The sequence below is a fragment of the Carassius auratus genome, chromosome 44 (genome assembly GCF_003368295.1).
Source record: "Carassius auratus strain Wakin chromosome 44, ASM336829v1, whole genome shotgun sequence".
Lineage (NCBI taxonomy): Eukaryota > Metazoa > Chordata > Actinopteri > Cypriniformes > Cyprinidae > Carassius > Carassius auratus.
The window spans coordinates 5,393,844-5,465,932 of NC_039286.1; the positions used below are offsets into that span (position 1 = coordinate 5,393,844).

Genomic DNA, 72,089 nt, shown 5'->3' on the forward strand with positions numbered 1-72,089 from the left:
CTTAACTGGAACATTAGCATAAGATGTTTGCTGGGTTACAGCTGTTGTGTAGTCCGAGCCACAAAGCCATCTATGTGACTTCAGGACACATAATAAAGCCCTTTCGGCCTTGAGCTGCTGACTCCAGTCCTGCTGCTGCTCTGAGGTAATGTCATAAACATGCCAGACTAGCGTTTTCTCTACAGCCTGACAGAAAGAATCTATCAGCCATTATTAGGCAGAGCTTCTGAGCAGCCATGACAAGAAAACACAAACCTCTTTATTCTCTTTTTATGCTGTTTTAATAGAGTCAATCTCCTGGCCAAAAACTAATTACAGGTACAAAGAGACACTGCCAGATGAAAGTGCTCTGATTTGATGGATGACCAGAGGCAAAATAAATGTGATTTGTGTGGTAATGGATGGCGGGAGACTTTCTGCAGCATCAGTTCTGTTCGGGAGTGTCAGTTAGAGTTGTGGTTAAGACCACCTAAACCGAGACCAAGAACAAGAAATGTCTAACTAAAACCGTGAGTTATTTTTTACACAAATCCCCATTTAATTCTGATGACACTCAGCAATATGAAAATAAAGATATTGATTACATTTAAAGCAGGAAGTTTTACATCATCGCATTAATGAAGTTAAATAAATCAGACAATGCGCCAGCAATATAGTGATATCCCTGCAGTTGCACAACTACTAGTAATACAACAGTCATTAAACAAGCCTAGAATTTTTAACCATAAAGGATCCAGGCTATGAAGACAAAGACTGCAGGTTCAATCACAAACTAGAAGGGGCCCTGGAGAGTTACTGAGATCATCTTTTCGCTCAATGCCTTTGAGCAAGGCCCTTAACCTTAAAGTGCTCCAGGGGGACCTTCCTGCTACCAGTGCACACAAAATCTCTTTAGATAAAGAAGTATATTCTTATAACATGCTGTGGTATCCATTATGTTCGAACAATGGGATATTTTCCACATTATCTTTTTATTTTTACATTAAAATAAGAAAGAGATTAAAAGATATATATTGAATAGTTTTATATTTTCTAAAGTATACATTTATCCAGTTAAAATCATGTTTGTTTTATATGTATATTTATCAGTTTTGAACTTCAAACTGAGTGATTTATTATTTATTAATATAATATATTAACAAATAATATATATTATTAATATATATATTATCTTTAAAGCCAGCCTTATAGTCACTGATGGTCAATTGTGTACACTTTTTCCTGACCTTTTTGTAGTATATACTTACATTTTTTCTAAATACATGAAACTGTGCTGGTGTTTTACATAAACAGAGTAATATTATTATAACTACGTCTGAATAAATTAACAATTGAATATATAAATTCAATATAATTGAGGCCAAAAAAAAAAAAAAAACACACACACAAGGAGTTCCACTGAGGAACAGAAACATGGCAATGTTTATATTTGCTCGATTTACTGTAAATCTACGTCAGATGAAGTTGATCTGTTTGGAAATTAACATGGACAAATATTTAACTGTTGTAGTTTTTCTTTTTTTCTGCTATATACCAACACTGTACCAAAGAGGGTTAAAGACAATTAACAAAAGATTTAATGTTCTCAAGATTCAATTTATAAACATCTTGGTGGAATTTATAATATTCTAAAATAATAATAATAATAATAATTTCCATAACACAATGAAATGAAATGTTCTTATTTTTCATGAAAACTGTTTTTATCAATGCACACTTTAATTGTCTCCTCCTAAAGGATTCAACTCTGCCTCTTTTTGTCTGAATGGATTAGTCCCCAGGTCAAAGTTTGGCGGGCCACCTTCCCCCTCCCCCCATCATGAAATATTCACCACATTCGGCTGTTGTCAAAGCAACAGGCCTGACACTGCAAATCACAAAACAAGGGATTAAAGCTGAAGGGTTAAGTATGTAACATGCAGGTTTGAAATGTTTTAACCAATGAGAAACCAAAATGCTTGTGCTGGTGCGACCTATTTTTAGACTTCCTTTTCCTGCAACATTCTATACAAAACAATTCATATTCTGCTTCAGACTAGAGTAGCTGATGTCACTGATAAGCTACTATATGTCCCAGATTTAAAGTAGATGCTTCCTGTTTTACTACAGTGCCAAGAGATTGCATCAGCTACTAATGAACAGGTTTCTGATGAATCGGCCCACTTCAAGTTATAAATGAGTCAATTGAGCATGTTATTCTGTTGTCTCTATAAACTTCACAGTTGGAGGTGAACAGGAAAAGCATTCTGCACTTCTTGATGGAGCCTGTGAACTCTGACCTGCTGGAAGAACATTCACATGCATCCTCCCCCACTCTTCAAACTAACTCTCAGAGTCAAAGCTGTTCCGCTCCACATTGCTGTTCCATTTAAACAACAGGTTGCAGCATTCAGTTACTTTCACATGTTCAATAACTAGGATGCATAAAGATCTGTAGCGCAGGGGGGAATGCAAACCCTTTCTGGATCCGAACGCAAACGCCGAAAGACAAGAAATGAGAAGAAGGTTCTCTGTGAGGGCAAAGTGTGTCTGCAATGCAAATACACTCGGGATACAACAGAATAGCTTGCAGACATACTAAGTGCAAATAGTTTTAAACATTTAATGTCTTTTAAACATACTTTGGCCCAACTGTATCCCCCTTTTCATGCCCCCGTAAAAAAAAAAAAAAAAACACTGATTATTCTATTGAAGCCACAGAGCTTTATTGTATTTCACATGTGATAATTTATACTCATCCTTTCCCCCTTGTGTGTGAGGTTTTGTGTGTGCCTGAGAGGAATCGACTGGTGAAAGAGTTCAGAATTGCCCTTCCCCCAAAACCAAAAAAAATCCATCGACTCTCGTTCACAGACTTCCATCTCAAAAACAAGCCTTAAAAAAAGGTGCCAGTCCCAGATACCACAAACGAGGCCTAATTTTACCATACTAATTGTCAAGCATACTCATAAGATGATTAGAAAGGATGAAGGATGTATAATAATAGAAAATATTATAGAAAGAGTGAGAGAAAAGTTATCAAAACTGGCATTGTTAGGCTGGCAGCTGTGCCGTTCGATAATTGCGCGAATGCGTTGATTAATGATCAAAGCTGTGGGCTAGAAGCAGTGTGGCTGGTGGTTAATGACAGGGTGAGTCTGGGATTAAATATGAGATGGGTAAGTGGAGATGAGGGAGTCAGGTTGCATGTCTTTTCAGACCTACTGCTCATACTGGAGCATTGTGAGTGGGCGAGGGGGAGGCACTGGGGCCCAGCGGCAGCCACAAGCGACAGCTGTCACAGCCTCTGGTGAGAGCCACTAATGACCGCTCTTCACATAGGTGTCCTGCAACAGCTCCAGCCAAACAGCTACCGCATTATCCACTTCTGCACAGCAGGCCTGAAAGTTATGTAATGAAGGGCTCAAAGTAGACAATGGTGATTAAGTGTGGTGAATAAATAAAAAAAGCAGTTGCCTTAAATGAAAATAATAATAAATCAGTTAATTTAACTAATAATGAATTAATAAATGATAAAATATTACATTGACATAACATTGAAAATTACCATTTAAATGCAACTATTTGAGATAAATTATATGTGGGTCAGTGACAAAGAATTTCAGAGATGATAAACTTATTTTAAACCACAAGTGATTAGAAATGTAAGACTTCATCTTGATGCACGGTCTAAATGGGTGACGTGCCAACACAAACGACAATAATAATAATAATAATTAAAGATTCTTGGTTGAGCCACTTTGATTTGGCAGTTCATACTCCAAAACAATACCGGGGTCAGAAACCGGCTAATGATAATGATAATAAATAAATAATGATTCAACTTTCATTTTTTTCCCGAGGATTTTTTTCCAGTTACCAAGAAATGTGACTTAAATTAGTCCACTTCATAATTCAATTTTTGTATTCATTATTTAGATATTAAGCTAGTTAGTATAATTAAATACCCTATATTTTTATTACCTAAGACAAAGAACCAGACCCAGAGAAAATAAATAAAAAATTAGTATCAGGTCCTTGACCCAATAACCTATGTTTCTCCAAATAATTTAATTATAATCCTAAACTGTCGGTCATCATGCGTTATCACTTTGCATGCGAGCAGACAGAGAGTGTGCTCTGAACACCAGAGTTCTGCATCACCCAACTTTATGCTGAACAAACAATAGTCAATGAAAGAGGGAGGAACCATCGCCGCTCCAGGTGTCGCACCAAACGCACGGGGCACTTCGCTGTCGATCCGTCTCGATCTGGATCAACGTCGCTCGATGTCATCACATTGTTTTCTCGATCTACAAACCTAGACGACCAGATCGCTTTGATTTGCGATTTCAGTCATTTGGAAACTGCGGATGTCACTCAGTTTGTCATCATCTTGAAGAGTCACCTTGCGTTTGTGCCGTTGCCCCACAACTTCATTACGTCATTTTTATATACCGAGGTAAGTTTCGAATCGAATTCTTAGAAAGAATCGACCGTAAACACTAGGATCGCATAAGCTGTTGTGTTAATAATAGTTCGCTACTTTGAAGGGAGATTTGACGGGAAGATTTCGCTTGGGTTTTCTGGCGTGATGTGAATAGGCATTGTTTCAGCGCTGGTCTAATTGAGATTAGATTAAGATTAGAGATCAGTCTATTGGCAACTCACTTTAAAAAAATAGTATCACACTGAATAATTGTTTTCTTTAGTATAGATACACAAAGCCTATGGTGTCGCACACATATATAACCTCTGCCATAACCCATTCGGTTTGTCCATGCGCTATTTTTAGGAAGTTTCTCTTCTGAAGAGCTTTAACCATCGAACCATCTGTAGGTTATATGGAAATCCGAAGGAGTTTGATGATTCCAATTCCTCCTGACTTGATCATAATTCCATTGACGAGCTTTTTTGGTATATGCTACCTTTGAGGAAGAAGTGTTTCTAAAAATAAATTCTTATCATATTTACTACTGCACTCAGTAGTGGTAGCCTAAGATCGAGGAAATCATTTCAGATTTCTGCACATGTAGCTTATAACAAATCAGAAATAAGTCAACAGCACATTTCCGGCAAAGGGAGAGTTTACTCAGACTTTTAATGAGTTTTCATAGACTTTTTAATAGGGGGCAATCCAGACCGTGTAAACTATGTTAGGTTAGGATATAAAATATGAAATAAACAAAATTAAAGGTAACAACTAAATTGTTTCATTTATTTGCCTATATAAAATATAATGATCGCAACTGTAAGTAGCCTATTTGTTGTTTTAGTAAAATGAGGCAGATTAAAGTGCTTTTGATTCACTAAAAAGAACCGACTCATAAGAGTCATACGTTTGAATCGTATCACCGGTTACTCGGTATGCTTTTGATTCACTAAAGAATCGGCTCATAAGAGAATTGTTCGTTCGGGGCTGTTTGTTTCGCGCTGTACATTCAGTTGTACAGTTGGTATAAACAACACTTAACACAGTCAGAGCTGTCAAAAATCGACTGGCGTGAAAATCATTTGTTTCGTTATATGTTTAACAGAACCTATTCTTAAGCCCCGGTTCTCGTTTCCCAACTATAACGTTAACAGCTTTTTTTTTGGCATGCGGAGGTGTCGTGTATATTTTCACTTTACTTTAAGGCTTCAAATGTAGCATTTTTACTTTAATTTTTTCTTGACAATGCATGTATAACGACCAGCATATTTGATCCACTCTTTTGTTAATTTACCAACAGCCACGTCATGTATTTTACATCTCGCACAGATGCATTTTTTTTCTTCTAATTGTTATTATTTTAACTAAACGCAAGACTCATCCAGGGTCAGGGAATCATCATATTTAAATAGGCCTAATAAACTTGTTGATGCAGAGCAACACATGATCCATCACTGAACACCAATTATTTTAGATGGAAAAACATGCCATGCAAATAGCATACAATTAGGTTATCAGTAATCTTCCATTATCCTATTGATTTTTTTCAACATGATTATTTTAAACATTAGCCAACCTATCTATTATTAGACTTTTTTGGATTGTCTTAAACCCTTACTTTGAGAGCTATTACAGTCCAGGGCGGGGTTTGGTGCTTTACTTTTTTTGTTTTGTTCAGTTTTTTTTTTTCCTCCCCTCTCCCTGAAAGCTTGTCGGATGCTTGTCAGTTCACATTTAGCTTACCATTATCAAGGCTCAAAGCTTTTAGAGGACGATGAACTGCGGTTTACAGGGAATTTTTGGATAACGGTCCTGTTGAATTGGGATCTTAACTATGCGGAGATAAGGAATATGCGAATGAAGCATTTGAAAACCAGCAGAGGATGTTCGTGTTTCCTAAAGAATGTGCATGACTGATCTTCCACATGAGGACACTTAATAAATAATAACATATGGTAAGACATTTTACATTTATAAAACGTAACCAAACTGATTGGTATGTATACTAATTCATGTTTGCATTATACAGTATTTCATTCTGTATACTTTGATTAGTTTCAACACACATCTATAGTTGAGAAACTAGTTATAATCTCAAGGGTTTTATTAGAGGGTTTATAATTGTTACTAGCTCCTTAAGTTTACATATAAGGAAGGTTATTTATTGTGTTCATTAGTTTGGATAAAAACTGTTAAACTGGTTTCGGTGATGTTTGATAATGTTAATTAGGAGGGTGATATGTGTGTGCATTATCATGATCACGACTGTCATGGTGCCAAAGAACATCTGCTCATGTGAAGCTGAAAGTTCTTGTGACAGTCAAATAAGTCGAGGGAGGTTTTGTGGTAAATGACACAACAGACATATGTAGGGCTCTCTTGTTGTATTATTAGGTGAATTTGCTGGCATAAGGGCTGTTGGGGGGCTGCTGCTGGGATGGCGTCAGCACACTAATACCCCTTTGCTTTGTGATGAGGGGTCTGTATCGGACTAAAACGACTTTGAGCGGGATCAATAGTTTGAGCTTTCCTTTGTCTGTAGGAGTGTGTGACTATTAGCTTCACTGTTTTACATATATTGTGATAGTAGGTTTCTTAAAATTATATTTCATTTCTTAATGAATCCATTTAATCCCAGTGTAATTTCAGTGTGCACGTGTAGTTTTACTCTAACTGAATCACTTTAAAAACAACAATAACAAAAAAAACATTAGTTGATATGTGAAAATAATTTCCTCCTCAAAGTAACAACTGGATACTTTACTTTGTTTACTATCTTCTTAGTTTTCAAGAGACAGCCATAGATTAAAAAAAATGACACTGACTGAACACTACAGTTATTCTAGTGTTCTGCGATAGACAAAAACCTTACCTTGCAGCAGTGGTGGGAAATATTTGCATGGGGCCTTTGCTAAAGTCACTTCCCTTTTATGTGCAGCTGGTTACTGTGCTCAGCCTCAATGAAGCAGGTTGTTTACACGGCTTCGGTTCATGCACTACACACCTTTTGACAGTGCAAATCAAACAAACTCCAGCATGTTCATTTGGGAATGAGTGAGTGGGTGTTGTACCGCTTGTTTGAGTTGTGAAGAGACCCAAGCAACCTATGAACTGTGACTGTTCTGAGATGTAAGGAAAAGTGATAAGATGTTCTGTGCTTCTTTTGTTTTTCATCTGAAAAGGGCCAGGGGGCTGGGGCTCAAACACTCAAATGTCGAAAGATGTGGGATTTTCGGATTTCAAGAATTGCTGCAATCCTTTTTCTGTGAATGGGAAAATGTAAATGTTTACGGCACTCCTTAAAATAAAGGTTCTTTATTAGCATTTATGGTTCCATGAAGAACCTTAAACATCCATGGAACCTAATCGTTGGACAAAAGGTTCTTTATATTGGAAAAATGATTCGATTATTAAAATATTCTTCACCTTAACACTTTTATGGCATGAACTTGTGTTGACCTTGCAGTGTTGACCCTGTACGTCCCCTCGACATTCATCTATGACTTAACAAGCGTTTTCAGTCCTCTCGCAGCCCCTAATAGCTCAAGATCTGCTGGCTGGAGGAAGGGACCATTAACATTATCAGTGGCTTTGAGTACAGGCAGTGGGGAGGCTAAAACAAAAGGCACAAGGGGGGCATTGTGAAGGATCAGCAGTAGATTACTGGAATTCTTTTTCCATGGCCTGAATAAGCTTCTAGTTCCCCCATCTGGACACATGAGAAAAGCTTACATTTGCAACTTTAATATTTTAATGCTATTGTTACACTGAAGCAATTTGAGGCTGCTTAGCCATTAGTGTCATTTGGATTCAAAAGACGTAATAACGCAAGACACTTTTGGTGTAGTGCGAGCAGTAATGTTTTATGATGTGTTATGTTGATTATTAAAACATTCATGGTAGGGGAAATAGATTTTATGAGTTGACTTTATTGCTACAGTATGCATCGTTTGTATTATAGCATGTCACAAAGCTGTTAAATGTTTCATTGCTGCATCATTACCTCTCATTGCTCATTAAATCAAACATACACGTACAGGAATAGATAGATGAGAGAGAGGGCTGGAGGATTTGGTCATGCACATGTCATCAACCGCAAAGCAGTTTTACCTGTTGTGGATTCATTTGAATAACTGTCTGTTTAATAAACAGCTGACTGTTGTACATTCAGTCTAAGAGAATCATAATTAGGAAAATGGCTTCAAGGACACACACACACACACACACACAGAGAGAGAGAGAGAGAGTTCAGATTGAGAGACAAAGTCAATTGCTCTTTATCCTGAGGGAAATATCCATGCATTTTCTGAATTCTCACCACTGTGGTCTTACTCTACCTTTGGTTTAATTTAGGGGAATAGATTGCTTTTTCCAAACAATGAAAGTGAAAGGAAACTGAGGCTGTCAAGACCCCAATTTCCAAAAGGAAAAAAAAACTACTAAACAAGCATTGTAAAAGTAGACACATCACTCGTGCACTATTCCAAGTCATCTAAAACTATATATTTGCTTTGGGTAATGAAATGACTGAATTGTGGTCACCATTGGTCTCTATTCACTTTCATTGTATGAAAAAGAGGAGCTTGGATATTCTGCTATAACTTATTTAAAGTGATAGTCCACCCCCCCAAAAAAAATAAACAAATTCTGTCATTTACTCCCCCTCATGTCGTTCAAAACCTGTATGACTGGCTTACTTCTGTGGAGCACAAAATGATGTCAGTTGAAGAATGTTGGTATGATTTTAGGTCCCACTGAGTATGAACTAAATCAAAATTGGTAGCTGAAACTGTTTGGTTATCAGTCCTCTTCTCTAATTATCCTCTTCTGTTTTCCACAGTAAAAAAAAAAAAAAAAAAAAAAAAAAATCATACAAGTGTTGTATCTGCTAACATATTAGCATTAGACATGACATTTACACCAGTTGTCATAGAACCTGTCAAGTTCCAAGCAAGTTGTGCTAAGGCGTCTAAACGTGGGATGATTATGGAGAATTTGACTACATCTTAACTGACAACACAGCTGAGATGACGGAGTTTGCAAATAAAAGAACTTAATGAGTTGCCAAATACTTGTTAATGCGCACACTGTAAACAGATGAACAGACTTATGCTTTCATTGAGTGGTGTGTTATGTCTTCATTGCTCCCCCTGGCCATCTGATGGGAAGCTGGGCTCCAACACGCGTGGTCAACATGTGGGTGGTAATCCCTCTATTAGGGTAATCTGCTCAAACCACCAATCAATAAAGAGCATGCCCATCCTCCAGCAGAGCCCTGTAACACGCAAAATTAGGGCTGAAGAAAAATGATTTAATCACTTGGATTAAGTGCAGCTGAGGGGGAGGAGAGACTCTGCGTGAAGAATTTAATTTACAGAGTTAAGACGTCCAGGTTAAGACTGAACAGATGTCTTCCTAAATTGGTTGATCGTTATTTGTTTATATACCCATTTGTGCTTTTTGTTTGTTTTTGACTAGGTAGTAAATGGTCCGTGTTTTATAGTTAAAACATTGTTAGTTACGTACAGTTCCGAAAAATCTTTGAACATTTAAGACATAATTAAAGATATATAAAAGGGGTCATGACATGGGGTCAAAACATAATAATTTAAAAGTAATAGAATATTTTTCTGTTTTGTGTTGACCCCCCTCATCAGAATGCTCTGTTTGAAAAGACTCGCTAAGATTGACTAAAAGTTGTGTTTGTTTGACAGCCTACATCCTTCATAGATTGAAGCTGCTGTGATTAAGGTTAAAAACGCATGAATACTCAGTATATATCAAAGGATCTGCAATAGTGAGCTATAGTGCAAGCTATAGTGCAAGCTATAGTGACCATGTAATAACAGTTACTCATACTTGGGTAGCACTTTATTTTACAGTCCTGTTCCTCATGTAAATACTATGTACTTATTATAGTAATTACAATAACTATGTAACAACTGGGTACTAACCCTGAACCTACCCCTAAACCTAAACCAAACCCCATGTAGTTACCTTGTATTACCAGAACTTTCTTAGATAAATACACTGTAAGTACACTATAAGTACATGTTAGTACACGTACTGTAAAATAAAGTGCAACCCATACTTGTGTGGTGTCAAATTACTGTCACATCTAATATAGTCGCCACAGCATCATCTTTTAGTTTCAATCTTTCTGAAAATATTGCAATGAATTGTGCCTTGTTTGTAAGCAGATCCATGGTAAAATAAAGTGAACAAAGGAAGTTAGTGTTAGTGGTTAGTTAGTGGTCAGTAAGATAACTCTTTCCTTAAGAAGGATGGCAATGAACAGCTTCCTGACTTCGGAGCCATCTTTATTATTTTGGTTTCTGCAAAGACTGCACATCACGCATTCACTACACGCGTGAATCGGTGGGCGGGACTTTAACAGGCTGTGATGTAGAAGCAGGTGTTGCTCTTCCTCTGCGGGGGTGGGGTTTAGCCACACTATTACATCATAAAGTGGCACATTTCACAACCTGTCATTTTCAATATAATGCATTTTTAGACTAATGAGAGAAGTTTGAGTTCTGAAATTTACTGGAAGGTTTTATAGTACAATGATCTCTTATATGTCAAAAGATAAAGGGAAGTGATTTCTCAGTTTATGACCCATTTAATGTCAGTGCAGTAAATATTAAACTTTTTAAATAATTATTTAAAAAACTTTTAATATAAACTTTTATAAAAAAATGTTAAAATAAAACACTTTTAAAAGCACTTTTCAAGCTAAATATTCATAAAATTGTTATTTGGAAAAATGTTCAAGTTACCTTAATAAAAAGAAAAGAAAAATAAATAATCGTTTATAGCTATTAACGATTAATAGTTATTAAATCAACTTAAATCAACATTTTATTTGATCTATTTATTAAACAAATATTTATTTATGTATAAAAATAATTAAAAAATCCACTTCATATTATAGTTAGTCTATTTTGTAATTGTTCTTTCATTTATGGCATTATGGCCTCAACTGGCATAGCAAGGTAAACTAACTGTACTTGTTTTTCTGAAATGCTTATGTGAGAATACATGTCCTAATATGCCTGTGTGTTGTTTTATATGTACACAAACAAATACTATCTGTCTTGAATAAACCAGGAATTATTTAAATGATTGCAGATCCCTTATTTTTTTTTATTTAGTAATGCTGAATCATCAGCATCATCCAGCATAGTGGAAAAACAAGCTGGTGATGCCATTACTGTAAATTGCCTGCAGTAATACGAACAAATGTGTTTTGAGCATAAAAACTGTTTTGGAATTATTGTGTCCAGAATTTGGAGAATATCAGTTGTGTTAGGCGTGCATAATGCCCTGTGTCTAGTGGAGGACTTGGCACATGGGTGAGCTGGCAGCAGCGGGCAGAGACAGAGAGAGCTAAGCAGGGCACAGCTTTGGCACTAGAGAGCACAACAAGTGATGGCAGTGTGTATCTTCCTGTCCAACGTTCCAACAGGAACAGGTTGGTACTGTATACTGCACACATCCCAGTTTTTGACCATGACCTCACTGCCATCATGTCCAGCATATAGTTAGAAGAGTTTTTCTGAACCATTGCCAGAACCATTGTCCTTTTAAAGGGATGGATTACTCAAAAATCTTATTCATGCCCCCTAATGTTGTTCCAAACTTCTTTTTACTGTGGAAAACCAACGTGGATTGTTTTATGATGTTTATTTTTTATTTATTTTTTTATGAAAGAAAATGGTAACTGTCGTTATAAAGATCCAAATGCTGAAAAAGGAACATAGAAGCTTATAATATGAAAACCCTTCTCTGAATGATTTATGCTTTCTTTTTAAGGCTGATGGCTTTGATCATCATTCACAGATTTTCTTCTAAATTCGTTTTTTTTTTTGAAAGAAAGAAAGTCATATGATATTAGACAACATGATATTGAGTAAATAATAACACACTACCGTTCAAAAGTTTGGGGTCAGTAAGATTACTATTACTATTTTTATTATATATATATATATATATATATATATATATATATATATATATATATATTTATTTATTTTTTTAATAATTAAATATTTTTTTTCAGCAAGGCTACATTAAATTGACGAAATAACCTATGGTAAGGACATTTAAAATATTAATAAAGATTTTTCTTTTAATAAATGCTTAACTTTTGAACTCTCTATTCATAAAATAGTCCACAAAATATTTAGTAGTAATAATAATAATAATAATAATAATAAATGTTTCTTGAGCAAATCAGTAAGTGCGAAGGATTTCTGAATGAAGTAATGACTGTTGAAAATTCTGAATTGCCATCAAAGGAATAAAAAAATGTAAATATATATTACATTGGATTTATATTACATTACATTTTTTATTTTATTTTAATAATATATATATATATATATATATATATATATAATTCTTTTTTTTACTTCTTACCAACCCCAAACTTTTGATCTTCCTGACCCTTAAACATTTGAATGTGCAATTAGTGTAATTCTTTTTTGTGAGAACTGCCCCGTTTTATGTGTGCCTTAACCTCATACCACAACCGTATTAAACTAAGACCAGACCTTTCCAGACTAGCAGTGCTGAAAGACTGATCATATGATACCACGAAAGGCCAAATTAGACTAGACCATACCAAACCAAACCTGGTTAAACCAGATCATGTTATACAATTAGAACATAAAACTTCTCCAAACCACAGCAAATCAAGCCATATCATATAATGCCACACTAGACCAAACCGACTATACTACACTAAGAACCAGACCAAAGCCCTTTATCTTACTTTATTCAGTAGTGTATAATCACACAATGTCTAACAAATGTTCTATTGGAGATTATAGAAACAAGTCATTGTTTCCATTGGCTGGAAACCACACAAACCGTTGTGGTGACTCTACCCTTAGACAGAACCGAAACATCTCGTTTTTCTTTTGAGCTTGTAATGCAAACCAATGCAAACCCAATCTGACTGATAAAGTCATAAGGAATTAATAACAGTTTCACAAGAGTAGTTTATATTGTGCTTCTGGCTTGGATTCATTTTGTAAACTTTCTAGGTCAGATTCTTTTATCTAAACTTGGCTTGCTTGTTTTGTTTTAGTTGTTTACTCTCTTGTTACTATTAGTGACATGGCCATAACCATCATAACTAACCTCAATGTTTAGATTAGTCATCAACATTTTTTTTTATTTTAAATAGTTGACGATAGTTCAGCCAAAAATGACAATTCTGCCATAATTTCCTCACTCTTGTGCTGATCTAAACTTTTGAATGCTTTTGATGAACACACAAGAAGATAATTTGAAAAAAGGTAGCTGTTATTTTTTGTATCTATAAAACAACATCGGACCCCATCAACTTTCACTGTTAGCGCAAAAACATCTTTTGTTTTAAGCAGAAGAAATAAAGTTGTAGTTACAATCTTTTGTTGCAAGCTGTGCAGTTCTTCACTTGATTTATGGAAAAGCTTAAAGTTCAGCAAAGACAAACATTCAGCTGGTCTTGGATTTGCATGTCACTTTTATTTATTTTTGAGGGCACTTAAACTGATTATTTTTTTAAGACTACAAGCAAATGTCATACCATATCATAAGCTATACAGTACTGTAACATAGTTCTATATATGAAATTAAACTGCACTATCATCATACACTATATCTAATAGCTGCTGCTATTTAAAGCACAGCTATTACTAAGTCAGTAGAACCTTATCAGAGGTTTGTTTGAGTAACTGAGGTATTTGTATACGAGTATCATATTCTTTGCTCACTGATCTGATTTCAAGGATTCCATGTTCCATCAAAGCAGTGGTGCATTTGCTCTTCTCTTTACGCAGTTCACCCCTCTGTATTTTAGAAACTTGCTAATAGTGTCTCGTCTCTCTGGAGATGTCCCTGTTGTGCTTTTTCCTGTGGACTGATTGCATGTGGATTTCAACTAATTGGATCCTGTGGATGTCAAGACCTTGCTGCTGTAAATTATTCAGAGTCTGGTTTGACTGTAAAACGACATGTAGAAAAGCACAGCACGTTATATCTTCTTGTGTACTTTGTATCTAATGCAGCTAAATATTTGATGTCGCTTTGATTGATCATTGGTTTAAAATACATGTATATTTTATTTTGAAAGGATTGTGATCATATGAATAGGAATGGAAAGTATGTCTTGGTCATATGGGTGGCCAGTGAGTTGTATGAATGATATTACATTGTTTCTTGCACAACACTTTCAAGGTGGAATGTCCAGTGAGTGGTGCTTAAAGTGCTTTCAGTTTTAATTTGAATGTGACCCATTGGTTGTTCTACATATTACAGCAATTCGAAAATAATAATTCCAGCGAGTCGTGCTAAAGGTTTATGCTCTATCGCGTTTAAAAATAACACCATCTACACTAAATTCTACCTTAAACCTAACCGATAGTGTTAACGAAAGCAAACATGAGACAAAAGCCGAGGCAACCACGCCATTTTATCTTAAATCTACAAGTCTGTACGTTTTTTTTAAGCCTCATGTTTCACAGGACACCCAAGTGTTCTACAACAAGTGTTGTTCTAAAACAGCAAGTGCAGTGTTGTACCAGATGAGATACCGAGCAAGTTTACTCTGTCAGAAAAGCCATATATTGGGAGCTGGTGATACAAACACTTAAATGTGTTAGTTTATAATGCACTAAAAGTATTTTGAAGTCATTAACATAGTGCTGTGCAAAGAAAGGCACAAAATAAGTGTTCATTAAAGGGACACTCCAACCCAAAAATGAAAAATTTGTCCTTAATCACTTACCCTCATGTCGTTCCAAACCCGTAAAAGGTTAGTTCGTCTTCAGAACACAATTTAAGATATTTTGGATGAAAACCGGGAAGCTTATGACTGTTCCATAGACTGCCTAGTAAGTTACACTGTATAGGTCCAGAAAAGTATGAAAGCATTGTCAGAATAGTCCCTCTGCCATCAGTGGTTCAACAGTAACGTTATGAAGTGACGACAATACTTGTTGTATGTGAATGAAACAAAAATAACGACTTAACAATGTGTCTCTTCTGTATCACTCCACATCAGCGTAGCACCATTTTGGAGAATGAGCAGTACGCAGGTAGTCTTGGCAGTCTATGGGTCAGTCACAACGGTTTTCATCTAAAATATCTTCAATTGTGTTCCGAAGATGAACAGAGCTTTTACAGGTTTGGAACTACATGGGGGTAAGTGATTGATGACAACATTAGCATTTTGGGGTGGAGTATGCCTGTAATCACAATTTGTGAACAAGAATGAAAAGTCATTGGTGTTTTAGGACCACTAGTGTTAATTTCAACAGGAAACTGAAGTAAATATAGGTACCTTTTTGGAGTTTGTGTAGAGAGAGGCTTGATTTTCCAGTGAGCCTAGGTTGGAAAAATGACTAAATTTCAGCTTCCCCAACAGCTTTTCCTCTGTAAAAAAATAAAAGAGCTCAGAGCCTATTAATAGATCAAGCTCAAGGGATTTCAATTATTGAGAAAATAAAGCTAGCATTCAGTGCCAAACCTCTCTTATACAATACAGTGCAACACTACTGTTCAAATTACTCAAGTTGTTGAAGTAAATTTATGCAAGTACATGCTTGCATTTCCAGTTACACACGTAAACTTCTTCAGTAAACATCTGTCTTTGAGAGCAGAGAAATTGCAAAGTGTTGTATCTGAAATCAGTATGTTGTGCTTTATAAAGTGGGATCAAAACATGGTGTCTGGGCATCCATTTTTGTTTGTAGGGAGATACAAAAACAAATTCAGTATAACAAATTATTTCGGTTTTTGAACATTTATGAAGCTTACAATTTGCAGCATTTATTTTGTACAGCATTCAACATAATTTAACATGATTCTAAAGAACTGATAGAAGTATTATACTCCTAATTCCTTGACAAAACTTCTAAGTCTTAACCCTCGTCACATGATACAGTGTAAATACATAATTCATCTCAGCAGTCAGTGCTGCTGTTCCCCTAAGGGCAAAACTCTTTTACATCTGTTTTTTTTTTTACTTTTTTTTTATCCTGTCAAGTGATAGTAGCACTTCTCTCACATTTCACCAAGTCTGTTTAAAGAGGTTCAGGAAGATCAGCTGAATGAAGACTGTGGTCTGAAGAAGGACGCTGACAGCTTTAGTTCACTTCCTTTGGGGTGACTGGGATTAAAGGGTGTAATCCACCTCATTTTGGCACCAGACGTCCAGCTGGACTGACCTTAAATCCCAGAGAGCCCGCCATGACATATCACTCCATGAGGGGAGCGCTCAACACCATTTTAATCAGACCAGAGCCAAAAGTTACCACTTTAGTTGTTTTCTTTAATTAAAGACTTTTATGCTTATTTACGAGTGATCAATAACATTGTGTATTGTCTCTGATTTCTCACATATTGTGTACTATGTTAGTCAGCAAGAGTGAAGCTTTCCTCTGGAGGGTGTGAGTTGGGCGTCTTCTCTGCCGAATGCCGATCCATCAAAATTCCAGCTATTGTTGTGCTCCAGTGGTTGCTCTATAAACAGGAAGTGAGACCTCTCATCAGAGAAAAGGCTTCCTGCTGTAATGACACCGCACATACATACATGTGTTCCTATTCCCTCTGGTTACATGTATACTAACACACACACACACATAACCACACAAGCCTCCTCCTCCCACACACATATACAGTATGCACACACATACCAGATGGGAGATGGGTGTGACGGGGGAGTTTCATTAAAAAGAGACAGATCTTCTCTTACAGAACAGGAACATGCAAAAGAAGAACAGAGAAGAGGGAGGGAAAGAGAGCGATGGTCTTAGATTACCTGTCCTCCTCTAAACTAACCAGAGTGAGAGAAACCAACCGTTTTAAGAAACTTGAGCTTGTTCAGAGACTGTGACAATGACCTTAAAGCATAGATTCATTTTCTTTAATGTATTAATGCCCTGATGCATAACATTAATACTGTAATAAATAAAAAACACACATACACACACACACACACACACACACACACACACACATATATATATATATATATATATATATATATATATATATATATATATATATATATATTTGATTTGATTATTTTTAATATTCATAAAGGATTCGCAAAAGAGAACAAAAACTTTATTTTCTTCCAAACTATTAAAAATATGATGTAAAAATAATTATACACAAAGAAAAAACTTTCTTAATAGTTCTTTGTACTACAAACCAATTAGATTCTGTCCGCTACAATATATGATAATGCTACTTGGTGCATCACCACTTTCGTGCTGTAGAATTTATGTTGTCATATAGTTGTCATTTTCATATAGAATTATGGGGTCACAAAGGTATTTTTGGTCACACCGTGAATGGTCAATTAAATATCAGTTAAATGCGCTGGACATTGTGCACCAGAGCTTTAAGGTTTCTTACACTTTATAGGGGAAATCCAATCCCTAAAAATAAAAAAATTTCAAGATCAGCACCAGGTATTTTTTTTTATAATGTAAATATCACTATTACTATTGCTCAAATGTGAATTTTATCAAACCTTGATCCTAGAGTATTCAACTTTATTTCAGCTCAAATAGTGCTCTATTACTTTAAGCATTCAGATGTCACCTTATAGAAAGAGCAAAAGACTCATTTAGGGAGCAGAATTTTATAGACTCTATAGTTCTTTTGACTTTGATGGGTAAGCAACCACCTAGCAACAGCCTATAGCACCTTAGCAACCTGATAGCAATGCCCTAGCAATCAAACACAAAACTGTACAGCTGCATCCTGGTGGCTTATATATATATATATATATATATATATATATATATATATATATATAAAAATATATATATAAAAGTGTATTTACATTCATCTTTAAATGCTTGCCTCTTCTCATGGTTCTGGTATAATAAACAGTATTTGCAGGGTGAGAGTTATCGCAGTGTGAACTTAACATTAATAAATAAACAGCTGGAGAGACAATACTTTAAAGGCCATGAGACAGACATCTGGCATGCCCTGTGCAAGCTCTAACCGAGCGACCATGATCACGTCTCTCGCCAAGGACGCAGATATATTTACGGAGGCCAGACGGTTCTGAGTAAGAGTGTCCCACTCGGGGTGCCATCAAGGTCAATAAAGCATGCGGTGGAGGGATGAGCTGTGCGGTTTGAAAGTGTATATAATGCAAGAATTGATATTGTAATTGATCTTGTTTTTGTAGCTTGTTTTGGATGCTTTTTTGACCATTACATGAGTAAATGATGACAAAATAAATAAAAAGCAAAAATGTGTGAACTATCCCTTTAAGAAAATGATTTTTGCTGTTCACTGCATTTTCATTAGGACTCTACAGTCAACAATCACTCACCCTCCAGCTATAAACCCAGAAAAGTGTTTTTGTTGCTCTGTGCCATAATATATGCTAGACGTAAGATGAAACATTGATATGGTTTACAGAGTTTTACATACTTACAGTATTGTTCAAAATAATAGCAGTACAATGTGATTAACCAGAATAATCAAGGTTTTTCGTATATTTTTCTATTGCTACGTGGCAAACAAGTTACCAGTAGGTTCAGTAGATTCTCAGAAAACAAATGAGACCCAGCATTCATGATATGCACGCTCTTAAGGCTGTGCAATTGGGCAATTAGTTGAATTAGTTGAAAGGGGTGTGTTCAAAAAAATAGCAGTTTGGCATTCAATCACTGAGGTCATCAATTTTGTGAAGAAACAGGTGTGAATCAGGTGGCCCCTATTTAAGGATGAAGCCAACACTTGTTGAACATGCATTTGAAAGCTGAGGAAAATGGGTCGTTCAAGACATTGTTCAGAAGAACAGCGTACTTTGATTAAAAAGTTGATTAGAGAGGGGACAACCTATAAAGAGGTGCAAAAAATGATAGGCTGTTCAGCTAAAATGATCTCCAATGCCTTAAAATGGAGAGCAAAACCAGAGAGACGTGGAAGAAAACGGAAGACAACCATCAAAATGGACAGAAGAATAACCAGAATGGCAAAGGCTCAGCCAATGATCACCTCCAGGATGATCAAAGACAGTCTGGAGTTACCTGTAAGTACTGTGACAGTTAGAAGACGTCTGTGTGAAGCTAATCTATTTTCAAGAATCCCCCGCAAAGTCCCTCTGTTAAAAAAAAGGCATGTGCAGAAGAGGTTACAATTTGCCAAAGAACACATCAACTGGCCTAAAGAGAAATGGAGGAACATTTTGTGGACTGATGAGAGTAAAATTGTTCTTTTTGGGTCCAAGGGCCACAGGCAGTTTGTGAGACGACCCCCAAACTCTGAATTCAAGCCACAGTACACAGTGAAGACAGTGAAGCATGGAGGTGCAAGCATCATGATATGGGCATGTTTCTCTTAATATGGTGTTGGGCCTATTTATCGCATACCAGGGATCATGGATCAGTTTGCATATGTTAAAATACTTGAAGAGGTCATGTTGCCCTATGCTGAAGAGGACATGCCCTTGAAATGGTTGTTTCAACAAGACAATGACCCAAAACACACTTGTAAACGGGCAAAGTCTTGGTTCCAAACCAACAAAATTAATGTTATGGAGTGGCCAGCCCAATCTCCAGACCTTAATCCAATTGAGAACTTGTGGGGTGATATCAAAAATGCTGTTTCTGAAGCAAAACCAAGAAATGTGAATGAATTGTGGAATGTTGTTAAAGAATCATGGAGTGGAATAACAGCTGAGAGGTGCCACAAGTTGGTTGACTCCATGCCACCCAGATGTCAAGCAGTTTTAAAAAACTGTGGTCATACAACTAAATATTAGTTTAGTGATTCACAGGATAGCTAAATCCCAGAAAAAAAAATGTTTGTACAAAATAGTTTTGAGTTTGTACAGTCAAAGGTAGACACTGCTATTTTTTTGAACACACCCCTTTCAACTAATTGCCCAATTGCACAGCCTTAAGAGCGTGCATATCATGAATGCTGGGTCTTGTTTGTTTTCTGACAATCTACTGAACCTACTGGTAACTTGTTTGCCACGTAGCAATAAAAAATATACTAAAAACCTTGATTATTCTGGTTAGTCACATTGTACTGCTATTATTTTGAACAAAACTGTAACTTTATTGTCCTTAAAAGGAAATTCTTTAGTATACATGCACATGCAGCAGCAACACTACACACATACAACACACACTTATAATTAGTCATTTAATTGTATATTTCTTGTATCTGTTTGATTTGCACAAATTTGGGTTTCATTCTCTGGCCAGAAGGAAGCAGTGGAAATTTATTACACAATGGATGGGTGACAAAGGACTAACTGGCCTTTTTCTTAGTCACCTTATATTCATAAATTTGTGTGATAGTCTTTAAATCAGTCCCAACTCTCTTACTTCACATTTTAACAATACTGTTCAACTTACCCCTGTTCTTTAAATTCAAATTGCCATACCAACAAATAATAGAAAAACATATAATAGATTCAATAAAACAAGTATAAAACATCTTCATAAAAGTTTCCTCAGAAAATACATACGTTGAGGAACGTTCCCTCTAATCATATCAGTGTTTGCCTCAAACTGAAATTTATCACAAATATTTGTAGACCTTGACCACTTCTACCTGATGTCTTTTAATGACGGCAGGCAGCACAGGTACAAAGTTACAAAGTTTTGGATTGAACTCAAAGAATGACCCACATCAGCAGCCTTTCTAGTTTTTGTGACATATTTATTCTTTTACCTTCATTTGTTGAGAAAGTGTGTGCAAAAAAGAGTAGGAATGAGAGACAAAAAAGAGAGCGGGAGAGAGAGTCTGAGCTGGCCTTACCATGATAATCTAATCCCTGTTCAGAGAGCTTTTTTTAGAGAGCAAGTTAATGCCTTCAGATTATAGTTCAGCACTAGACCACGTTAACCACACAAGTGTATCTGCAAGCCACTTACTGTCCCAACATCAATTCTACAGCCACCCATCTTCAGTAACAAACATTGCGTAAAGGCTTTAGTTCATTAAAGCTAAACCCATAAAATACGCATTAACTGAAATAAAACTTTATTTCAGCATTTATCATTTTCATTTAGTTAAACGATATACTCAAATAAATACAACTAAAACTCACATAAAAATGAATAAATACTATAAAACAAAAACATAAAAAAAAAACTAAATTGAAAAAGAACATTTAAAAAGAAAAACTAATTAAAATCATATGTAAAATCTATAATAGTATCTCAAGGGTATGTGAATTAAGCACTATATTCCAAACCTTGTAAAGCTATATAATAGTTTTGTGAGTCAGTGTTTTGAACTCAACCGGATTAGTTTGCTTCAAGAACAAATCATTAAGAACAGTTTGAACTGGATCAACTGGTTCATTTATCCTGATTCAAAAGAATGATTTGTTCAGAAATCAGACATTGGTTCTTTTAAATTTCAGATGGTTACTTCCATAAAGCTACTGTATGACTTCAAAAGATGTAAATTATAGTTCATGAGTAATATAGACATAATTGGTGGTGTATCTTTGCCACTTTGGAGCTTGAAGTCCCCACTTAGAGTCGTCATTCACTTTCATTCTTTGAAAATAAAATATTGGACAGTATTCTTTTTTTTATTTTTTATTGTGTATCATTATAAATAACATGCTGACAGATTTTTCATATTTAGATGAAAATACTTTTTTTTTTTTTTTTTTCAAATCAACGTGTGATTTTGTTTCCCTGTGAATTTGATTGCTATTTTGAAACTATCAAATCATGATAGATTGCATTTAAATCAAAATAGACCAGAGGAATCTTCTTTGTCTGTCTGAGTGTACATGTGTGTGTTTCTTGGATGAGCTGTGTGTCCGCATAGGTGTTATGTCATCCTGCCATCAGGAGTGCTGCAGAGGCTCAGGCAGATATTACATAAACATTACTGATAGTGTCCCTCTCTCATCTCTCTATCATGCGTGCGCGCACACACACACACACACACACACACACACACACACACACACACACAGGCACACTTGCATGCTTTGACTTCCACCAAAAAACAAAACACATATAATCCCACTCTGTGAACACCTGTAGCAAAATTTTCTCTTTATCCAAAAACATTTATATTGCAATTCACCCATTTGACGGATCTGCTGGAATTTATAATACAATCGTCTTTGTTTAAAATAGCTTAAAGTTATAAGTTAAAAAAAGGTAAAAATAGCTGAATAGCAAAATTGCATAATGACTATTCATTATGCACGTATAAGATAGTAAGTAATACATTAATTTTTTTTTTTTTACATATTTGTCATTTTTATATAGAATTGTTTTTTTTTTTTTAAGTAAATTAATGATCAGGGGATCCTAAAGAAATTCTGATTCATGTACATGTATGAATTTATGAATTGTTTTGACAAGATATTTTAATTCATTCACAGATTTTTGACTTAACTCAATCTGAGGTTTAAGCTTAACTGCAACTGTAAAACAAGTGAGAAAACCAAGAAACATTTTCATAATAGAAAATTATTTTTCTAAAGATCACATTTTCTTAATTTGTAAAGCAATTTTGTTGTCCATATAAATAAATGTATATATATTTTTTTTTACGTATTTTTAGTTTTTCTTTTATGACAAAAAATTAATGTAGATTAAAAAGAGCTGTATTTCTCTTGAACAAACGCTCTGCACCATTACACGGTTTAATCACAAGTTGGAAGTTGCTAGAGTTACTTATCAGAAAGTGTCACATCTTCTTATCAAAACCTAAACCCTTTCCAATGATATCATCATTCAAGATTTCCAGATTCTTTGCTCAGACATCAAACACACAAGCAGGAAAATAATCCCTCGCTTTATTGCTTGTGTAAGCGTGTTCTGGCTTTAGGGAGTGGTGTTCTGCAGTGATGGGATGGCACATCTGTAATCTCTGCTTGATAATACTCATCTCCAACCAATCTGAGGCCATTATCATTCCATTATACAATTACGAGCTATGAATTCTGACTGAGTTTGGAAGAACTACTGCTTTGTGAAGAAGTCATTTCAGCGGAGTAATCTTATCAGGAGATGAGCGTCACACATCAATAACACACACATTAAGCTGCACTGTTGCTTCGTGGTGTAAGATCGCCATCAGCAGTGCCAGTGCAGTTTGTTTCAAAACCTGCAGCCCCTCTCTTGCTCAGCATCTCGAGATATTTTAGGATTTATCAAACACACACACTGGCATGCAACATGTTTGTTTGGCACGAATGCAATTAACATATGTGCACAGTGCACACACATACTAGCACACACACATTCCCACATAGGACTTTGGCTCAAGGTCTATGGTTCAGGCCAGGGCGTGTTAGAAAAACCATATGTGTCATGAACTTGCTTAGCTCTGTCTTTCACATGAGGATCTACACACTTTTTCTCATTCTCTCCCACACACAAACTGGCTCAGAGCAGAGGAGTAGTGTCCAGAGCATGGAGTGTTTGTGCTGAGCTGGACTAGCCGTCAGGTTGAATGAGCGAGCAGACAGTTGATTCGCCATAGCCATTCATCAGCCAGAGAAAAGAGAGGAGGGGAAAGAATGGAGCTCTCGCTCAGGGCTGTGTCTCTCAGATTCAGGCCTGTGTACGTGCTGCTGTTTCTTTCCACTGAAAGCTGGCTGTCTTTGTGTGTGTTTTTGTCCTTGTGCATGTCTTTACCGGCACGTGTTGTTGCTTGCATGTCGGTGGCATGTAAACAGCGGATCCTGCTTTTAAATGCACTCCTGAAGATGTGATTTCATTTCAGTGAAGAATATCCTCAAGCATATGGCTGCTTATCAATCATTGATCATTTAATTATAATTTCATTACATCAGCAGTAGTCAGTCATAGAAAAAGTACAATACTAAGGATGGATAAAAGTTTCTGCTTAGCATATATGTTCCAACATATACTGTAAAATAGCTCCAGGTAGCTTACAGAATATGCTTAATGTGGTAACACTATGGGTCAGCATTTGTTTTTTTGGAAATACTCTTATTTGAATGCTTTTAGGATGCACTACATGATCAAAAGACACATTACAGTCATTTGTAATGTCACAAAATATATCTATTATAAGTAATTGTTGTTCTTTTGAACTTTCTGTTTATTAACGTATCCTACATCATGCAAATTGCATCATGGTTTCAACCAAAATATTAAACCACACACATGTTTTCAACATTCACAATAATAAGAAATGTTTCTTAACACCAAATCAGCATATTTCATAAGGATTTCTGAAGGATCATGTGACACTAAAGACTGGAGTAATGATGCTGAAAATTCAGCTTTGCCATAACAGGAATAAATTGTATTTAAAAATGATATTCAGTAAACTGTTATTTTAAATTGTAGTAATATTTCACAATGTTACTATTTTTCTGTATTTTCATGGGCATGAAATATCAAACAATCTTATCAACCCATAAACATGTGAGCAAAACTAGTGTATTTTATTATTGAATTTAATGTTATTTTGTTTATTATGTTGTTCATTTCCTTTTTCACCCCTGCATTTTTTTTTTTTTTTTTTTTTTGGAAAAGAAACAAATGTTTTAGAAATCATTACACAACAACTTGACAAAAAGTGATCATTGGCATTTGACCATTTCCTGATCACTATATATTCATTAAATCTACTTTTATACTTCTCTGTGAAAATAAAAGCATATGAAATGTTGAAAAGCAAGTGAGGGTGACTAAATACTGACATCATTTTTGAGTGAACTGTTCCTTTAAGAGGACTCAATCACTAATCACTATTCAGAAGGTGCTCACTTTGTACAGTGTGTATATTGGAAAATGTGTATTAGGAACAACAGCTTAGCATTGAGGCAGGGGTAACAGCAGACGTGTCAGAGGAAGGTTCCTCAGGATTCTCAAATGAATGGTGGCTGTATCAAAACTGTGGAAACCACTAGAATCACATACGGCTAAACATAACCACTGTCAGCAACCATAACTAGTGGACAGGGACGAAGTCTCTATAGGGGAGGCGTATTTTTGAAGAACTCAAGTTGTAAATCTTGTCTTATGCCTATGTAACATGGGCAGGCTACAGCTAAGTAGTGTTCATTGTGTCTTCATTTCAGAAACATTGCAGAACAAAGGAGCCCTTCACCCTGTGCAAGCTGTATCACTTAGCTTTACATTTCAGCTGAATAGAAACGTTTGTGCCCGTTCTCCGTTCAGTTTTTATCGTATGACCACATCTGTACTCACATTCCTCATTACACAGACTTTAACTTTGCTAGACTTGACATTTTGTGTAGCATGTCCAACCAAGCCGGTTTCTTCTTGGCTTCTCTCGTTCCTTGGTTTCAAACCTGGGGGAATCGCATCTTTGAAACACACCAGAATATTTTGTGTAATTTAACATGACAATGTTTGCCTCAGCACTTGCTATTCTGCTTGCAGTCGTAAACTTGCATCAGAGACCCTCTTTTAAGTCGTAATCAGCAGTTGAGGGTACCAGGCAGGATCTACTCCAAAATGGGACCGGGAGGGACTTCCCTTTGTCTTCCCCAACCAGACATGCTTCAGACAGGCCTCCAGTGTAGGATAGACCCCTGCATCCAACAATGGCTGCGGTGGACTCCCCATAGCTCAGTGGAGGTACAGACATGAGCTATTGTGACAGTTCTGGTGTGGGAGGCACAATGCAATTGTAGTATGAGGGGATTTGAGATCCACCAAATGGTTAGTAAGATAGGAAGCCCGCACAGACAATAATGAAGAATAACAAGTGAGTTTCATCATTGGTAAATGTAATTTTGAATAAAAACAAAATACCATTTGCGCATTGTGTGGAAATTCAAAATGGATGTTAATTCATACCGAAGTTTTGTTTTGTTACAGTTTGCTTGTTTTAGGACAAATTTTGCATTAACAATCTCACTGGTTGCAGTCTTGAGGAAAAACAAGTGATTTATCTGATGTCTGTCACATCACAATGAGAACAAAAGATAACAGAGCTCTTCTATCTTCTCTTGTCAGCATTGATGCCTGTTAGTGGTTTGGTTAGTGCCTCTGTGCATTTGGACAAAATGCACAGTTTGGGTTAGGATTTGAGTGCACACATGCATACTGACACACATACACACACTCACACACCGCTCAATTTGAAAAATGCACTGATCCTGCATTGATGGAGCTACAAGATGAGATGAACTGTCTGGGGATAAGTAGGTCAGCAGAGCTGAGGTAAGCCCTCTGAGAACAGCCATGTTTCAATAATAACCCCATTGCTGACGTGTGTGTGTGTATATGTGTGTGTGTTCTCGTTGTGTGTGTCTTTACACATCTCCCAAACCTCTTGGTATCATAGTTACAGCGATTTAATGCTCAGCTCATTGGTTTGCCAAACAGCAAAACACTATTCATTACTAGCTCAGCATGTTCAGTTCCGTTTTTATGTGGTTAAGCACCTCATTCATTCCATTGTCATAGAGGCTACGCTGTTTACACGCTACCCAACATACAAAATCAAATAATCAAAGGAAATAAACTAGATAAGTAGGCAAACATTGGATAGAAGTCGAGATAAATGGATGATGGGAAAACTAAACGGACCTCTAGGTAAACTTCCAATTTCCTAAACATTACCTCTTTAAATTTCTTACCTGGCATTTTATGGCATGGCAAGTTAACTTACCGTAAAAGATGAACTGTGGAGAGGCGAGTGCATTTCGTGCATTAGAATGTGTGTGTTTGTGTGAGGGGGATGCAGGGCCAGTGGTGAAATGTAGTTGGTTTATAATGGATTATTGATTGTTGGGAGAGAGAGAGAGGACTGGCCCTCAGGGTTCATCCCAACTGGCCCATCTCTTGCCCTACACTGAATAGTCTCTTTACGCCTGAGCAGACACACGCACACACACGTACACACAATGAATTTAGGCCTATGAGCAGACAGCCACTGCTCATACTGACTATGAGAGGGGACTAACTGAGACTTACTGTTGTCCTTCAGGCAAAGGTTCACACAAATGGGCTAAAATATAAGGTGGATGGGGCAAGTTGTCACACATACCTTAAAGTAAAAAATAAATAAAATACTAAACATTTCCAGCTCTTTAAATTAAACTGCCTATTATAGGTATTTTAGCTAAATGTAGACAGTAATTGACTTTACATTTAAAGACTTATTACATTACTCAGACTTAGTCTGTACTGTAGTGTAGAAAGCATTAATTTTAATTAAATTAACCAATTTCACAAACTAGATTAACAGATATGCCAACACACAGCTTATGTACTACAATAACATTCAGTCAGCAAAACCATTTTTGAAGAATGCAGAAAGATTTGCCATGTTTACACTTGATAAAAAAAAAAAAAAACAGAATGGCAGGAAATCCTGATTCTGGACTGGGGTGTGTATGTTTTTGTGGATTTAAAACATTTAATATCCTTCTTTTTAGAATATTGAGAAGTGTATTTACTGCATCTTTGTTTATGTTCTTGTTAGAATATTCAGAAAGCTTGTTGGATAAGTTAGTGTGTTTATGCAATACTTAAAGATGTGGCTTTTCCTCTGACTCTTAAATGAGGACATCAGCAGTCTTCCTCTCTCTCTCATTGTCCATCTCCCACTCACTTGTAAATGGTGCAGAGCATAAAACCCAATGTACTGTATCCTCTGTATTCAGCTATGAAGTATAGATCCTGCCTTAAACGAATAGTTTTGACGGAACAAAAGACTGTCAGATGACATTATATATAAGGACTCTGTTAGCTGGGGGTTGTCTCAAACAATGGGCCTTAGTTCTTTCCATTCAACAGTTTCGTATCACTGCATCTTTTGTACATAGCACTTGATTCATAACAGCAATTGATTCATAATAAGAATCATTAAGACAGTAATTTTATAAAACATATATGCATATTGCCTTCCATTTAAGTTCAAGTGGAGCTTTATTACTAATAACAGCTTGTTTATTGGCATGGACTAATGGATTAATGAATAACCTTTATTTGCTCATTTGCTCATTCTCAATTTTGCTTCTGTTTTGTCCCCATTTCCTCCCAGGTGACCAGAATGACCAGAAGATGATTCATAATAGAAATAACTCCAGACATATTCCAGACAAAAGCAACACTGTCAAGACAGAATTACCAACAATGGCACGTTTGACAAAGAGAACTTTTACCCAGACCGAATGACTACAGGCGAGACATACTTAATAGGTTCTAATAACTTGGACAACAGATAGCAGCATACTAGAACATTCAAGCCTTGGGATGGAGATGGAACGGCTGGACATTGTAGAGGAGGAGTCCTTCTCCAAGGGTCACCAGGAAAGCAAGAAGAGTAGGGGTCACACTTGTGAACTCTGTGGAAGAAGTTTCCCTTTCCTCAGCTCCTTGTCCCAGCACATGAGAAAGCACACTGGGGAAAAACCATACAAGTGTCCTCACTGTGAACACCGCTCAGCCCAGAAGGGTAGCTTAAAGGCCCACATTCGCAGTCACAAACTGGATGGCCTCAGCCAGAGCACCGGTGGTGAGGAGGAAGACATGGACGAAGAAGGGGAAGGGGAAAAGGAAGGAGGGGTGCCAGAAGATCAAGGTGGTTGCTCCAGTCCGACTGAGAGTACCTCGGCCTGCAACAAGGTTGTGAGCGGTGAGGATGCGACCAAAACAAGGAAGAAAGGCGGGAAGAAGGAAAGAACCTCTGGTGAGAATAGCAAACAGTCAGTGCAATGCACACTGTGCAGGAAGAGACTATCCAGTCTTGCAGAGCTTGAACAACATATGCAAGAGCTTCACAAGGTCTTTCGATGTGACCTGTGCCCTTATGAGACTTTGCAGGAGGACCAACTGCAGGCTCATATTGAGAAAGTACATCCTATCGAGGAGGAATCTGCCACCAAAGCCTCTATCGGTGAGGATGCTGACTGTGTACTTGGTAAAGGCGAGTTTCCATGTGAACAATGTGACCAGGTGTTCACCCAGGCCTGGTTTCTGAAAGGTCACATGAAAAAGCATCAAAACAGTCTGCATCATGGGTGCCGGATCTGTGGACGCCGCTTTCGTGAGCCCTGGTTCCTTCGTAGCCACATGAAGACCCACAACACCAAGGTAAAACCAAAGAGTGACTCTTACCTTCCAGCTACTGTCAATGAGGTGGCGCAGGATGAGTCGAACCTGGTGAACGAAGTGTGTCTCTATGAACTCTGTGCCAAGTGTGGTAACTTTTTCCACAACAGCAAGGGCCTGCTGTTGCACGAGCAGGTCCACAGAAATGTTGAGCGGGCTCCTAACAACACCTTCTGCAGTGATAAAGACTTCACATCTGTCACCAAGACGAGCTTCTTGGAATGCCTAAACTTGAAACCAGCAGGACATGAAGAGAACCCCACTGAGGGAACTCTAGGGAAAAGAATCCCAGAGCTGGATCCAGTTAGTAGCTACCAGGCTTGGCAACTTGCCACCAGAGGCAAAGTGGTGGAGGTATCGGAGAAGAACCTGGGTTGGGAAGAGAGGTTAGCCGATGCAGATGTAGCATATGACAGGGAAAAAGGCGAGTATGTCTTGCTGAGACAGGACAAGCGGAAGAAGTCACTTGATGCCATGGCGAGTATCCCAACCAAGAAACGGAGAGGGGCTGGGACCCAAGGCTCCAATACAGATCAACACAGCAATGGAGAAAAGAATGTCCAGGTCTCGATAGGTGAGCGAAGCCCAGAGAATCTGAGTGACACTGAGTACCGGCCTACTTCTCGCCCTAGTCGTAAGAATTCCCAGAAAACCTCAGAGTGCTTGGAGTGCGGAAAGGGCTTCCGCACACAGCAACAGATGGTGATCCACATGCTCATCAGACATGGTGGTTTGGGTGAAACCATTGGTGGAAATGGACTGTTCCGTAAAGCAGCGTCCAGCCCATCTAAAGCAGGTGAATCAGCAGGACTCTTCAGGGACACAGGTAAGGGCAACCTCCTTACAGTATGTTGACATTAAAAGCCAGCTCAAAGTTTAGTGTAATCTCATGAATATGTTCTTAGTTTAAAAATGTGTTATAAACTTCAAGAACCACTTGCTTGCATATCATAACCTCGCTTAGACCTACCAGTTTGTAAACAACAGACAGTATTATTCATGCAATGTTGGGCAGATACTAAACCTCTGGGATAGTTTTTGCTTTCATGTTGATCAGATAATGTTTAAATTCACTGAAAGGAATGTGATTTCATTCAAATCTGTGTGTGTATTATACACCATAGGAGTCCTTGGAATTGCTAAGGTAAATCTACTTTACTGCAGGGATTTCAGTTTCTACTCCTATTCAACACCTGCCTACAGTACAGTTTACAAAAGAACATACTGACTTTGATTAGTTGACTCAGATGTGTTCGATTGCAGTTCGATTACAGAATTACTTTTAATCCTGAATAAGCTATGTGACAGGACGAATGTGTACATTTCACAACGGGTAACTGGTTACTGATCAGAAATTATGCTAAGACCATTAAATGAGGGATACTGTAACATTTATAAAGCAGGTTTATCTGCTATAGTAATTTCATTTATGAACCTTTATATATTTTTTGTTCTGTTTTTATTAATCCTACTCTTGTAGATCCTGCATCCTATGGAGTTCTAATCAAACACACTTGATCTATCAAATAAAGGGGGGTTTGGGGTTCACTTGATCATTACTGGAAGGTGTGTTAGACTAAAGGCAGATCTCCAGGAAAAGAAAATTAGAATGGCTGGCTTAACAGCATGATATACCGTTTCTGAAGCTGAAGTTACGGAGGACAGAGACACCTTGTGGACAATTACTGCAGGAAATCTGAATGTATTCATTGAATTGTACTGTTTGTGCATACCTTAAATCTTGAGAACTTTTTGATTTCAAGTAGGACTCTTATAAAGACATTTATTCACTTGGTTGTTTAATTAATGAAGGCATGGTATTTGCATCCAATTTATTAACATAATATATTAAAAATAATAATAATCACGTTAAGAATAGAACCTTTATGATTTACATTTGCAGTATCAGTGTTTTACTATTCTGCTTCAAATTCAAAAACAAAATTACACTAATTGAAAAGGACCTTATTACATTTAATTCAGTTCCAGTTACTCAAAGGACTAGTTTATGGATTTAGGTTATTTTTAGACATACATTTTAGCCTAAGTACCGCGTTCACACCTATTTACTTTCACATCTGTTTTCTGTTCTTTCATACCATTAAAAAAAAAACTACATAAAAAACATTTTCAGATCACAGCCTGTGTGAGCTCTTTGAAGCATATTTTTATTATCAAGGTGCGACACCAGGATCTGAATTGTTAAATCTTTTGCTTGTGGCTGGAGCTGTCCAGCCCTCTTTGCATGATGCTATTTCTGGACTTCCTGTCTCGGGAAGGCAAGCTTTAAAGATCTGTGTCTTTTTTTTCCACTTTCCCCATTTAAGTGCAGATCTTCAGTTAAAACCAGTGTTAAAATCACTAGAAAACACGGCAGATTACAGGTATCTCAACAAAGCCAATATGCCCCCATAGAGCACTGAAGCTATCTTGATAATTGATCGTTCCTGTCCTATTTAGTGAAATCATGGTTTTTCTTTTTTATTATAATTACTATAAGAGAAGATTTATAATAGATCTGATAAATTTGCTGTGTTTTACTTAACCACAATGTTAAGTAAAATAAAATTTCCTTAAACAAAAGTTGCCTCTTAGGGATTGACACAGATGGAATGTTCCATAGAGTTGAAACAGATGTCCACTCACTGCTGATATTTTCATGTAGGTGTGAAGTCTGTAGAATGCTCTGCAACGCTATTTCTCTCCTATACAAGATTCTCAAGATTCTCCAAATAATTCTTAAAATATGATAGTTCCTCTTGTAGCTTTTCTACTGAAAGGCAGAGGGAATGTATGGAAACAGTCATGGCCATTATGTTCATGTTAAGTTTATCTCAGAGGACCCCCCTCTCTGAATTGGCTCAAAAATAACCTCAGAGAGGTTGGAATGAAGGCTGCACAGCAGCTAGTGTAAGCCACCAAATGCAATCCAGATGGCTTGAGAGAGAGAATGGAAACAGAGAGAGAGCTACTGAGAGATTGCAGACATGTTAAATGTAAACAAACATCTTGCTGACAGATGAGAAGAGGTAGGCCCAGGCAAAGTTCCCAGGCCCATTAGTCTGTTGCTCCATTGCACTACTGTTAAACAAACTGTGTGCGATTGTGCTACCACTGTTAAGGTTTTTGGCCTTGTGTGACTGTGCAGATGATCATTTATAGGTTTATGTTATACAATGCTATAGAGAGTAAATATCACATATTAAATGCTGCATTATATTAGACAATTATATTGTAACATCATATTATATATGTTTATATATTATTGATTTGGTGTTAAATAATATATATATATATATATATATATATATATATATATATATATATATAATATCATCAGTGTTGAAAAGTTTATATGTTGTGCCACTTAATGTTTTAGTGGAACACTCAAATTTGTCACGATTCTCTGATGAATAGAATATACAAAATAAATATTTAAATAATATATTTGAAATAGAAATCTTTGCTACATCTTTAACTTTAATACTTATTTTGAACAATTTAATGCATCTTTGCTGAATGAAATAGGATGTTATTTGAAAAAAAAAAAATCTTACTGATCCTGTTTTTTTGTGTGTGTGTGTGTGTGTGTGTGGGTGTACACTTGTTCTTAAACCAGGTTTCAGTCATAAAAATGATGTAAAACTTTTGTACAGTATTAGTCCATGTACTGAAGCAAAATTAAGTAGTCATGTGGTGCCATCTTGTGGTGGAACTCCAAAACTGTTTTGACTTTCAGTGTCTAAATTCAGTGTTGTGCTGATGGCTGGCTTTTGTTCAGAAAATGCTGTTGTTGTGTAGTTACAAATCCCCATATGTTGCTTTCATGACAGATAAAAAGCCATACACCTGTGAGCACTGTGACTTTTGCACCTCGGAGCCCTCTGCCATCGCTGCCCATGTCCAAACACATCATATGGCAATCAGGAACTGGGACCAGAGGAGTGATGCCTTAACCAGCTCACTCAGCCAAAGCCAACCTCATCAAACTAACCACAAGGGCTTCCCAAGGCTGAGAAATGCCCTGCTGCAGCAGCCCTATTCGCCCTACTCCAGCTCAACTCACCTGGAGAGGGCAGCACTGAGCAATGTTGCGTCAAAGACTGAGGAGGAAAAGAACAAGGGGTTAGAAGACAGTAGCACCTCGGATAAAGTGGATGCTAATCTCATTAATCTCTCCATGGAGGTGGATAATGAAAAAGAAGGTGTTTCTTCCACGTTATTGAAAAGTTTGGTTCGACACCAGTGTCCTTACTGTTCCTATGCAACACTCTATCCTGAAGTTCTCTGGATACACCAACGAATTGCGCACAAAGTTGACAGCACTACGTTGGTGCCTAAGTGGGCTCCGAGAAATGGCCTCAAGGGGCCCAAATCACTTCTCGATTTCAAGAGACGCACCGGGGTGCCTCCGTTTCTGGAGGGTAAGGACTGCCCCTCTCTGCCACAGATGAGAACTTCCCGAACGTTTCCACCTGATGGCAGCTCTGGAGGGATGAAGAAATCAAAACCTCTGACAAGTAGTGCAGAGTCCAGCTCCTCGCAAAGCAAGACCTGGCAAGCAGCCACAGCACCGGGGGCATCATCTCACTCGTCCAAGCACAAGACCATCAAGTCCAGGACAGATGAGTTGGCAGGAAGTAAACACAAAGCGGACAGCCATCAAAACAGTTCCTCGCGGCGTACGGCAAGTCCTCAGAAGACTGGAAACCCAAAGACAGGAAGCAGAGTGATGGAGAGTAGTCTGCTACCTCAAGAGGGACTTCATTTTATGCTCTCTAGCAAACACAAACTCTCAGATCAGAGGGGCTCCAAAGGCCATGCTCCTCAGACCCCGGACAGGTCTGATTCTCAAGCTCAGGATACACCGTCCATGGCTGGGTATGACCCCTGGAGCAGACTTGGCCTGAGAGGCCCGTCCTCTCACGCCCAGTCCAAGAGACAGTCGACGACTGATGGTCCCGAACCTGTGACAGACATCCTGAGTTTCTTGAAGAACTGCAGTCCTCACGATCTAGCTGCCCTCTACCACCACTGGGGCTTAAACAACATCATGGCAGAGCAAGCAGGTTAGTATTAATTATATAATTTATCTTATTAAATAAAAGTATTTGGGAATTAAAGACACCCTCATATATATATATATATATATATGAAAAAAAGTTAATCTTTAATAACACTAATAATTTAATAACACTGTTCACTTTTGCCAATTACAAAATGAGACATTTTTCATAATGCCGTCATACCTAAATTCATTTGTAGTATTAAAATCAATTGATTTTAGTTTGTAGGGTTTCATTTTTATTTGTTTTTGACAAATTTAATCTTTCAGAATTTATCTATTTATTGGTAGTTAGAATTTCATCAATAACAAACTTTACAGCACCACTGTAATTTTGCGAAACAGGTAAAGATTGACATGCTGGGAAATGGCTGTTAGGTCAAAGTAGTTGAATTATTCAGCAAAGGCATAATAACTACATTTACTCCTGAGCAGCAGAAATGAGAAATGAGAACAGTGAGGGTTAAATGGCATGTAGAACCTCGCACCCTCACATACCGTTGTGCCAGCATGCGAATACGCAAAGGGTGATGGAATTATTGAGTAATCATCGTGTAACCATACGAAAATGTGTAAAAACATTTCAGACAGCAATTGCTGAGAGGCATCGCGAGCCTTAAACATCAGGCTCGTAACAGCACGCTTGGGTGCTGTCCTTGGGGATACAGCGCCGCGATGCCACAAATATGCAAATCAGCACACTCAACGAGTGAATGAACGAAAGAGAAAGAGGAGTCAAATTAAGCGACCAGCTGCTTAGAAGAACATTTTCAGATGCTTTTTTTTTTTCTTCATTCCACTTCATTTAAGGACATTTTGCCAGGCGGTGGTCCAGTTGGCCCGCATCAGTGAGTGTAGTTCTATGGAAAGACAGTGGAAATTTCTGTCAACTGTCTGGCCTGATATCATCAGCACTCTCTTTAGCCCTTTGAGTCACATACAATAAAGTGACCTTTCCAATATTAGACTTTCCTTTTGTTTGTACTGTCTGCTGCTTTTCCTGTAGCGTCGCTCCGGTATGGTAATAACTCATGTTTACTAAACGTAGCCTTGCTTACTACTGCCACCAACACTCTCAGTCAAGGCTCAGCGCTACAACAAAGTGGGGCTTGAGGGGTTGGAGCAGGTAGGACCACCAGTGCCAGGTGACGGACAGGAGCCAGTGGGACGACATTTCAGCTCGTGCTCTTAAAGCACCCTAAGGGGAAACGAGATGCCGGTTGTTTCAGGTTCCACATCCGTTCCTGTTACTTCAGATAGTCCTTCACCGATGCACACGTGTCCGAGCGATTCCCCTCACATGGACGAAGGATGACATAGCTAGAGCGATGGGCAGGAAAAGAGCAGTGAGAGGGAGGGAGACACGGAGAGCAGCACACCTGACATGTGACATGGTAGCGTAGATGGGGGCACATCACAGGGCAACGCTTTTAATTCACAGTAATTTATGCAGTCACATGGGCCCGTGTTCATGTCAGGCTGTTGGAGGTGCTCTGGTGATGCGGCATGACAGCTCCCCATCCAAGCCCTGAAGGTAGCCTCCCATAATGACACATAAAACATACTAATGACGCTTAGTCCCTCTCTCCCTCTGTCTCTTAACCTCTCTTTCTGCTCCGTGCACATGTTTTTCCTATTCATTTTGATTTCTCCTTCTCTATTTGTGTGTGTGAACTGAAGGGTTGGCGAGGTCAGGGTCTCAGCAGGGGGAGTATGTGTGTCCAGTGTGCAGGAAGAGCTTCAACCAGCCCAGCCATTACCGCACACATATGAGATCACACACAGGTGAGAAACACACACTAAAAACAAACACACACCAACATTGGACAACAATTAACTGAATCTACTAACTTCTTTTTAATGTATAGTATTTCTTGTATTTTATTTTATTTTTTCAGATTAAAAATTTTGTTTTGTGACATTTTTATCACATTTTATCATTGCAAATATTATACAATTTTAAAATACTATAAGATAATGTATCCTGTTTTTTATTGTCACATTATAAATATGATGGTAAATATATTAAATATAATTTTTATAAAAAATATTATAAGGTATTATAATATACTTTATCCATGAATTTGCAGAATAGTGCAAATTAAGTGATTTTAATATCACATTATATTATAATTTTTTGTCATGTTAATGTTATATCATTTTATCCTCATAAATATATGTAATCTTAAAATATACTTTAATATGTTAGTGTTGTGCAGTAAAATAGTTACAAATATCTGAAAATGTATTTATAAAACGTGAAATATTTACAAATACACCAAAAATGTGTATAGTCTTGCTAGAAAATGAAGAAGCTGCAAAATGATTCCTAAATATATGCGTCAAATATCTGTATAGATTTAAATGTACATGTATGAATGCTTTTATGTGCAAGTGTGTGTGTATGTATAACGAGCGATCTCTCCCTGTCCTTGGACGAGACTCTTTCTTTTTTTTTTCACCGCAAACATATTTGCGTGTGACTCTGACCTGTGAAAATTGTATACATTATTAATCAGATGTCACTTATGGAGCTGTAATTGTGCATGCTAATAAGCTGAGCAGTCACCAGTCCAGTATGATATGTGTCAAATGCTTGCTGAGAAAATGTGACAGTTTGCCCTTGTCTTCTCATCAAACCACACACACACATAAACACCTACTCAATCAGGAGACTTTATTTCATTACAGATAAGATTATATCCATCATTCATGCTCAACAACAAACTTTCATATGATATAATAAATCTGTAATGAAGTTTTGCACCATTTTATGTTTGCATTATTTAGATATCATATGATCCATCGCCATTGTATTTTAAACAAAAAATACAAAAATGAAATGACCTTTGCTATGAGTATTTACTACATTTACCTCCTGGTTGCTGGGGGCAAAGGGCACGTCATTAGCATGCACCATAGCAGATTTCAGATTTTTAAGGTCATGTAACATTCGCAGTAGTCCAGATGAACAGAATTTCCTTCAGTCTTTTTAAAAGGGTGCACTTAGTTGCTCAGATTATGACTAGGACTGAGTGTTTTTTTTTTAAGAGTGTGTTAAGGCTGTGCATGCTAACCAGACTGATCCCCAGTGACAGAGGCCAAATGCTACATTTTATGGAGCTCTCTCTCTCTACGCACATAGATTTACAATCAACGTCATCAGTGATTGCTCTCTTCAGTGTGAGCTTCCAAATGAAGCGGGGCAGGGGCCCCCGGCCTCCATTAGCATGCACACTAACTCTGTGTGTCACTTTAAATTGGTAGTTTCAGTTCAGTGTCTGCTGTGGCCACGCTAACCGGTGATGCTAATTCAAGGCCTTTACAGCTAATGCTCGATGAGCGGGTAGATTCTGGGTTTGTGCCTTAGCACTTTTAAAATGGATTCCTGCTTTGAAAATGCTCAATATTTCCTTTGAAATATCCAGGAGAAGCAGAAACATTCTTTTTATTAGTCCAGTCGATTGGTTTCTATTTCATGTGGTTGGAGGGTTGAAAAATTAAAGAGGGCTTGGTGACTTCAGCCGCAAAGGAAACTTGTTTTATTGGTGCATTAGTTTATTATATTTTGAAGACAATATTATTTTGCTTTGGAATGATGTGTACCAATGGGTCATTCATAAATAGACCAGGAACATGTGATTCAAAAGTAAAATTGGATTTTATGTAGATTTCAAAGTTGAATTTTTGCTAGAATGATGATGCTAGAATTTACCCCTACTGGGTAACAGAAAAAGGGAACAAGTTCCAATTTTTGCTACATGATCAATTTGATTTCCTCTGTTTAACCTGGCCACCTTGCTCCCACAGTGATGTTTGAGTCCAGTGGACTCATGGGACCTGGAGTCCATCCTCTACAGAAGCCCCCAAACAAGTATGTTTCACTTTTCGTTGGGTTGTTTGCCTTATATGTGTGTATCTTGTGTATTTTGTTCTGTCCTGTCAGTCATTTCTTCATCTTTCTTCATTCTGTGATGTGCAGTTTCTACCTGCCATCATTGTTACTGCGCATAAATTTCAAGAAATAAACCAATGCTAGGAGATCAAATGGATTGCATCCCGCATCTACCTTAACCATTGGCGATGTGCTTTGCTACTGCGGGGAGGCCTACCCTTAATGAATCACCTCCTTTGCATGCGTTGCATATTACAAATGGCAAAAGCAGGCCGGGAGTAAAGGTCAAATTAAATTTGTGCCGCACTCTTGGTGATGTTCTGACAATAACCTTTAATGTAATTTGGTGGGTTCTGTTTTGGATCAGGGTTTCTCTTTCTACTCCTCTAGGGAACCACAGTGGCCCTGAATGAGCTCTTACTGTGCCGCAGACCTTATCAGGCAGCCAGCGCAACCCAGCCTCAGATAGTCCTGATTAATTGTGTCTGTCTTCATTTTTTTTATGAGCCATGATTTATGATAATACCCCTCTTTCAGCCCCTCGGAATGACAATTATTTCCTAGTGGATAATTCATTCATTTTTCAAAAATAATAATACAGAGAAATTGAATGGCAGACTCATTTGTTTTGCTCAGGTGTTGGGGGGATATTTTTGTGCGATTGCACGAGAACAACGTTGTACATCAGTCTAATTAAACGCTGAAACTGGGACTCTGACAATTATTGCAGCGTTGAGCCCCAAACAGACATGGGCAGAAGGAGAAACTAGGTCTGTGTGTGGTTGTCAAGTTCGCCTCTCCTTGCAAAACTTGATATGCCCAGACTTTCGACATCTACCGTCGGTGTGACGTCTTATTGCTCAGGGGAAGGCAGACAGGCAGATATTCCTGTGTCTTAAGTTTGTGTGTTTGTATGAACAGCTGACAGAAACAGAAAACAAAAGGCTGACGTCCCCTCGGGGGGAACAGTCAACCGTCTCCATATGGCATGTCATCAGCCCATCAATCATGCCGTGGTCCCTCCCTCCACCTTCCCAACCTGCCTCTGTTCTTTCCTCTTGACAAGGGAAGGCAGCGCTCTCAAAGCCAGCCCTCCAACATCACCGCCACGTTACCTCTCTCTTCTCTCTGGTTCCAACCTCAGCTTCGCTCTCACCTTGGGTTCCAGGCTCTGACCTCATCTTGTTTTTGTGTGTCTGTTTCAGGTGAGCGACCTTTCCAGTGCCGATACTGTCCTTACAGCGCCTCGCAGAAAGGTAACCTGAAGACCCATGTCCAGACCGTGCACCGCCTAGCCTTCGACAACACGCAGTACCCGGACAGGAGACTCCGCCAAGCCCCTACCAATAAACCCACAGACACTTCCAGGCCTCACTGAGCATCTCCACATCCTCAAAACCAGCTCAACTGAGTGCTGAAATTCATAAAAGGTCCATTAATAATGGTTTGATGCACAAATACGGCATTTGAGGAAGACTTAATGTACGGCATTGGATTCTTTGTGTTTTTAGTTTAGTTTTAGTTTTTCCATGTTTCCTTTTTATTTTCTGCTGACACAAAGCTCTAGATTAAACTGAAAGGAGGAACACATGTTTACACCTCCTTTATCCAGAGACTTAAAAAAACACTCGAGGGCTAAAGCCTCAACAACACAAGGTTCGAGCTGATGGAGTATGACAGTGAGCTGCGTTCTCAAACCCAAGGTCTTCAGCTGATCCCCTAAACTTGAAATTCTGCCTCGGAGTTCCCCACTTGACTAGCTGGTAAACAAAATAGCCTTAGTGCGCAATGAGTGTAGTTTGTGAGTGCGTGTGCGATTGTGTTTTCCACATTCTACTTCTCAGGACTTGAATTACATGCGATTCCAAAGCCTGCATTCATTCACATCAGTGTGCAACTACATGCAAAGGAGACATGCAGTGAAATTCATTCATTAGTTTTGCTGGTAAAGACACATGACATATTTTGCGTTAGTGTCATTTGATTGGTCCAACAAAGTTAGAAATACTATTTGTGTTTACGGTTACTTTTTGATGTAGCCTACACAAGTTTTTATGTTTTTCTCTTTTTTTTTTTACCCCATCAAACATGTTTGCCTTAGTGGACTTTAAATAATCGTATCCCAAAAAAGAAAGAAAACAAACTGTTAATTCATTGGTGCATCAGATTTTAAAGCCACGTTAAAATGAAGGATCTGTATTAGTCTTAACAAGCTGCAAGTTGTCCGTGTAATCATTAAAATTATTGCATAATAGAGAGACTAGTGAATAGTGCAAGACTAGATTGGGGATTTAGTATTTTTTATAATGTTACACATAAAACTGTAGAATACCATATTTTTAGAGGTTGAAAACTTAAATGCAGAGAAATTCTTGGCCATATATTTCTATGAATGTTGTATATGGTAATTAGGTATTTACGGAGATAAAAGCGGTGGACGTTTTAAAGCATTCAAAAATGAACATTTATCTAGAGCATTTATATTGACTAAATCCATGTGTTGGAAAGTAAGCCAAGAGAACTGATCCTATATTATGAATTTTATTTTAGAAGAACCTCCGATGTGAATTTGTGTTGATGCTCAGCAGTCAAACTGAAACATGTTGCAGGTTTGGTGACCCAGGAACTGAGAGTTATTGTGAACACGGTCCTATCACCACTGCCCTTGAGTAAGGCACTTAACCCTTGGTCACTCTATAGGGACTCCATGCTCCTGCAATTGATGTCATGGAAGTTGCATTGAATGAAATGTTAGTGCTTAATTGTAATTTACTAACAGTAAATCAACTTTTAAAATTTGTCCTAGGACACGAGAAACATGAATAGCTTTTCCTGTTAGCTTTTTAATAAATTTAAACCCCTGAGTACTAGAACAGAAGACCTAAGAAAATTAATAGCATGTTTTGAATTAATTTGCAATTGGAGTGTTTTTTCTTTATGTAACACTATTAATTTTGTGCTTTGAATAGAAGTAGTAGTTGAATGTATGGAATGTATTTTTGTGTGGTTAAAAGTTTTTTCTTCCCTCCACATATATTTTGTTCAATGAAGTACAAAAAACCTGTTGACTGTCATCCTCAGATTATCTCCAACTCATTTATTGTCCACTGTTTAAGTTTTGAACTGCTTAAATTAAACTTTACCCCTACCTTTGGTCTAAATGGTTTTAATATTAATATTAGTGTTTATACTGATCTAGACCAATGTTTCCCCAACCAGGGCTACAGAATGATTGAGATGTGGTATCATTCATTTTTTTTAGGAATAATTCTTCATTCTTCATTTTTAAAGTATTTCCCTTTTGAAGTTGCTCCTTGGCTGACTTTAAAGACTCACAATATAATCCAAGTTTAAGTATGGAAATATCATTTAATTGGTGAATGGCTCCCCTGCAATCGACTATTCTTATGTCCCTACTATATATTAGGCAAAAAACAGTATGTGAGAAGATAAATATGATTTTGGATGCTATTGAATCAGTTGCCTAATGATTCAATGACTCACTCATAGCAGTTGGTGTCACCCACTGGTGTAACATCTTTTTTAGAGACCAGATTCAAAATATTAAAATGCCTGTAAAGAATTCCTAAAGCGAAAAGCTTCATTTTACTCAATATTACTTTTTGTATCTATAGCAAAATCACACTTGCAGTTGGGTGTTGTTGCAGCTGAATAATTTTCTGTTTTGGCTACATAAAAAAATGCATTGGAAACATTGGTCAAGACAGTCTATTCATGCACACTGCCATTCAAGATACTGCACTGCAGCATGGGGATACTGTATTCCACAGTAAGGGTCAGCCGTTAACACTTGTATAGGTGTGAAATATCTAAAACACACAGACATTAGCCAAATTATAATACGCTCTAAATTACATTTTACTCAAACAGACATCTCTCTTTCTCTCCCTCTTTTTCTCTCTGACCTCTCTCTGTCATGTGTGTTCACTTACATTAGTATTGAAGTCCTTTGCATTGAAATGGCTGCTAATTGCATTGATCTCCTTTTGTGCATGCATAGCTACTGCTGCTGCACTGTGCTGTGACAAATGGCTTGGGATTACATTGCTAAACCACTGCAGGAGTCTGTCTGACCTACTAGCTACACAGTAGACATCTGACCAAAAACAAACCTCTGTGGGGGGCTGTCCAAATTCACAGTTGTACCTATGCGGGTACAAGTAAAAGCAAGATAAGTGAAGGTTCTTGTTAAAATATATTTATAAATGTGTAATATTATTCAAGAAATTTAGCATAAACTGCAATGACCATCTAATGCCCTGAAAGAGAAGAGATTAGATGCTTTTATAACTCTAAATAAAACTAATGGTGTTCTTATTAATTCATTTAAATTTCCTAAAATGGGGGGTAAATATAGGTAACAAAGAATATCTTCTTCCCAAAACTTCAAAAAAATGCTTCAACACAAGTTATTTCGAACAGATCTCATTTGTGAGCTTCAGTTATACTACCAAGAAATTAAACATTCCTCTGCAAATGGACTAAACGAATTGCTTTGACTGGTACAGTTGAAGTCCATTCACAGCCCCAGAATGAGAACCACATTGCTAAAATCTGATTCATGCATTAAAAACTCAGTGCCTTTAATCAGACTAGATTTAAAAGGCAAGAGGCCATCCATCCTTGGGAAATTCAGAAGGGATTGCGATCCACTTCACTGGACACTTCTCCGAGGGTCAGACCCGAACCGTAGAGTTGTCGCAGGAAAGCGAAGGACACTGTCACTGTCATCGGAGGTGAGTAGAAAAGAAGTGCATGTGTGTTTTTGTGTGTGTGGGCCCCGATCGCCACACGACAAAAAGGCCAGAGAAAATTACAACACTTCAAGTGTTTCCGACACCCCAGCAGTGTCTGTGGCAGGAAATATGTAAATACGCTGCTAATCAAACGATCTGGAATTGCAAATGCCACAGCGAGGTCACGACCCAGAGCCTTGCTAATGGAGGGTTTAGGGTGCTGGTGAAGCAGGTTGGAGTGACGGGTACCACGGGGTTGAGAGCGGAGAGCGGACCCCTGGCGGACGACCTCTGCCTGCAGGCCCCTCACTATGCTGACAGTAATGAATGGAGAGAGCTGTTTATGCATATCAATGATTATTTACAGCCAAACAGATGAGAGAGCGAACGCTAGTCGGGGACGCAGACACTCTCTTCTGTTCGCCTCGCATCGCCATTGTCAAATGCGAGAGGCTGGCAGCCAAGAAAATGACGTCTTTCAATGAGAAGGCTTTATGTTATGGATGGAGTTAAATTCTCTGAACATAAACGTGCTTGTTAAATTGACAAAAATAATGACATTTAACTAAAAGACATTAAAAAGTCTGATAAACTCAAATTAATAAATTTTTATGTATACCCCTCTCCGTTGTAAAAACTGTAAAATAAATAAATATTTTGTTACCTTTAAGTCACATACATAGTACAGCACAATTAAGGATGTCACATCAGTAACATGACTTTTCACTTTTTTTGGTAATTGTTTTTCAATCATTGTTAATCAGTACAGTATATCCAATATTTTATTGCGCATGCTAATTTACCCTATTTTAACCTTTAGATTATGCTCAATCTTATCTCAATCTTTAAAAACATTTATAATGTGATGCCTTAATTCATTTGCAACATTTAAAACAATTGTTAACTTAAATCCAAATGTATTCGGATAAAATAGTATGTAAATTAATATCAGTCATTTATCAGCTATCTGCCATGACATGAACATAATTTTAATATCAATGCATTGTTAATGGGTTACTACTGTTGATAATGTAAAAAAAAAAAAAAAAAAGTCTTGTATTTTTACCTTGAAATTACCTTTGCTGTCACCTAAAGTTATTTTTTAAAGACAATAATATTAATAACACTTTTAATTGTAATCTTTAAGTTATGATGGCTAAAATTCCTTTATAGCATTTAAAGCAATGGTTTATTCCTTTATTTTTATTTTGCTCAAATAGTATATCTAGAGTAACCCATTCGGAACAGTCCTACTCTACTTCATGATAAATCACTTTGTTTTGCCCTTCACACTTAAACTAGAGTCAGACATATAAGGAACATCTTCAATCTTACATATTAACTTGTCCTGTATATTTTCTGACACCCAGCAGCCTTTGTCTTTTAGCATCATTGTCAAAGCTTTATGGAGCCATGTGATTTGTGCCTCATATCAGCAGAGGAGAGAATTAAACCATATCTAAAGTATGCTAATCAGAAGCTATTCAGTAGGTCTGCACTCTTAAAAGTGCAAATGGTTCCCCGGACATCCAGTGACATTTAACATAGCCCTCACTAATTTGTGCTTAATAGGCAAAAAGTGATTAGCATTAACGTTAAAGACATTTCATACATCCCCCTTTCCCATTAATTTTTTTCTTCTTTCTTTTTTTACTGATACTTAACAGTTGATGTATGTAGCTGGATTCCACAGCTTAAACTAATGCTACTCTTTTGGCAGAAATCCTTCAGAAGTATAGCAAGAGTACCAGTATAGTCTGTTCTGTGACAAAAAAGACAAAATAGCAAAAAGTAACAGAACATTTTAAAAAAGCCGGTTAAAATAAATCCTGTAATACAGGGCCCGGGATATCAGTCAGGCGCTCTTAAAAAAAACCTCCAGTGTCTGACTAAAGTGGCTAATGTGCATGGGATTAGCCAAAAGAGCTAATATACAGCTCTTCTAGTTTGCCCAACAGAGTCATGTGTCATTTGTTCATCTAGACCAGTTAAGATGAATGGACTAGTGAGGTTATAAACACTCTCATGTACCATTTATAACTCTCGTGTCCTCTTCTGTCAATGGTGGTCTCTAAGATGATGGCACAAAGATCTCTAACAATGTCCTAGAACTGATGTTCTCAAAGTCAGAGCAGTGTAAGGACAATGGTTCAATCACTTCGCCTTCAACACAAACAACTCTTCAACCTTCTCATGGGAAATGGGCAGAGCCAATGATGATGGACAGTCCAATCTTCCAACCAGACACCTCTAAGAAGGACAAGACTTTGGCCCACTACCTTTGGCCCAGCCAGAGCTGAAGGTGATAAATGTATATTGGCAAAGTGTCTGTGCCAATGCTATTAGCCTGAAGGTTTAAACTCTTGTGTAATTTTCTTTAGAGACTTCTTTATAGGCAGAGCCCACAGTATTGGCAACTGTGATAGGAAGACTCGACTCTCCCAGACATAGTGGAGTGGAATTTCTGATTAGGCCTCTTCCAATGCATTGAGCCAGTAATGAGCGAGAAGAAGAAGGAAATCTCTCTAAACAAATAGCGATGTTAACAATAGCAAAACTTTAAGTGCTGATGTGTTTAACTAGATATTTAGTAGACAAATGATGAATGGCCTCAGGGAATTCTTAGTGACCGACTTAGAAGCAGGTTGCCCACCACTAGTGTTACCAAAGGAATGGCAAAACAGCGATTTTAAACATGTTTCCAGAACACTTCCACCCCTGTCAATCACTGGTCAACAAACAGATAACCACGCCCCCATGCCCACGTCATCACAGAGTGGTGGAACTATTCGCCACGGATTCCTTCGAGATTTTATCATTTTCATTTTATTATTATTTTTTAATGAAGGTGTAAATAAGGCCTGTGGTAAACATATGCTTGAGATGCTTTTACGTTTTGTTCTACAACATAAATGACACTCATCCATACCCAAAACACAATTTTTGAAGCATTTATGTTAAGTGATACAGCATGGCCTCTTGCACCTTATGTTTATTTAAAAAATGTAACTAGCCTATGCATTATTAAAAAGCTTATTAAGCCATTATATTATAAAAACACTATAAATATAAATATTTTAATTTAATGTATATTACCTCTGAATATTTATACAAAATTTGTGCAAAATGTACTTAACTTTCAGGGTCTCATACACTTTTTCTCATACTCCGCAACATGGCAATGTGTCCTCGACTTATTCCCACCCTCACCTTCTCGTTTACAAGGAACAGAAGCAGACTTTGTCAGTCCTCAGATAAATACACGCAAAAAAAAAAAAAAAAAAAAAAAAAAAAACCCTTTAGTAATTTGAGTCTTTTGTAATACACTTGACAATCATGCTGGAATCTTTCACCCCAGAAATGCTAATTACTCGCGGCGGGAAACAGTTATGGAGAAGGGCGCAGGAGTTTAATGTATTCCAGTATTGCCGTAAAGTCGACAAAGCGGAGCATTTGCGTGCCTCTCCTTTTCCCAAATACCTTAAGCCAAATGCTGAAGGATTGTTGTTAATTGGAGAACCTTTCATGAGCCAAGAGTGACTTTATGAAGGTGAATTGAGCCTACGGCTATATAACGACCATCATTGCACCCTGTTTTACACGGTTGTCTGCAGCGGATTAAACGCTCCCTAAATGACGTAGGCTACATTATATTGCAAAGCTGAAGTTTATGAAACAAACTACGCTATAACTTCGCTCTAACATTCTTCTAGTCCTAGTAGTTTCTACGTAAAGGGATATGAAATGTATAAATAGAAATGTCAACGTGACTTACCCCGAAACTTTTCTGTGTAATGGTAAGTTGGCCTAGCTCCTTTTAAATGCTCGACCTGGATCTGGCCATAACACAGCTAGACTTATTCTTGACACAGAAACGTGATTAAGTGAATCTACAATAATCACGTCAAACTGTATTGAAATAATTCACTAAATAGGCTATTGTTTTTGTAAAGAGTGTCATTCCATCAAACGAGGCAGCAGCGTCTCTTTGACAGTTACTGATGCGACCAGCAGATGGCGCGCTGCGGTAAGCAGAGAGCCCTGGAGCGGCTGGAGGCATTTTCAGACAACACTGCCTCCAGAAATGTCTTCTCAGAGAGGTCAGCAATCGTTGTCAGCAAAGCACAAGCAAGGAATCTTTTTCTTTCTTTCTTTCATTCATTTTGTTTTCATTCACTGATTACATTGATTACACTGTATGAAATTAGTTGATTATTGAGATGTTTAGTTATGCATGGGAATGGTCGGATAGCCATAAGTGTTTGTCATTACCTCCAAATGTGCTTTTTTATTATTATTATTTTTATCATTTATTTCTTTCTTATAGAATGCCGTTTTATCCATCCATCTCTGTCTTAGCCCTCTTATTTAAATAAAACCTTGCCGTCTTGTCTTCGCTAAGCCATTCCAGCCTCCCTTTTCTCCCTTACCCGTGTGTCAGATCGGCTGAGCGTCAGCATGTCAGGACCCAGCTCACTGGCAGTGTCAGTCAGACATGGGTTTAACAAACACGGATCATAGACGGCCCTGCCAGCTAGAGAAGACCACGAGTTCCAGCGCTCAAGGCTCGGGGAGTAGATAGCCTACCGTTACAGGGGCATATGTTCTTTGGCAGCCCAGTCAACTCAGACACTCACCCTCTCTCTTGTTGACTCAGCCAGCTGGTGGTGGAAGAGATGGGCAGCCGGCTGATTAGAATGACAGGCATCTCACTATGTGAAAGGCAGGCTGAGAGGCCAGGGCCTCACACACACACACACACACACACACTCACAGACTCATGTAAACCTAGAATGAGCAAAAGAGTGAGACAGAGAGGATGAGAGAAAGAAAGGGACAGAGGCCTCACACAAAGCAGAAGCTACACAAATACAGAGCTCAACAGCGGGTCAGCGGAGTGGGCGAAGAACAAGGAGAGAGACGGAGTCATCACATGCCCCTTTTCATCAAGATTCGACATGATGGCTCTTGAAGACACTAAAACATTCCTGTATGTGGTTATACAAACACTAGATGCATAGTTCGATTCTCAACAAAACTGATATTCCTCTGATGTATTGTCAGCAAATATCGCCCACTACATTTATAACACTAAGTAAGTCAGCAAGCCATTTGTGTGAACTAAAAGCTGGCCCGTTCTCCAGTCGCTCTGATAATAGGCGCTGTAATTGATCCTCCATCGAGTTATTGATGTCTGGATCAATTAGCCTAAAACTGGCTATGTTCGAGGTATTCATTTTAGGAAACAATCTGCCTTTATAATACTGCACATTAATCATTAGTAAATGCCACTTAACACAAGGTTAATTACACTCTTAACGACTCTCATAACCATTTTGAAGCTGAGAGCTCTTGTATGTGTAATTTGCTCGTCATAATCTTGAGCATAGTACATTTTAAGTGGCTGATTGATGGACAGGAAATAGAATCTGCCCATCATTTTAAAAGATAATAAAGCACCTTATACAAGGAGGTCAGACTGCGGGAACAGACGGCAGGTAAAAGAGGTAGTTCATGTTCACGCTAAAATTGAAGTTTTCAGGTTTTCAGATTTTTTGAAATGTCATGGGTAATATTGAAGCCAGGGAACTTTTTTGTCAGTCATTCCTAAACTCACAGTCTTGGAAAACCTGGAAATGTTGGGGACATGTTATTAAATGGTGATTTTCAGACATTTATATAGTAAATAAACAGTTTTCTAGTTATGCTCTGTTAAAATGTTTTTTTTTTTTTTTTTTTTTTATATTTCATGATAGGAAGCAGCCGAAGTGAAGCTCAATCTCTGAGTGAATCATTATTCCAAGTCGGATCTTTTCAATGAATTGACCAAACCAGTTCATAGATGATTCATTATTGAATCAGTCTGAATCAAAATGATTTATTTTTTCCCCCAATAATCACAAAATACTGATTTGGTAAACTTTTCGAAAAGTGTCTCGAAAGACCGGGGAATTGTCAAGGCCTGTAAGTGTTTTTTTCTTCTTCTTTTTTTTTTCAAGCATGGAGTAAAAAAAAAAAATCCATGCTTTTGTTCAGCATAAAACTTGTTCAATTTCATGTGATTTGTGGGTGAATCACTGTTTTGAGTCTTTTTTTATTTTATTTTATTTTTTTAATAAATTAGCAACACTGGTTCACGAATGATTCATTAGTGAATCAGCCTGAATCTAAATGATTTGTAAAAAAAATAATAATCATTATATATTAATAATCACAAATGAATGTATTGGAAAACCTGGAAAGTATTGTCAATGCTTAGAAGTATTTTTTTTCCCAGGCCTAGAAAAAATCCATATATATTTTTCTAATTATGCTCTACTATAAAATATTTTACTTGCTAGATCTTGCAAGATTGCAACGTTGAGCAAATATTCTATAATATTCTAGCAACAGATCTGCACTGGCTTAATCTCTTACGCGAGTGTGGATCCCTTACTAGAATATGATGTGCTGATTAATCAATAGAGATGTTCCGATACCCTTTTTCTCTTCCCGATACCGATTCCGATACCTGGGCTCAGGGTATCGGCCGATACCGAGTACTGATCCGATACCTGGGTGTGTATCTGTATATACAGCTGTATATACTACTAGCCCTGTGTAAATTGCTAGAATTCTTTTTATGGTGTGCTTCAGACAGATCCCTCAATAAAACATGAACAAATACATGGTGAACTACTGTATTTATTACAGTATTTTTATTATCTAACATGAATTTGACAGTATTATTTATTTTCATATGCAAAAAAGAACTTGCATATGCATATGCAGCCAAAAATCTAACACCGCAAACTAAAAAAGGTATTTAAGTTTTACAATATAACTGTATAAAAAAACTGAAACAAATAAGTCTAGGAATATAAAAAAAAGATCTATTAATCAGATAATCTCTTTACAACAAAACAAGTAAAAAACAAGCAACCATCTAGGCATAATTATTATTATTATAGAGACGTATTATTATTACTGTAGGCTACAACAGTAGCTTTATATATTGTCAATTTACTCATGTAAACCAAACATTTATTTTAATGGGCTGCCATGAAGATCTTTGAGTGTCTGTGTTTATGATATGACAGTATTCTCAAATGAAACGGTAAATTCTCATGAAGTGACGGTTTATGCGTTCGTGTCCTCATGACACACAGCAGAGACTACAAAACAGCGAGCTCTCGCGCATCTGTGCCAGTCACCCACAGAGATGTAGATTTTGCGGGAGTAATATTTAAATAGTATTTTGCAGTTTAATATTCACAGACACTAGTATATATTCGGCTACTGTCTGGAGCCCTGCGCTTTGACTTACACGGAAGCGACTGAACGCAGCTGCCGGTACTGAATATACTCGAGAGTCTGTAACTACCGGTACTACAGAGACATACTGCTAACCACTGATCTATAATATAGTAGCGGCTTCACTGTCTTTTGGCAGTTTAGAATGTGATGAGTGATCCAGTCATATATAGATAAGGGCTGCTAACGCGTTTTCATTTCTTCTTCGCTGCTCTAAACAGGGGTTGCTTGTGGCAACACAGCACAACTTCCTGTGTTTTCAATGCATTTTGAGCAGCGAAGAAGAACCGTGCAGCGGTTAGGCAAAGCTTGCGGTCATAACTAGGTCTTTTTTAAGAAAATGGTATCGGATCGGTATATGGGTTCATGTACTCGCCGATGCCGATGCCAGAATTTGTTGTGGTATCGGAGATATTTCCGATACTAGTATCGGAATCGGAACAACTCTATTAATCAACACACCCAAGACTAAAGTTGAGCGCAGTGAACTATTTTTTTAATGAACTGTAAGCAAATCATGAACAAATGTAAAAAAATATTTAAAAAAAAAATCACCAAAAATGACCGGAAAGGTCATTGAAACGTCCTGTACTGTAGAAAATTTGTATCTATATTATGTGACCAAAATTCAATCAGCATTGAGAATATGAAAAAAACCTCCAATATTCTCAATAAGTAGTTCAAATTCTGAATAAGAATGGAAATAAATGATTGTTAAGTTCATTAACTGTTGGCTGTTCATGGCTGCCGGGGAACTGCAGGCTCATTAGAATGTGCAGTCACATGTTGGATTGTCCAAACAGGATCCCAAAAAATGTGTAATATGTTATAGATAGTGTAACAAACCTTGTGTTTACTTCAGCTTTAGTAATATAAGCTCACATGTCCAACTTGTAATCTGAAGGTTTATTCCCCCTGCTCATTGACTGGGGCTTTGTTCCAGCTCGACCCAACTTCTGCTGGCTTCAGATGAAAACTATCGATTTAAAGTCAGTTTACGGAGGATTTCATTTGTTCGGGAGCGTGAGAGCTGCTAAAGCATTGCAATATCAGCATTAACAGGAAACACTACCTCGCACGTCTTAAACTCGTTTCACTACTGTTCCGGGGACACTAATGGCAGCACAGAGTTAATCAGAAAAATGTCAATTAATCAAAAGCAGATTGATAGGCTCCTTCGTTTGAGTAACATTTTACAAGGGCACGGCCAGTCGGTATACGTTTCACTTCCAAATTAACTGCCTTTTTAAAAAGGTGCAACCTCTGTCCATCTCTCTAAGAACAAATTAATTCTGGTAACCTTGATATTCAGGCGGATTCATGAAAAAGCACACTTACATTTCTAGCATTTACCACCACCCCCCCCCCCACCCCCCCGTTCTCTTTCATACACACACAAACACATTTACACACATGATTCAGTCTCTTGTTCGCACCTTGTACGTTTTCAACATGCAAGGGTAAGTGGGCGGCACGCTAGTCCTCCCCCTCATGCTCGCTGCCATCTTTATATGATGTTTTGGGTAATAATCACTGCTATCAGGCCATCCTCTCTCTCTTTGTTTCATTTCCTGTTCATCGGCAGGCACGCCGCCTCTCTCCGCTCATCCCTCTTCTCAGCTTTGTGTAGCGCGGGGCCTTTACAATAGAGAGGCGAGGCAGAGGAGGCGTGCGGTTGGCACAGCGTGTCATTAACTCTTTACTGTTGCTGCAGAGCCAGACAGCAATCTGACTTACTGCACACGATTACACCAGGCCCCTCTGCAGCCTAACAGTATTTATTAACATGTCCCTCCCTGTCACCTATCAACAGGTACTTAAAGGCCTTTCACCTCGTGGAGCACTTAGCTGTTAGAGGAACACCTGTATTAATGTGTCACTCCCAAGCTATTTCTGTGAGTTAAAAGGCAGCTATTGTGCCGAATGATCGCGCACGACCCATCTGTACAGTGGAGAAAAGCAGGTGTATGAGCCGTTGCTATGATAGAGTAACAAAACTACTTAAAGTAATGAATAATTGATAATTGCTTCATTTAAACCGTGTTGTTAAATGATCAAGTGAAACTTTGGGCTCTGAAGTGCAATTCTTTAGAGCCAAATGCCAAATTGTTGTGAATATTATTACTGTACTATTCGTAAATGACAGTGTACAGTCATTATCACAACGTAAGCATTGAACTAAAGGGGTCTTGAATCACCATGAAAGGGTTTATTTTGCAATAAGTACAACTATTGCAAATAGATCAATAAATGGATTTGAAATATTGATTTGAATTTGAAATTATTTTATGTGAAAAGAAAGACATAGCCTAATTAACAGGTAGATAACAGGTTGTTTCAAAGAAAGTCAATATCTAATAAACAGTTAAGTAGTCATTATACAAAATTTCAACTGGCCAATCAGAATCAATTATTCCAGAGGTGAAAGTCAGTCATTGTGCAGTGCTCAATACTGTCAGCAAAAAATGTTTTAAGATATACTAAGCATGCAAACTGTACTAAGGTCATGGAGAGTATCTTTCTCTATTTAATAATAAATGTGTTTATTCACTTATTCTGAATAAATAAGAAGAGCATTGTACTGCTGGGTCATTATCTGATGATTTTTTAATTACTAGTTCGGTGAAATGTCAGTATGTCAGTTTGTAATTACACCCCCCCCCCCCCAAAAAAAAAGAAGGGAGAAATTGGACAGACAAGAATTGCTTTCCACTCCATTGCAGGGGAACACTTATATTTAGACATTTTACAGGTATGTTTAACCAAACTCAAGCTGTGACACATTCACACACAGATTTGGACGCAAATGGGGATACAAAAGTCTAATAAAAATGCTTCTATTTAGAACTTTTCTAATAAAAAGAATAAAATAAATAAATAAGCAATAACTTACTTACAACATAATAAAAATGAACATTATTTCTCTAAATCCTCAGAATTGTCAGTTAATTTAACTCTAACATACCTTTCTATTTAAAATAATAAGAATTAGAAATGTCTGCAGTTCTCTGAAACAATCAAGATTACTGTTTGTTTGCATATTAAAAATACACCCAATGGAAACATGTCAACTCCCATCTATATTGCAAAAAATAGGTTTTTACTCTCTCATATGAGGTGATTTTTTTATTCTTTTTATTTCGTAAAAGGAATATTTCGCTAAACTACAATGGTGTACGAAAAAAAAGTCACATGAGCATTCTTTAATGTACTATAACCTCTGAAAAACACCTTATTCGTGGCTGCAAATATAAGGGGCTTTCCTTGCCATTAATGCTTGGACAACCCCTTATTATCACTGCACTTGTCTGCGGTGCATTATAGCTGGACACGGCCACACACAGTCAATGCTTGTGTTTATACCAGCTGAGTCGAGCTCTCTGTGCTGCTTCGCTAGATACCGCCTACGTCTCTGATTAAAAAAATATATATTTTTTGCAAAGTTTTGTGCAAATCTTTAATGGAAACTGAACTAAACTAATGAGAATTTAACTGCTATATTTTCAATGTGGTCGCCGTCTTTTAAATTCAATTTTATTTACTGTCTGGAAATTAAGCATTGTATTTTAAAAACCTCTTACACATTTGTGTAAGCAGTACACATAAAAACATGGACATTAGAAACGCTGTACATACCAGATCCGTCGTAATAACGAGTCATAAACACATCCACAGCTGTAAAGCCCGGTTTAGTTAGAAAGGTAAGGGTCCACTGAACGACATCTCATGGAGCACGTTTGGTCCAACGAAGCAATAACGTTGTAATATTGATCATACGTCCTTTGTTTACGTTTCAGTTCTTCAGCAACAGAACTGTTTGTGTCCGTTATGGAATAACTCACGGTTGGAAACTGCGTCTTGGTAGTAAAAAAAAAAAAAGGCATGGTTTTTCAGCGTACAGTGTCACAAACAGAATGAGACGATCCGCCAGAGAAAATAATGAATGAAAGGTAGGCGAAAGATAGTTTATTTGAATTTTGGCGCTCCCTCGTGACGCGCTCTGACGCACCTGTCACCTGATGGAGGCGGAACTTATAGCGATTGCCTTTTCTTTGTTTATTTTAAAACAGTTTTTATATATGTGAGAGTGTGTTTTATGTTGAATGTGATTGTATCTGCATGATTACCATCTGTGCAAATTAGCTCGCTATTACTGTATGATAATGGCTATCAAAGTGAATAGAGAGAGAGTGGATTATTTACTTTATTGCGCATTTGTGTTATTACCATCTGTATAAGTGGCCTTCAGCACATCAGCACTTATTTGCATCGTAATTCATTGTAAATGCTGCATTTCTAGCAATCTCAGGATTTTCTGTAATTGGCGGCAAACAAAGTTAAATCTTTTATTATTATTATTATTATTATTATTATTATTATTATTCTTACTCAGATTATTCTTATTGTATTTTTCTAGTGCTCAAATAAATCACTTATATGAAGTTTTTGTCTAGTGTTTTATAATTGAAACAAAAAACTATGCAGTGGTATGTTTACTGACTAAATAGTTTGTAGAAGCCTTCAATACTATTGGGAAATATATTTTCTTATATTTGTGTGTGTGTGTGGGGGGGGGGGAATCTAGACATAGTCTCAGAAAAATATAAGTCTCATTTTTCATGATATCTTATTCAGATTTGAAATAGAAACTCATGAGACGTGGTTTTCGACCCATTACTTTTCTAGATTTCTCCAGGACTCATTTCATGTATTTTTGTATCAAATAAAAAAATATTTAAGTGTGGTAAAAAAAATTCAAGGCACTTCAGTGTCTATAACTTTTTTATATTTTTGAGCATTATCAAATCCGGTTAATAAAAAGTAAAGCCCAAAGTGTCTTCTTTCCAAAGATAAAAAAAATCTTAAATTCCAAAAATTATGTTTGTAACACACTGAAGTAGGAAACTGTTACAATTATAAGTTAGGTAGAGCACTTATGGTGAGTCCCATAATGAGGGAAACAGGTTAAAAGAAATAAAACAAAACCTGAAATGATTCTAAAGATGTGACTCAGTCTCTGCAAGAGAAAGAAATGAGACTCATTCATTTATGATATGCACCATATAATACATACACACTTAAAACTAAGGGTGAAAGGCGAACTAGGCATATTGTGAATAATAACACACCCTGTCTGCAGACCATAGGTGAATATACATGCTTTGAGAACAAAAAAGAAAAAGATTTTGGTGTGAACACCAACACCAACAGCATATTTGGGCATTCTACATGTGTGAATTGTCTGTCCTATCTCCTCGTCTCGAGGGACAACAGGACAGGTGGCCATCATAACCAAAACAGATGCTGAAGAGAAGCAGTGCTGATGAGATTGTCTGGCTACTGAGAGAAAAGAGAAGTGGTGATGAAGTCAGCGCTTTTGTTCTACTTCATACGCGGTCAAGGCCGCCATGTTGAGGCACGTGTAAACTCTCGCTCCCCTGTGACAAAACGAGAAAAATAGCTCTCGGCAAAATGCACATTTCTTTTTTTCCTCTTGGAAGACAGGATTTGTTTTTTTGTCTGTTTAACATATGAGGGTGTTTCTCCTGCATGAAAGGCTGTTTCAGAGAGGAGGCAACACTGAATAGATCGTTTGCACCATAAAATGTCTCCTTTGTTTGAATGGAAGGCTAACAACAATGCAATACACAACAGAATAAAATGAGGTATTTTCTCCCTCTGTTGAGGAGAGGGATTGAAAAAAAAAAAAGATTTCTAAAGCAACACAGTATTCAGAACCTTAAAGTCTTATTTTTCAGCATAGAGCAGAACTTGATTACATAATGGAAGGTGCTTATTTAAGAGATGAATTTACATGCTAACAATCTTTCCATTCAACAATCGTGATTCAGATTATCTATATCTCATTTGAGCTAGGCATCTGAATGGCGTGAAACAAAAGAGATACACAATAGTGTATGATGTTGCATAGACTAATGGGATTTATTTTAAAAAGAACAAAAGCACTGGGGCACTCGTTTCAGAACAATATAATGTATGGAAAACAAGAAAAGGGGCTAAACTACGATTATTTACATGTACAATTTCAGATTATTGTTATTTTTGAGGACTTTAATTCAAATCACCAGTTGGCATCCAAAATAATGGATATTTTACACAACCATAAAACTAAATGGCAATTTTACATATGTGTGTCAATGCAAGAACTGGAGATTCACTGCACTTTTTTTACACTCACACATTACCAAATGTAATTGGATGTCAGAATGGTAAAACCAACAAACATGACATAGACTCAGATATATATATATATATATATATATATATATATATATATATATATATATATAAATAAAAAACATTAACCATTATACCTTAATGCTAAACTAAGATTTAAAAGGTTAAATGAACTGCTTTGAAATGTTAAGTGACAGTGATTTCATTTTAGGACAGACATAAATGACATGCATACTATTGATTATACATAAATACTTGTAATATAATAATATAATAATAAAAATAATAATAATAAATAAATATTTATTATTGATATATACAATTAAATAATTATAAATAAATTTAACCAAAAGTAATTCAATAATTGGTCAATTACTACATGTAAAACATAAATATTACATTAATACATTCAGGTCAGCTGGGTAAAAATAAATGAAAATAAAATAAAAAAAACAACAACAACAACAAAAAAACAACAACCGTAAAATAACTTTGATATTACATAAAAATGTTTTATTTAATTACACACACACACAATGTTTTTAAAAACTTAAAAAAAAAATTAAAATGTATATTTAAAAAAAATAATCTAATAAAAATGACAAACACAAAAACATTGCAAAAGATTTAAATAAAAGGTGAAAACAAAATATAAAAATAAAATCTAATTCACAGTCTAAATAACACTGGTCAGACCTATCAATCAGAGCGTATGGAGATTTGAGATACCCAACCACGGCGGCTCTGAGTTCTCCTGCATTGTTTTTTTGTATCAGCATACACTGTTGTTTTGCAGCTTTGCTGGGGTGTAGTCTGTGCTGATGAATTAGGAGAGCTGTAGGCTGGCACTGGAGAGGAATGCAGCATAGGTGATGAATATTAGTGTCTTCTCTGGTGTTAAGTTTGAATTAATCATCTCACGGCTGGCGAGCAGAGCCACAGTCCAGCGGCTTTACCGCTACGGTCCCACAAAGAGAATGTATTGCATCAGTCCAACATGGTACACTGCATCCCTAAATGTTTGCTTCCCTCTTTTCCTTTTTCAGACAAAAGGAAAGAAATGGCAAAGAATACAGGGATGGAGAGGGCCACAAGAGAAGAATAGCTTGGAGATGCACTTCACAGTTTATCATCTTGCTTTGTTTTCAGAGGATTGTTAGAGGAGAAACTGAGATCAGGAGCCTTCTAGCCATGAATGTCCAATTTGGAGACCACTGCTTGTACGTACTGATGACTACAAAATACTAACAGCTGTTCTCACACCATTTCCTCCCTATTGGCTTTTTCCCACTCACGCTGCTCTTTCCTGTCTCTCTCTCTCTCTCCCCTCCAGCGCTCTGCAGTGATAGATAGACATGTGTCTGTGACACCAAAGTGCCTATCTGGCCCTGGTGTGTCAGCTCACCTTTATCAAAGCATGCACAGGTATATCCAGCTGCCATGGCTCATTACACCACCGCAGCGTGCCTGAAATGTTTGAGCTGCTTCTGTCGCACCCCTCCCTCTACATCCCTCCCCCCCAACCCATCACCCCTGCGCTCTACTAACTTTGTAGCGCCCAAGCTAAAGGAGACAATTGAACGAAGGCCATTAGACAGCAGCGGCGGAAAAATGGGTGCGGGTGAGTGATGGATGTTAAGCACAGCCGCTCCGGCTGAGGGCAGGTGATCGGCACTAACGAGGGAGCCGTCAGGCCTCGTTCTGACAGATGGGGACGGGGCAGCTAATATTGGCAGGCGATTGACAGCGAGTACAGTGATTAGCGTTGCTTAAACACTCCCCCCACACACCTTACCTCTCACAGCCTGCCCCTCCTCGCTCGGAGACTGACCGCTGGATGACACCGGCTGATTGTACCGACGGAGGGACAAAAGGGCAGAATGGTACAGAGTTTTCTCTGGGAAAATTTGTGCTGGTGTATGTGCCGGATAATTGATTAAAAGTGAATACACAGGTATGCATTTTTTATAAACTTTAAAAGTATAAGATGTAAAAGCTTGAGCATTTAAGTATTAAAATATTTATGTAATTTTAAAACATGTTTATCTCAGATGTTAATGTATATCTAAAATATAAATTTCTCATAAACAACATATATATTTGTAAACTAAAGATGTAAAATAAAAAGTAAATTCATTTACAAATTGGAAGAATATTACAAATTGAAAAACAAACAAAATGTACAAATGAAACATTGAAAAATATACAATTTGAAAAGACATTATACATACATATAATTTAAAGAAATATATTATTAGATTTTTTTAATTATAAAAACCTGTAAAAAATTAAATTAGTATGTGTGATTTATGTTTAAATATTTTCTGGTTTTTATTTACCATTTTGTACATTTTAAATGAAAAAAATAAAAACTGAAAACTATTTTCCAAATTCCTTCTTAAAATGTTCAAAACTCACTTTTCCTTATCTTTTCCATGTTTTTTTGCACTCCATCCATTACGCTCCTGTGCTAGGCTACCAAAACTCCTGTACTCATCCAATTATCCACCCATCCATCATCCGCTCTCCAAAATTGTATCAACACAATGAGGCAATAATGATCTAAACCCTGTGCTAGTGTGGTGGACCCACTACAATGAGACCGGCACTGCCGCTCATGGCCTGCGGACACTCAGATCTATAATAAATCCTTCAGCGCTAGTGTGCTGTTCTGTAGGAGCTGGTTCACCTTGTTAGGAGCTAACAAACAGCCTTGGGCCTCCTGGTTAGCTGCACAACTCCATTAGTCATCTGATGAAGAGCCCATGTCTGATACCAGCACAACAGCAAGGCAACCACTCCATCTTTACCTGCAAGAGAAGCTTTCAGTTATGACCCTGCTAAAGCACTTTTCTATGGTTAGCATTTCAGATGTAAAGTATGAATACACTGTGGGTGCTCACAACATCTATTAACGTTAAAGTCCTAAAACACCAATGCATTTAACTTAGAGGCAAGCTATAGGAATAAATCAAAAATGAATCCGTGTCCAACTTTACTCAGAATGTAAGCTGCACTTTGTAAGGATATAGTCTGAGTTTTATCGAACTAAAGCCCTGACGCTATTTTGCTGGTCTGTGAATCAGTCTAAACTATTTAAGCTCTGATCTGTGGTGCCTCATAATGAGGCAGATACCTTATTCCAGTCCCATTTGTTTCCTTTAGTTTAAGGCCAATAGGATGACATTGAGTTGGAAAAGGCCCTTGAAAATGCCAGACATGGAGCCATTTTGGGTTCGGATCAATGGTGTAATTTGGTGCTTTGGAGACTGTGAACTTCCTCTTGCCTTTATGGGTCAAAGGGGAAGACAAACAGGCAAGCATTACATTTTACAACCTACATTTATTTACCCTCTATACATTTCACACGCTTATAAAAGAGAACGTCTGTTGTATGTAGGCATCATAATTTCCAATTAAACTCAGTTCAAGATGAAAGTCTTTGTGGCAAACAGGAAGGAAATGTAATTTCTTTCCATTGGCTACTGGGAATGTTTAATATGATATTCGGTGCGAACGTAGTCTTAAAGGACACCAACAGGACCTGAAATTGGATACATGTATTAGTATTTATCTCTTCTTATTAAAGCAATAAGCAACAAGGCCATATTACAATCATTTTACCCCAGGTATGTACTCAGAGCTCACTTAACCATGGTAAAAATAATAAATAATAAGTAATGATAGTGCTTTAGCCAAAACGGATAACTTGAAGCAGTAAAAAAGCATTGTTCACTAAATGAAAAATAAATAAATAAAAAATGACACATTAAACTACAGACTTCAGTTCAGAAAAATAATTAATACAACAAAAATGTGTTTTCTATATTAATCTTATATGTAGTTTTATATGACATTCATTTAAAGTAAAGATACATACAGAATATCAACATATGGGGGAATATTGTTGGTCTAGCTAGCATGTTTTTTTTTTAATGATGAAATTCATCTTGTGTTAGCTAATTTGTATTTATTTATTTGTTCATCTGCATTTTAAAGCGGTTTTATACAACTAATCCAGTCAAAATTAAGGACATTCTGAGTTTTATAATAATTTGTTATCAATAAAGATGCTTTTAACAAGATCGTATTCTTTATGTGCTACAGATTATCATTTAACAGGTGTTTTTTTTTCTTCTTACTTTTCTTACTGCACGTACATTAAGCAAGTCACCTCACATATTTGTTTTGAAAGAAATACATCTGATGAGATTGGCTTTAATTAAAATATTGCATTTAATCATGTTACATGAAATGATCATCTATTGCGCAGCTGTGTTTATAGAAACATTCTGTGGGTGGAGACTAAAAGGGCTTTGAGTTTGAGCTTCACCTCTCTTTCCCTCAAAGCTTTAATTGGGATGTGTGCAGGCTGACACTCAAATGCTGCGTGGGTGATTTGAGGTGAAGAGTATGATATCACCTTTCCACAAGCACACACTAAGAGATGGAGCAAGAGAGTGTGAAGAAGGCTGCAGGCGCTCCTATGGACAGCGAGTCTCATAAATCCAGCTGTGTGTGATTTGTGCTCAGGCATTGTTATGAAACTCGGTTCGTGGAAATAGAGGACAGCGTAGAAAAAAAAGGGAGGGGAAAAAAAAACGACACAGAAATCAAAGATATCCATCAAATTAACACATCAATGGCTTGATTGTAATCTCCCCGGCACTGCACCGCAAACACTTGCTCTGCCACCGACGGGCACAGAGCTGTGATTTATCAATGCAAAGCTAATAGCATCAATATGAATCTAACTAAAAATCAATATTTCATTACTAAATTGTTGGAGGGAATGAAGAGAGATGAGAGGGGTGGGATGGTTCTCCTGGGTGAGAGCATCTGGAGTTCACTGTGACACGATGAGTGATGCGTGACTCTGGGGCGCTGGGAGAGGACACGGGGAGGACAGCAGGCCGGAGTCCTACCAGAGCCATGAAGCTGTGTCTACGACTCTTACCCTGCACCGTCTCCATCATATCTTTCTGTCCCCCTTTGCCACTTTATCAGTCTCTCTCGGTTTCTTATGTATTTTTAAAAAGGTGTAAAAGCAGACTTCTTTTTTACTGCATTGACTCACATTATTGAATAATGACAATTGGTGTAGAATGCTTTTTCTTTTTGTGTAAGTTTCTTTTGATGTACTTCTCACCAAAAGAGTTTTAACATATAAAGCCAGTGATGTAATAAAGGCTTTTTAACTTTTCACTACAATTCGAGTGCTTTGGAGTTCTTGTCTTTAGCTTTTTTTTTTACTTTCTTCTAAACTTGACCCCCTGCTTTTTAAGCAGTTTTAAGTGCAATTATTTTTTCTGAATTTTGTATTTAGTGAAAAGCGTTTTCAAATGATTAATTATTTTATTATTTACTAATTACAAATTATGTTCTTTTTATTCTAACAATTTATCAATTATTTTTCCGAGAACTGAATTTTTAGGCATTCCTTTTTAGGCAAGTCCTTATTTATTTATTTTTTTCAACCATGGTTGAGAGGGGTTTAGATACTTAACCACACCTAAATGTATTGTGCACTTGTTTTTAGGATGGCAAAGATATACATATAAATGTATAAAACTATATATACTACATGTAGTTATATACACTTAAAAATAACGGTGCTTCACGGTGCCATAGAAGAACCTTTTTGTCTAAATGGTTCCATGAAGAACCTTTAACATCTAAAGAACCTTTCTGTTTAACAAAAGGTTCTTTGTGGCGATGAAGATGAAGATGGTTCTTTAGATTTTAAAAAGGTAAGAAAGAGATGGTTCTTTAAAGGACCTCTGACTGAATGGTTCTTTGTGGAACCAAAAATGGTTCTTCTATGGCATCGCTTGAAGAACCTTTTAAGCACCTTTGTTTTGAACAGTGTATATGTATTTAGGTATGTATGCATTAATATTTTCTAAATTTAATGAAATTAAATTAATTATCTCTATAAGATATAAGATATAAACTATATATGATGTTTATTTAGAAGATATTTCTGAAAAAAATATCAGTTTTAAACTTTAAACAGAGGATTCAACTTTAACCAAGGCTAAACTTTTCAATGAATGAAAATTATAGCATTTATGTATTATGATATACCTTTGATCTTATGTTTTGTGTTGTTTCAGAATGTCAGAGCTGATAAAAGTATTATTTTATTTTATTTTAATTTATTTTATTTTATTTAAATGTAATTTTAATTTAAAGACAAATCTGCCTTCTTCTGACAAAGTACTTTTTCCAGTAAATGAGAGTACCACCTGGATCAAGGGTACACTTTTAAGATTCTGTTAGTACGGTGATAGTGCTCTTTGTGAACATGAAGATCATCCTCATTTCACGCATCTTTTCTCTCACTCTCTTCGTTGCTCTACAATATTTTCTACACTCGCTGTTTGCACCTCAGGATTTCATTTTTTCAGATATAAAAGCATTTGCAATCAGTACTGAATCACTGGAGAATCTCCTCTTTACTCTGTTTTGCTGCCTGCATTTTCTCATCTGCAACGTGTCAATACAGAAAGATCTGAGACTGGAAGCCCGGCCTTAGAACTCTCTTCTGAATTCAACGCTAACGATAAGACGCTACGATACACGCACGATTAGCCACAGCGTATGAAATGGTAGGCAGAAGGCTCTTTGCCCCTCGTTGCTTTCCTATGAACCATAGCAGCATCTATTTTGGCATTCCTCTACTCTTCAAACGCCAAACATTTAGACTATTTACCATTTAAATGATCGCCGTTTTTTTATCTAGCAGCCTGTGAGAGTGCTTTCGACATGCACAGATTGACATGCCTATGTTTTTAATGCCTCGGGGCAAACCCTCTGGAGTTTAAAACCAACAGACTTTCTGCTAGTGCTGAGAAAACAGCATTTGATCTCAGAAGGAGCAGCAGCCACACTAATGATGATATGCAAGCGCTAGCTAACTTTTCTCAGGGAGGAAGAAGAGCGAGAGAGAGTGGAAAAAGGAGAAGAAGAAAAAACGCAAAGTATGACAACTCCCAAAGGTGAGATCTGTGCCAGTGATTTGTTTGCTCTACCTTCAGGGCGTCAAGAATTCGTTTATTTTTCCTGATATATTTCCATCCTATTAAATCATCTCTTTTTAAGGTCAAGTTTGCACTAATATCTCCAAAATAAATGTCCCAGAAGAGGGATAAATATTGCATTCAGAGAGCGCCGAGCTTTAAGAGACATCTGTAGGAAGAGGCAGGGACGTGATGTTGAGTTATCCCAGTCGAGATGTTAGTTCGCTAGAGCTGTGATCAGTACTGTATCACACAGTCTTCACCAGAGACAAGCCAAACCCCATGCCGACTGCCATAATTATTAGCTGCAAACGGACTCAGCTTGAGCACTATTAGAGTGGATTAACAAACGTTCCAGCCATAATTATCAAAGGTGCAAAAGCAGGTGTTTAGGAACCGAATTAGGAGGAGGAACCGTGGCACTGCTGAGAACACATCAGGATGGAAGGGGATGGGGGGATGCAGGAAACAAACTTCATTAAAAATCTGTACATTTGTTCTCAGACTTTTTGTCTAATTTTCAGATTGCCGGGACTTGCTCTATTGTCGCCAGTTTTAACACGTGATTAAACAGCACATGGGAGGAGGGGATCTGTTGGAAGGAAATCATCAGGGGAACGCTTCTGTGTTTCACGACAGATGTTTCTTATAGGCGGATTGGAGAAGTGTGGCCATTTACCAAAGGACAGGCAGGAAGTGGTGAGGTTTTGGGTGTTAGAAATAAAGAAGGAAAACAGGTGTTGCACCTTTTTTTGCATATTGTGTAAATATTGTGAACTGTAGTTCAAAAGTTTGGGGTTGGACTTTCTGTTAAATAAGTATTTTATGATCACAGAGGCTGCATTTATTTGATCTAAAAACTGTAATATTGTTTAAAATAAAGGTTTTCTATTTTAATATATTTTCAAATAGAAATTTAACCTGTGATGGCTAAGTTGAATTTTTAATGCGTCATTACTCCAGTTTTCAGTGTCATATATTTCAGAAATCATTCTAATATGCTGATTTGCTGCTCGAGAAACATTTCTTATTATTATCAATGTTGAAAAAAGTTGTGCTGCTTAATATTCTTGTGGAAATGTAAAAAAAAAAAAAAAAGTCAGGATTCTTTAATGAATAGAAAGTTCAAAAGAACACAGTTATATGAAATAGATGTTTTTTGTTTTTTTTTTACATTATATTATTTATCTCTTTTGATCAACTGAATGTGTCCTTACAGAGAAAATAATCTTACTGGCTTCAAACGGTAGAATGGATATTTATATAAACACAATAAAACTAATATTGGTGGCTACAGAGGACAGTACCTAATCTGAAAACACAACACGGCCAACATTGTGTGAATCAAAATGAGTAAAGTTTTTGAAATATCTCACATTTTGATCACAAGTCGACAGACAAAAATTTCAAATATTTTATATAACCTTAATCTTTTAATTAAGCCCCTAATGCAACCTATATTTTAGACATCAAAGTCAGGGCCCAATTAAAAAAAATATTATATTCTCTAAAGAGTATCCAACATAGCCTTCCAGATAAGATGCTTTTTGGCTTGAAAATAACGAATGGCAAACATGAAAATGTTAGAATCTGCAAAATGAAAAAAACAAAACAAAACAACAACCAGTCCAGCAACACACTTTTTTAAATTCGGACTCAGTGCTTTTCCTTCCCTGAAGCAGCGACCGAAAAGAGAACCAACAATTACTAAGAGATGTGGATACACAAGAATCATTCCTGGCGAATAACAACCCACTTCAAACACCGGTATCTATGCAATCAAATGATGAATTTGACAGTAGGCTGTATAAATAATATAAAACAAATATGAAAACAAACCCATAGTCCTTTTAGAGAGCTAAACGAGGGACCTTGACCCCGAGGGCCACCAGGAACACCAGAGCAAAGGAGGCCTTCTGTGCTTATAGCCCCTCTCATGCCCTCCTTTGGCAGGTGAACAGACAAGGGCTTCACCCACAGGCTGTAGGCTCTTTTACATTCATGCTAAGGGAACGGATGCCCTGACGGATGCCAGTTCACGCACCCCACAATCATGGGCACACCTGCCTGGCCGTGAACACCAAAACGAGGGTCACTGCTGCAAGTCTGATGGGGGGTAGGACCTTTAGCTTTACTAAGTCCACAAATCCCAATCTGGCGTATGTATGGACGGCTCTGTCAACAAACGGATCCCCTAAAAGAGATGTCGGCTGCTGTCCTCGGCGACTTTAACTGGCATGTAAGAAGCTAAAGGGCATAAAACGCAGAAGACTGGTCCGGCACCCGCACAAGTATGTCCAAACGCCATAACACGCTTTTTCCAAACGGGTCCTGACCTCTAGCTCCGGGGCAAACAGGTTGAAGTTATTCATGTCGAGTCTGTGTCTGTTCCACCATCTTCACTTACACATAAGGAGCGGTGGCTTGTTTACTGCTGCCCCGGTCTCGCCTGCCAGGGACCGTTCTAATCGCATTACCAATTTTACATTAGCAATTTTACCTCGTACGTCTCATATAATGGCCGACACGTATCGTAGATCTTGATTTCCGCAGGAAGCGTTTAGAGTGAAGCTTAGTCTCCTGAGATCTGACCATTCGTACTTGACCCTTTCCTGGGACACCACGATGTACTTTAACATGTTAAACAGCTCTTTTTGAAACTCGCATGTGGAATTTCCTCGACTGACCCCCAGGGGCCTCGGTGAGCTGACGTTATATGTGCATTTGTACAGTTTTAACAGCTTTATAAGCAACTGCTAGAACAAACTTTTTCAGATGAAGATTTGGACCGCCCCCAAAGAGAGGACAAACGGATCATTTTTCCTCTTCAAGGCTTTCCAACATCTCGCTCTTGTTTTGGCATCGCACATCCTCCTCTGTGCGGAGTAAAGGAAAGGAAAGGAGAGGAGGTGAGAGAACGAACACAGGAGAGAAACCGACAGAGAGAGGGAGCGTCTCGAAGCACAATCGATCTTTGTTGAACAAACTCCTAGCAGATGGCGCTGTGTGTTGGTGACACATTGCCACCCACACTGCTGACTGACTCACTGTTTGCCACGTTTGTGATAAATCACTAAGCTTGAACGATACTGTACCATAACATCATTTGGCTCAACACAAACAAGCTCTGATCTGATCCTTCATTCAATCCGTTTGATGGCAAAGTAAATACATTTCAATCAAATCGTCTTTCCATACCTGAAAATTTTGCCTCACATTGCCGCCCGATTTCACAGGGCCTGGAACAAAAATCATAAGTGTGGGCTCTGCAATGTAAACACACATTTAGTGGGTTGCTTTCATCCCTTTAGAAATTAAAATAGAAACAAATGAGTAAAGTGCTGATATGCAGTAAAAACATAGAGCTATAAAAATGATGGTAAATGATATAGCATAGATTATTTGTTCTGAATTTAATGAGTAATGTCTGAGTTCATTTTATATCACTCACTTCTGACTGTACACTTTTCGTTTAGCAAACGTGAGCAGAGTTTGAGATATTCTTGAGATCTTTTTTGAAACTCTAGGAGAAATCTGTAAAATCTGAGAGACAGAAACACTCAATTTCATCTCTCATTTAATCTCATTCTTGTCTAAAATAAAGTAAAATGTACTCTCCATCTAATCTATATAGAAGAAACAAATATCAAATGAAAGAGATTATATTAATCTAATCTCACACAAAAAATGACAATTTAACCTGGGTCAAAGCTTAAACTGTAAATTATACTAACCATGGTACATTCCTTCAGTCCCAGCATTGGTTGTCCTTTTGTATTAAACTTGATAAACAACATCTTTTCGCGGCTGTACGAACATTTACACACATACAGTACATTTTTAGGAGGATGATTTGGGCTGAAGCCGAATGAATGACTATTCCACAGAGACAAGAAATCTTCAGCGGCTCTATCTCTGATGAGTATCAGCTATTAGCTGCTTTTGGCTGGATATTCTCCTGGGCTCTGCTTGAGCTGAGCGCTGGGCTGCACTGCTCTCTCCTTATCACGCCTGTCCACCTGTCACACTTGGCCCTTCTGTCCACTCCCTGCTGCGTTAACTGTTAAACACACACACACACACACACATTACTCACTCATCTAATCAATCACTCAAAAATGCAAAAAAAAAAAAAAAAAAAAAAAAACGGCACACAAAGTTACACACACACAGTCTACCCACCAAACTGTGTCATGGGCACCCTCGCATTAGTAAGCCAAGTGGATCTTTAATGTGACTTATAAGTAAAAAATAAAAATAAAAAAAAATAATAAAAAAAATTCAGATACTACTACAGATAATGTTTTTTTTTTTTACACACACACACACATACACACGCATGCACACACACACACACACATATATAAATGTGTATTAAAACATGTAATTAATACATCCTAATATAAATATTTTTATAAATCTAAATATTTACAAAGTATTTAAAATATTTTCATAAATATTAAGTTAGAATTTTATATTCACTTTCATACTGATGAGAGTTTGTTAATTTGACATCATGGGATTTTTTTTTTTACATATCCAACAATGTTAACCAGTAAATAATTGTTTTTCTTAAACCTAAATAAATACATTTAAAAAAACAACACAAAAATTTACAATAGCATACCAAAATAATTTAACTGAGGCCTTAAAAAAAAAAATCAAGAAAAAAAAGGGAGGTACATGCCCAGCAAAAAAGGTCTTTGACATCCTCAAGGAAATAAAAAATAACAGTCAAAACCTTGTGCACATGCTCTGATACAAATAATCACTCAAATTAATACGTATAATGCTTAAAAACTCAGTCCGACATTCACCAGCCAAAGGTCATCTCGCAAAGGCCCAGTGGTCATGGATCATGTGCCAAGCCGGCATGTTTATTCTTGGATTTCACATGCACTATCAAAAGGCAGAAGGATGCAGGAAACCTCCAGACTCTTGCCTTGACAGAGTTAAAACCTCAGGTCGCCCTCATGCGATCGCAGAGACTAGAACGGCTGTGACAGGCTTTCTCCTTGCGCTCTTCCTCTGTGATGTTCCATGAAAGCTCACACACTTTGACGCTAATGTTTTTCCGAATTCCTCTCTTAACGATGCTGAAATAAAGTCCTTCCCCTGAGGAGACACTGGCATTAGAGTCAAGTCAAGTCGCGATAGTGCCACCACCGCGCCACCGGTTTATTCGCAAGTGCTCACTACTGCTATTGACTAGGCAGATTAGTGCGCCGCGCATGAGCCCCCCTCGGCCCCCACCACCAGGATCCATGAGAACAGAATGGGGTCAGAGGCGCGTTAGGACAGAACACACTTAGATGCACCAGATTAGATTATTTGAAGCCCTTTGCCGAGCTCTCGTCTTGACAACAAATATCCCCGGGCCACTCGGAGATGGTCACTGGGCAACTGCTCGCGACGTGGCAAAAACAATGTGTTGATTTTGATCTAGTGCGGAGCTGCTCACACTGTCCATAGCAGTTATGTAAATAAACATGTCATTCGGGAGGTTAAAGCTAATTTCAGACCCTCCGTTTTAGATTATGTCAAAGAAAGAGGAGCAGAGAAACACGCTCGTGACCTTTCGGCTAAGGCTGTCTGTGTGGCTAATTTACAAGTGCTGTGTTAAAGTACGGGGTCAGGCGTTTTAAATGGCTGGGCATTCTTTCCATTGCCCGTTTTATTTAGAAAAGGAAAAAAAAAAGCATTGTGGGCTTTGGGATGCACAACTCTCCGGATCTGACCTCCACATCACAGAGGCATGCTCTGTTAAATTAGTCTGATGTGTTTGCCCTGAGCACATGTAGCATTTAGTCTATTGTCCACTTTCACCTCACAACTCTCGCTTTTAACCCTTTGCATTTAATAATGGTGTCCTAATGGAAATCTAATCTCGGAATGACGGACTGGGTCTGTGTGAAAGAGCGGCGTTTCGATTCCAGCACCAACCAAATGTGGGTTTTGTCTTCCCTTTAATCTCTTCATCCATGATTTCACTCCTTTTACCCCCCCCCCCGTTGTTCTCAACAGAAAGCGAGATTTGCATTGCTCTTTGGTGTCCCATCCTATCTCTTTTGTTCTCGCTCTCTTTCCTGATTTGACTGGATTGTGGAAGAGAGATGATTGTGTAGCCTCAGGTAAGATTTTGTAGCTTTACATATCAAAGTCACTAAATATCTCTTTTTCTCACACACGGGTGTAAAGGGCTTGTCGAAGGGGGAGAGTTCCAAGCCAAGTTTTTTTTATTTATTTATTTTTTTTACAGGGAATTGATTGCTTTAGCGTATAAGAACAACAAATCCTGTGAAACAAAAGGGATTACAGAGCTGTGTCGCTGTTGTGTTATTTATCTATTCCGCTTCTTTTTCTTTTTTTCCAGGGTGATGCATCAATGTCAGGAGAATTATTGTGCAGGCGCTCAGTAAACACGCGAAAACTAAACAAGGTGTTTGTTAATGCAAGAAAATGGGGCTGATCTCTCAACTCTTTTCCCTTTTGTGAGCTAACATCACTGTCTTTGCCACTAACTGCTGAGGAAAATACATAGCCGGCACAATTTATCATCTATACATAATGTAATACCCCATGAGCTTCAACGGCTCAATCAGTTATGTTATTTCAAGATTAAACTATATGATTTCTGATTAATTTTCCATATTGAGAATCAATCAACAAACAATACCCTTTGAATACATTTTTCAAGAGCCTTAGAGCTTAAATTAGTAATGAAAAATTAGATGGATGTACAAATTCAAACGATTGGATATAACGGAGTAACATTTTAGATTTTAATAGAGAAACGAAGTATCTGACTTTGAGTATCTAACTTTGACAAATAATTACATGCAAGACTTCTAAAAGAATTTCCTTTGAACAATTTTAGTATTTTAATTATTATGAACGCAGTTGTTTTTTTTCCAGGCCTTGAGGACTTGTCTGTGATGTAAAGATTGTGAAGGCTACGAGACATAATGCTATTGATTTGCCTGTGAATTGGGTGGACAGCAACCATGCCGTAATCTGGGACAACGTCAGAGCACGTCTGCGTACCACATCAGAGCTCTGCGGAGAGGACATGACAACGTTTTGATACGGTCATCATGTTCTCATGCCTGATGCCCTGTAATTCCTCTCAGACAGGGCCGAGGCATAATGGGATCCATATGGGGCTGCTAGAGACCGCTAGATCAACACTGCAGATAGACAGGACCAGGAAAGGTCCATCAGCATGGCTCCACCAAATTATTATCAACGTCATGCCCACAGCCCTTCTCCGGCCCGCTCACAGCTGTCTGATGCATGTGTCACTAAAAAAGCAAGCACTTTCTCAAACGGACAAGCTTTAATGTGATTGGTTGACTACTACGTTACTTCTAAGAGTCACAGTGCATTGGTTTTATAAATCCAACAGAAAACAAAGTTGTGTTTACAAGGTACGGCTACAACATAGGATGATATATTATATTATAATATAGGATAATAAAGTCTGCTATAATGATACAAACTGATCTAAAGTTTTGAATTTATAGAAATGTAATAGTAGCAATAATCTATAATGTACTTATATTTTTATTATATTAATAAAGGCATTTCACTACAAGTAAACTATACATCTACAATATTATATTCTACATATATATATATATATATATATATATATATATATATATATATATATATATATATATATATATGTATATATATATATACATATATATACATATATATATATATATATATATATATATATATATATATATATATATATATATATATATATATATATATATATATACATACATACATACATATATATATATATATATATATATATATATATATATATATATATATATATATATATATTATGTTATGTTATCTTCCAGAAAATATATATCATAGCATTATATAATTTTCTTAAAAGTGCAACAACAAATTTGTATACACCTTATTACAGGTGCATCTAAATTACAATGTCTTGTAAAAGTTCATTTATTTCAGTAATTCAACTCAAATTGTGAAACTTGTGTATTAAATAAATTCAATACACACAGACTGAAGTAGTTTAAGTCCTTGGTTCTTTTAGTTGTGTTGATTTTGGCTCACATTTAACACGATTTAACAAATTAGATAAAACAAATATATCAACAAATTAGAATATGGTGACATGACAATCAGCTAATCAATTCAAAACACCTGCAAAGGTTTCCTGAGCCTTCAGAATGGTCTCTAAGTTTGGTTCACTAGACTACACAATCATGGGGAAGACTGCTGATATAACAGTTGTCCAGAAGACAATCATTGACACCCTTCACAAGGAGGGTAAGCCACAAACATTCATTGGCAAAGAAGCTGGCTGTTCACAGAGTGCT

The 72,089-nt window shown here is 37.3% G+C and overlaps 1 protein-coding gene across 3 annotated transcripts; it reads left to right on the forward strand.

Annotated features, from left to right (window-relative positions):
* Positions 1 to 4,156: 4,156 nt before the first annotated feature.
* On the forward strand, positions 4,157 to 42,024 carry LOC113062237 (zinc finger protein 516-like). 3 transcript variants are annotated; one of them, XM_026231949.1, is made up of 6 exons: positions 4,157 to 4,441; positions 28,424 to 30,319; positions 33,327 to 34,562; positions 36,239 to 36,343; positions 38,369 to 38,432; positions 39,659 to 39,792. In XM_026231949.1, the coding sequence occupies exons 2-6, from the start codon at positions 28,636 to 28,638 to the stop codon at positions 39,660 to 39,662; spliced, it is 3,093 nt and encodes a 1,030-aa protein (XP_026087734.1). In that variant the 5' UTR covers positions 4,157 to 4,441; positions 28,424 to 28,635; the 3' UTR covers positions 39,663 to 39,792. The 3 variants fall into 3 exon arrangements, with proteins under 3 accessions (XP_026087734.1, XP_026087732.1, XP_026087733.1); XM_026231947.1 differs by lacking the exon at positions 38,369 to 38,432 and having other exon boundaries at positions 39,659 to 42,024; XM_026231948.1 differs by lacking the exons at positions 4,157 to 4,441; positions 38,369 to 38,432 and adding an exon at positions 4,486 to 6,366 and having other exon boundaries at positions 39,659 to 42,024.
* The last annotated feature ends 30,065 nt before the right edge of the window (positions 42,025 to 72,089 follow it).

What these genes read in the sequence shown, in the direction of transcription:
- LOC113062237 (XM_026231947.1), top strand. Translation starts at nt 28,636, where the DNA reads ATGGAGATGGAACGGCTGGACATTGTAGAGGAGGAGTCCTTCTCCAAG. An exon ending in AGGACTCTTCAGGGACACAG is followed by an intron (nt 30,320 to 33,326) that starts GTAAGGGCAACC and finishes CTTTCATGACAG; the next exon opens with ATAAAAAGCCATACACCTGT. An exon ending in ACATATGAGATCACACACAG is followed by an intron (nt 36,344 to 39,658) that starts GTGAGAAACACA and finishes TGTCTGTTTCAG; the next exon opens with GTGAGCGACCTTTCCAGTGC.